We start from the raw sequence: 72,089 nt of genomic DNA, 5'->3' as shown, positions 1-72,089 counted from the left end.
ATTGAACCAGACTCCCAGCAACATTAAAAAAAGCAGTAAGCCTCCTGAGTAATTAAATGCATGACCCCAGGAGAGAATACCATATTTTCTTCAGCTGGAGTGCGAGACCCCCTAGTAGTTGATTTTATGAATAAGGTTTGTGAACTGTAAACTATTTAAAAATGACTCAAAGACATTTTTTATTTATTTTTGAATAAAAACATATCTCTGGGCCTTTCAATTAATATTTTTAGTCCAAAATATACAATCATAAAAACTATGTTGAAAGAAAGACTCACAAACATAGTGATTTTATTGTTATTACTGGAAATTGTCTTACATTTCTTTTTTATAATTACTGGTACTAAACATTACATTTTGTAAACTACTGAAATATACCTTTGTTTAAAAATATGGTCTATTTTTAGACAAAGATCTCATATATATATGCTTATTATATATTCATATGCTCACCCCTTGCTAAAGCTAATAGGACCCTATCGCACAGACCCTATTTGTTTTGAAAGGGGAGTGTGGTTATAGTTACTTTATAGTATGAGTTATAGGCCAAGATGTATCAAAGCTTTTTGCATTCGCAAACGGTGCGAATGCCCGTTTGCGAATGCAAAAAGCCATTTCAGAATGTTTCAAAGGCATTCTGAAAGCAATTATAAGGAATCGCTAAAATAGGGATTCTTTAAAATTGCTATTTCCGATTCGCAAAAGGCCTTTTTCATACATCTGGCCCATAGTTACCTGTGATAACTATAACTGGTGAATTTCAGGTTTTTCTTCTAGCTGGAAACATTACGTAGTCACTGTAATGTTCACTTAATTATAGTATTACTTTACCCTTTGTTTTTTCCAGTAAATATATGAACGGATAAAGTCCTGCAGTTAGGCTTTTTTATAGACATCTGAGACTAAAGTACTTCTATATGATAACATTTTTAAGCCTAGTACAATTCACTCATATATTGCTCAACCACCTATGTGTGAAGACATTACAGCTCTAAATACTTGGGTCATTAGCAGATTTAGGAAAAAACTGTTGACATTCACAGCCTGTGGGGATTTTTATTATGGAGTCTGATGAAACATTGGCATCTATGTTGGGTCCTGAAGGGATAAACACATTTGCTAATATCCAAATAGTCATCTGGATTGTTGCAGGACTTCTAACTACACTAAAGGATGAAAACTGAATAGAGTTTACTAGAGAATTTGACATTATCTTGTTACAAGAGACATGGATTGTCAAAGATATATTTAGAGATGGCTATGTGTATTTTACCTGAGCTACTGCGTCCACCTTTGGCAGCTCTAAAGTAGGACTGGCCTGGTGGTTTAAAACTACATTATATTGCACTATAGTGGAACTGCAAGTTAACAGTTCATTGGTGCAAGCCTTTTTTCTAAAGTGGCCAGATATTATGAATATGACCCTAATTAATTTTCATAACTATTTCTCTGGAACTGACGACTCGAATTTTCATAGCCTATTTACTTTTGTTGAGGATAACTATTGATCTAAAGTAAAGATACCATCTCTCTGTATGGGGGAGGTGATTTTAACGGCAAGTTGGGCAATTGGACCTTGTGTTCTAATCCCTTTATTTTGATAAAAATGTTTGCCCTAATAATAAGGACCATGCGGGGGAGGGGGAATTATTAATGAACTATTTAGCACAGTATGATTTATGTAATGTCTTTGAATCTTGAAGAGCTGAGGATCACGTGGTCCTTACTTTCGTGTGACATGGAGATCCTTGATCATAAAATATGTTTTTGTTTCAAGATCATTTGGCCAGTGTATTTTAACACCATGTTTTATTTTAAATGTCTATAGTGACCATAACCCACTGACTGTGTAACAGTAATTATTAAAAGAAAATATTTAAGACATGTTTCAGTAATAACAATAAAATCACCATGTTTGTGAGTCTTTCTTTTAACATAGTTTATTTCAAATGTCCATAGTGACCATAACCCCCTGACTGTGAAACAGTAATTATTTTTAAAAAATGTATATATTTTTCAGTAATAACAATAAAATCACCACGTTTGTGAATCTTTCTTTTAACATAGTTTTTATGATTACCCTAAAAGGCAGAACATGTGTGAGAATAGAGAGTTGGGTCAAGCTGATAACTGGAGGCAGTGGCAGGTGGCTAGTATGGAATGGGGCAGACATGATTCAGTTGCTCCAAAAGCTAGTTAGGGACACTTTAGCATTTTGCTTTGCTGTTTCTCATTAAATATCACGTGAGTGGATGCTATGGCCACTTTACTAAAGTTGGGTGGGGCAATTCAGGACCTCCTTATGGGACCTATTAAAGCATCTAACCAGAAGCATATGGTGAGGTTCAATAAGAAACTTAAAGCTGCAAATGAGTGACTCCAGGAAGCCGTAAAAAGAGAACTGAGGGATAGACTTCTAAATGTCCAATGTAGAATGACTATGAAAAGGCACATACAATAGGAGGAAAGTGTTGCAGATAGACAACTGGGAAGTCTTGGTAGTCTTGTGTCAGTATAGAGATGTAAGTGTCTTTAGGAAAATGCATAATTCAATTAAAACGTTAGCTGCCCCAGCTTCAAGTCTAGCATTTCCCTGATGCATGGGTTGAGCCTTTTAGCAAAATCTACGGCCCCCTGACCGGGAATATTCTTTAGTATGGTAGGGTTGCCCTTGTTTCTCCATTCTTAATTGTAGGTACGCTAGCCGAAGTAACATCAGCTGGTATGAGTAGCACACCAAATAAAGCTCTGGGTTCTGATGAGGTCCCTATGGATTTATATAGAAGAGACATTGAGGTGTAGGCACCTCTTTTTACCAAAGTTATCAGTCTAGCCAACAAAGTGGCATTACCAAATGCTGGAGAACCATCATGGTAATCCCTATTTTTATAAAGGGCCACAACGATGACCCACAATACGATTGCCCTCTTTCATTGTTGGTTTAAAGTTCTAGGGCATGCCGTTATGGATAGGCTAATGGCCTGGATCACAGATTCAAACATTTTGGCTGAGGTTTAATATGAGTTCAGGAAAGGGTTAGTAATTTAGAACAATGCCTGAATCTTTAGCTAATAATCAGTAAATATACCTATTGTCAGAAATGGGGTCTTTGATTGGCAGTCAGGTTACCCCCTATCCAAGCAAGGACCCTCACTCTAGTCAGGGTAAGTCACACACAATCCAAATTATCCTGTGTCCACCCTCTGGTCACTTGGCACTGAGCAGTCAGGCTAAACTTAGAAGGCAATGTGTAAAATATTTGTGCAATAAATCATACAATAACACCATATAGCACCACAAAAATACACCACACAGTGTTTAGAAAAATATATGATATTTATCTGGATATTTGCAGGCCAAAAACGATGAAAGATGCAATAAGAAAATGTAAAGATATCACTGAAAAGTGATATAAAGTGTCTTAAGTCTTTTAAAAGTAAACAAAGTCTCTTTCAAGCACAAAGTACCTGGTTTGAGTGAAAAATCTCCACAAAGGGCCGCAGAGGAGGAGATGCGTGGAAAAATGGTGTGTGCCTCGGTTTTGCCCCTTCACACACGGACTTGCGTCGTTATTTTCCATGCAGGGAAGACGTTGCGTCATTTTACGGTGCGTGGACGGCCTCCTCTTCAGATTTCGGGGTTTACAGACACTCCGGGGTCTGTGCGTGGAATTCTGGGCTTGTTGGCAAGCTCTGCGTCGTTCCGGTGGGCGATGCGGGGAAATTTCTCCCTCACGGCAGGCACTGCGTCGATTTCCCCTCTGGGAGTTGGGCGTCGCCGTCCCAGGTCGGCTGTGCGTCGATCTGGTGGGCCGTGCATCGAAGTTCCAGTCGCACCGCAGGCGCCGTGTCGATCTTTTCCTTGCGAAGTCGAGTGGAGTCGTCCCGGGTCGGCGTGCAGTGAATTGTTCACTGCAGAACAAGCTGTGCGTCAAATTTTTCGCGCCACAAGGAGTCCAGTTGCAAGCGAGAAGTCTTTTTGGACCTGAGACTTCAGGGAACAGGAGGCAAGCTCTATCCAAGCACTTGGAGAGCACTTCTTCACCACAGCCAGGGAACAACAAGGCAGCAGGGCAACAGCAAGGCAGCAGTCTTTCATAGAAAGCAGTCAGGTGAGTCCTTTGGGCAGCCAGGCATTTCTTCTTGGCAGGATGCAGGTTCTGGTTACAAGTTTCTTCTCCAGGAAGTGTCTGAGGTGGTAGGGTAAAGGCCCTTTTTATACCCAAATGTGCCTTTGAAGTAGGGGAGACTTCAAAGAGTGGCTTAGAAGTGTACCAGGTCCCCTTTCAGTTCAATCCTGTCTGCCAGGGTCCCAGTAGGGGGTGTGGCAGTCCATTGTGTGAGAGCAGGCCCTCCACCCTCCCAGCCCAGGAAGACCCATTCAAAATACAGATGTATGCAAGTGAGGCTGAGTATTCTGTGTTTGGGGTGTGTCTGAGTGAATGCACAAGGAGCTGTCAACTAAACCCAGCCAGACGTGGATTGTAAGGAACAGAAAGATTTAAGTGCAGAGAAATGCTCACTTTCTAAAAGTGGCATTTCTAAAATAGTAATATTAAATCCAACTTCACCAGTCAGCAGGATTTTGTATTACCATTCTGGCCATACTAAATATGACCTTCCTACTCCTTTCAGATCAGCAGCTACCACTTCAATAATGTATGAGGGCAGCCCCAATGTTAGCCTATGAAGGGCGCAGGCCTCACAGTAGTGTAAAAACGAATTTAGGAGTTTTACACTACCAGGACATGTAAAGTACATAGGTACATGTCCTGCCTTTTACCCACACAGCACGCTGCTCTAGAGGATACCTAGTGCACACATTAGGGGGGACTTATATGTAGAAAAAGGGGAGTTTTAGGCTTGGTAAGTACTTTTAAATGCCAAGTCGAAGCGGCAGTGAAACTGCACACACAGGCCTTGCAATGGCAGGCCTGAGACAAGGTTAAGTGGCTACTTAAGTGGGTGGCACAACCGGTGCTGCAGGCCCACTAGTAGCATTTAATCTACAGGCCCTGGGCACATACAGTGCACATTATTAGGGTCTTATAAGTAAATTAAATAGTCCAATTGGGTATGATCCAATGTTACCATGTTTAAACGGAGAGAGCATATGCACTTTAGCACTGGTTAACAGTGGTAAAGTGCGCAGAGTCTAAAAACCAGCAAAAACAGTGTCCAGAAAGTGGAGGGAGGCAGGCAAAAAGTTAGGGTGACCACCCTAAGGCTGTCAGGTCTAACACCTATGTAAAATCCTGCCCTATATACTTGCCATTTATCAATCAATTAATCAGGGATTTGCAAAGCGCACTAATCACCTGTGAGGGTCTCAAGGTGCTGAGGAGGGTAGGGGGGAGAGAGTGGGGGGAGGTGCTGCTACTGCTCGAACAGCCAGGTCTTCAGAAGTTTCCTGAAGGTAAGAAGGTCTTTGGTATGGCGCAGGAGGGTGGGAAGACTGTTCCACGTCTTGGTGGTGAGGTGGGAGAATAATCTACCGCCGGTTGTAGTTCTGTGGACTCTTGGGATGGTTGCAAGGGCGACATCGGTGGAGCAGAGATGCCGGGTCGGGGTGTAGAAGGATTTTTTTCATCAACTTCTGACTTTGTAAAACCTCTGACTTTGTAAAAAGATAAAGGCTGTGCACTATTTGCTAAAGGAATAGTTAAAGATTTGATGAATTTCTCCAGAGCACTGCATACAGATCTGTCTGCTGCTGTGAGGTTCAAAGAGAATGGGGAACACAAGAGCTGAACCAAATTAGTTAAGAATAGACCCCTGCAGTACTCTTTTTTGCATGCGATGCAGTCCTTATTTCAAGAACCCCTAATTGCGTCAATAAACAGATTAATGCCCTTTTGGACTTCATGGGTAGGCTTGACATACAAACCGTAGTTAGTAAACTTAGTAAAACGTTTTTAGTTCAGTTCAGTTCATAATCTTTATTTGGCTATACCAAGAGTAAGCCATAAAAGTGCATAATGGAAAACAGTTAGGCAATAAAACATGAAACAATAAGCTCATAAAAGTATGAAAGTAAATACATTTAAAATAGTTAAAATAAAATTGATAGTTAAAACAAATGTTAAAGTGCAGTACGACTTTTCCTGACATGAAATGCTTTTATGATATAATTTGCCACCCTGTAGCATATATTCAGGGAGTCTAAGGTTAACAGGAGTTCCAGTGCTTCCTGATAAGTTCTTATATTAAGTGCATTAAAAAGTGGTTTAAGATAGGTGATTCTAGGATGTTCATAGAATTGACAGAATAGGACAAAATGCAAAGTGCTTTGTTTGCTAACTGCATCACAAGGGCATCTATCTGATTCTAGAGGGCAATGCCTAGTTTGTGGAAATTCTACTAGGTGGTGAGCAATACCCAGTTTTAGTCTAGTTAACACAAACCTGGGCTGCATGTTGGTGACCATGGAAAGATAGCCAAATCTACTTACATCCAATGAGTAAGACAAGTTAATACCAACAGTGGTGTTAGTAGATTCAGTTAGCTTCCTTACGTCCGCCTTAAATATCATAAAAGTGTCTGTGGTAAAGTTTTGGGAAAATGACAGCACGTCCTCTGGATTATGTTTTATAGATCTGTTTAAAACAGATTTAATGGAGGATTCAATAAAAGCTATCCAGGGTATACACATGGCATCATCCAGTTTCATACAGTCTAGTATAAGATCTTTAGAAAAACCAGTGGGTTCCTTAGACCATATACTATGCCATAAAAGCAGTGGTCTCCCTGTAGCACATCTTCCAAATATTGTAAACCCATTTATTGATGCGTAATCCAATTAGAGGCTTATGTGGGTAGACATAATATATGTTTTAGGAAGCAATTCTCCTCTAATTGTAGGGGAGAACTTTTTGTGTAACCCCAGACCCCGGCAGCATACGCAACCGAGGACACAGCTCTAGCCCTGTAAATGTCCATAATGGTGCCTATGGGGTGACTCCCTAGTTTACTAGCAAATCTGAATATAGCACCTGAATTTCTTCTAAGTTTGTTCCTACCCGAAGAAACCAGCTGGTCCCACTTTCCGTTGCTAGAAAATAATACCCCCAGATAGTTAAAGCAGTTGACAGTACTAATCTCCATATTCTGAATGTAAACACTTCTGCATTCCTTTACCTTCTTGCCAGAGGCCATAGTAAATGTTTTGGATGTATTGATTATCATACCCTTAGATTACATAAACTGTTCAAATCCACATGTTAACTTTTGGAGCCCCATGGGTGTTCTGGAGATCAGGACAACATCGTCTGCATAAAGTAGGGCAGGCACCGGGCATCCGACCACATACGGGGGATCGGCCTGTAAACCCTGCAAATGTTTATCTATCCCATTAATGTATAGAGAGAACAATGGGACAAGGACGCAACCTTGGCAGATCCCTCTGCCTATCTTGAAAGAGGTATATATACAACGACAATTGGTCAAAAGGCTGGGATAAATTACTCCCATTGGAGGCAGTGGTGCGTGAAGAACCTAAGGACGTACTCCACTTAAATGCGGTGGTTATCCATGGGGGCGATCGAGTTGGGACAATTTCTAGATGTGTCATTGTTGGACATTGTTTTGTGACATGTTTATATTTATGTTTATGTAAATATGGTTAAATATTTATGGTGTAATTGTTTAGGTTTATTGTGAAAGTTTGTCCTGCTTACGATTCTCTTCGTCTTATACAATCATATGTAAATAATATTTTGACAAAGAAATTATGTCCCAAGAGAGTATGAGGTCCTCTTCTTGCTAGAAAATTGAGTAATTTATCCCAGCCTTTTGACCAATTGTCGTTGTATATATGTTTCCTTACCCAGGTCAGGTAGGGTTTTCTTTGGGTAAACCTCTCCTTTTGCACATATCTTGAAAGAGGTGGCACATTCTCCAAGTTGGCCGAAACTGACTTTGCATGTCAAATCTCTATACAGGAGAGCCAAGAAATTGATAATATACCTAGGGGTGCCTAACTCAATTAGAGTAGGCCATAAGAGAGCATGTTCCTATAGGTCAAAAGCACAACTGAGGTCTGCAAAGCATAAATATAGAGCACCTTTTTTAGCCATGGTATACTTTCCGATAATTATTATTATGATAATGGATGTGTACCATGTCAGCGGGATATCACCAGATATGGCCAAATTTAATATTCTAGTCAAAATTGGTACCCGGGGCCTTACCTTCACCACCATCTAAGATAGCAGAGTGAACCTCATCTGTAGTGATCTCTAAAAAGTTAGGTTGATCCAGCTCGATCTGCCTGGTTATATCTACCGACCCAGTACCTGCCTTGAAAACCTCTGAGTAGTGGGCCACCCATGTTATACAGTCTACACTGGATCCCAGTTCTGATGGCATCCATTCTGAAAGAAAGGGGGCAATCATGGTTTCCCAAAACAGTTTGGATTATTAGTCTCTGGCGCCAGGGCTTATTTAGACCATGCCACTTCCCTTAATTCCTTTTTCCTTTCTTCCTGTGTCTTCCTGTATTTTATTCTAAGGGACTTAGGCCCTCATTATAACATTGGCGGTAAAAGCCGCTTACCGCCGTGCAGAAGACCGCCAACAAACCGCTGCGGCTGCGGAAATCCGCCACAGCTATTATGACCCACAGCTCGGAATCCGCCAAAATTCAGACACCCACACAAGTCCGCCACACCAAAGGTCAGTGATAAACTGTCGAAAACAAATCCTCCACCGTCACGCCAACAGAAATACACCCACACTATCACGACACACGAAACCACGCATGTGCTTTCAACCGCGGTATTCCATTGGCGGTACACACCGCCGCGCTCAAAATTCACACACATCTACAAAACACAGCCACATTGGACAAATCGAAATACACACACGTGATACACATACACACACCACTCCCACACACCCATTACAATATAAAACACACACCCACATCACCCACAAACCCCTATGACCAGAATTACAGAGAGAAGGACAGAGAGAGACACCACAAACAACTACCACGCATCCACAGGCACACAATACCATCACCCACAGAACTTCCACGCACCTCCCACAACACACCACTAAATATCACCACACGTATCACTACACACACCACCCCACACATCAACCACACCACCCCATGGCACGCCAAAGACACCCCAGGCTCTATGAGGAGGAGCTCAGGGTCATGGTGGAGGAAATCATCCGGGGAGAGCCACAGCTATTCGGATCACAGGTGCAGCACACCTCTATAGCAAGGAAGATGGAGCTATGGCGCAGAATAGTGTACAGGGTCAATGCAGTGGGACACCACCCAAGAAATAGGGATGACATCAGGAAGAGGTGGAACAACCTACGGGGGAAGGTGCGTTCCGTGGTCTCAAGACACCACCTTGCGGTTCAGCGGACTGGCGGCGGACCTTCACCTCCTCCCCCACAACTCACAACATGGGAGGAGCAAGTATTCGAGATTCTGCATCCTGAGGGCCTCACAGGAGTAGATGGAGGAATGGACTCTGGTAAGTCAAATCTTAACTATTACATCCCCCACCCTACTTGCATGCTATCACATACACCCACCCTCACCCCCATCACTCCAACTCCTCACAAATGTCCCAACATCACAAACCACACATCCTAACACCAAGCCCTGCATGCAACAACAAAGCATGGACACCCATCACCAAAGCATGGCCACTGCACATACCCATACACACCCCTAAACCACCATCACACAAGGTCCCACATAGGAATGCAAGCACTGGTGTACACGGTCACCCACCTATTGCACACCATGGCACACACAGATGTAATAAACATCCTTTTATACCCCTGCAGGACCCCTACCCAACGTCACAGGACAGGAGGGTCCACACATGTCCACACCACCAACAGAAGAGGCCCACAGTGATGACAGCAGCTCTGTTCAACTGGATCTAGATGACCAGCCCGGCCCATCGGGGACCTCGGGACAGTCGGTTCCCCTCACATTGGCACAGGCCACCACAGAGCTTCCCCCCTCTGGAAACACCAGCACAGCACCCACCTAGCGGGCCCATACATCTGTCCCCAGGACACGTCAATCAGCAGTGTGTCCACCACTACAGGGAACCCAGGCTAACCCACCACCCCAACAACAACAGGGACCTGGGGGCAGTGGTAGTGGGCACACAGTTCAGGGGACAGAGGCCCAGGGAAACAGGGGAACTGGGAGGACTGCTGTGCGACAGGGGGGCGACAGGCCAAGGGAACCCACTCTCCACGAGGCCCTCTCCAACATCATGGGAGCCTACCACCACTCCCAGGAGACGATGGCAATGGTACTGGCCAAGTTTCAGGAGACCCAGCGCCTGCAGGAGGAACAGTATTTGGGCTTCAGCGAGGAACTCAGATCCATCAATTCCACCCTGGGCACCATCAGGGGTGCTGAAGGAAGTACTGAGCACCAGGAGGGACACTGTGGCACAACAAGGGGCCCCTGACACTAGCCTGTATGATGAACTGCCCACCACCTCCGCCTGCGCTAGTGGACAGGACGCCCTGCCACAGGACCACCACACCAGCACCCCACCCCCTGCAGAGGGAGAACCTCCCCGCAAACGGTCCCTAAGATCCAGGACAAAGTCAGAGAACGATGCCAAGACCCCCACCAAGAAATGAGACCACCCTGAATATCATCCTTCTGTCCCACTTTGTCACCCTGTCCATCCTCAAACTGCCCCAGCTCCACTTCCTATGCCCATTTGGGCAATGCACCCGTGAGACTAATAGACTGGACTCTGCCATGGACATTCCTCCACCATCACCCCTCACCATTTTACAACCCCCTCCAATATTGAGCACTTAAATAAACACCCTTGAAGCACAAAACAATCTGGAGTCAGTCTGTGATTTTGAAATAGTGTATTAGCAATTACAGTGTCAAAATGCTCTTTCAAATGTAATGTCAACATACCTGTGTCACACAGCTCTAGTCCATGAGGAAACACAGCAGATGTCACACCATGGGACCCACATCTGTGAAATCAAAAGGGAAAGTGACAACTCAGTGACCATACACTGGGTGAAAACGACAGACAGTAGAGAGGTAGTAGTGTTAAAGTACATGTAGTAGGCAGATTTGTATTCTTACCTGTGTCTCACTGGAAATATTGCTGGATCACCGAGTTCCTATTGTCGATGTCCTCTTCTTCTGCTTCCTTGTCTTCACTGTCCACAGGCTCCACAGCTGCAACAACACCGCCATCTGGACCATCCTCCTGCAGAAAAGGCACCTGTCGTCGCAAAGCTAAGTTGTGAAGCATACAGCAGGCCATTATGATCTGGCACACATTCTTTGGTGAGTAGAATAGGGATCCACCTGTCATATGTAGGCACCTGAACCTGGCCTTCAGGAGGCTGAAGGTCCGCTCTATTATCCACCGAGTTCGCCCATGGGCCTCATTGTAGCGTTCCTCTGCCCTTGTCCTGGGATTTCTCCCTAGAGTCACTAGCCATGACAGGTTGGGGAAACTAGAGTCACCTGCAAATGGTGAGGGACAACTGTTAAACACACACTAACCTGAAGGGATATACCCAGACCCAGTAAACCATTCCCAGTGACTTGCTTCCAGGTGCTCACCTAATAGCCACACACGGTGCCTCTGGAGTTGACCCATCACATAAGGGATGCTGCTATTCCGCAGGATGTAAGTGTCATGCACTGAGCCAGGGAATTTGGCATTCACATGGGAGATGTACTGCTCTGCCAAACACACCATCTGCACATTCATGGAATGATAACTCTTCCGGTTTCTGTACACCTGTTCACTCCTGCGGGGGGGACCAAAGCCACATGTCTCCCATCAATGGAGCCTATGATGTTGGGGATATGTCCCAGGGCATAGAAGTCACCTTTTACTGTAGGCAAATCCTCCACCTGAGGGAAAACGATGTAGCTACGCATGTGTCTCAGCAGGGCAGACAACACTCTGGACAACACATTGGAAAACATAGGCTGGGACATCCCTGATGCTATGGCCACTGTTGCTTGAAATGACCCACTTGCAAGGAAATGGAGTACTGACAGCACCTGCACTTGAGGGGGGATTCCTGTGTGATGGCGGATAGCTGACATCAGGTCTGGCTCCAACTGGGCACACAGTTCCTGGATTGTGGCACGATCAAGCCTGTAGGTGATGATCACATGTCTTTCCTCCACTGTCGACAGGGCCACCAGCGGTCTGTACACCGGAGGATGCTGCCATCTCCTCACATGTCCCAGTGGACGGTGCCTATGAAGGACAACAGCGAGCACAGAGTCAACCAACTCAGAGGTACGTACCCACAGCTTACGCAGAAAACGAATCCTAATCCGAAATTTGCCCTGCATGAGGGTTGAGGCAAGGCCTAGGTATGTGTGACGCAGTTAAAAATTAAGCCATGTGGGCCCCTGGAATGGCGGCTGCCTGACCTGTAAAGTGGGACAATGGGATGTGAGGTAACTGCGCTGGCGTTGTACACCGTTGCGGTAGGCGGTTGAAGACCGCGGTGCAATTCTGCATTGGTTAACATTGGGCCCTATGGCTCCCAGGAGCCAATGAGAATGTACGCCGGCGGTGACGGTACGCACCACCGTGGACGTGACCGCCATTTTCTATCTGTTCAATCTCTCGATACCTGATCTTTGACAGGAGAGGACCTACACGGCAACTGCTGCTGTGACCACGGTCTTGAAGAGACAATGGCTCGTGCGTCTGGGGAAAGGGCCCCTATCTTCACATTGGAGGAGTTGGAGAAACTCGTGGATGGGGTCCTCCCCCAGTACACGCTACTCTACGGTCCTCTAGACAAACAGGTAAGTACACTGGGAGCATGCTGTATGGGCTATGCCTGTGTGGAGTGCGGTGGATGAAAGATGGGGGGGAGATTGAGGCGTGCATGAAATGACGGTGAGTGCATGTGCCACATGGCAAGGGTAGGGATGGGGCCAATGACTGTGACGGTGCAGTTGGTAATAACTTTTCTTTTTCCCCTGTGCAATTCATGTAGGTCAGCACCCACCAGAAAAAAGATATTTGGCGTGCCATCGCCAAGGACGTCCGGACCCTGGGGGTCTACCACAGACGCAGCACCCACTGCCGTAAGAGATGGGAGGACATTCGCCGCTGGAGCAAGAAGACGGCGGAGGCCCAGCTGGGGATGGCCTCCCAATGTGGGAGGGGTGGCCGTCGCACCATGACCCCCCTGATGTTCAGGATCCTGGCAGTGGCATACCCAGAGTTGGATGGGTGCTTGAGGGCATCACAGCAGCCACAAGGGGGTGAGTACACTCTCATTCTGCTGATTTTGCACGCAGTTGAGGTGTCTGGGTGGGGGAGGTGGGGTGTGGGTTTCCCTAGGCCAGGGAGAGTGTGCTAGTTAGGTCCCCTTGTCCTGGCAGACCCTGTGGCACCCCACCCCACCTGTGTACAGTGCCAAGTACACCTAGTCAGGCTCCTGTGTCATCCATGTGTGCAGATGTTGGCCATGTCCCAGGGATTGAGCAGTGGAGTCCAAGTGTGCGGCGTAGTGCAGGGGGCTTCTGTGTCTGTCGTGTCTGCCAACAGTAGTGGTAATGCATGCACTCAACATGTCTTTCTTCAGTCGTCCCCCCCTTTTTTGTGGCCTCCCTGTTCTTGTGTGCATTAACATCATCAGGTGGAGGAGCAGTGCCACCAGAACAGGAGTGAGCTGCATCCCACGTGGACCTGGAGGGCGAGACAACGGACTCGGAGTTCACCAGTGGGACAGAGGGTGAGGGGAGCTCCACGGTGGGGACAGGAGCTGACACCAGTTACACGGACTCGTCCTCTGATGGGAGCTCCCTTGTGGTGGTGGCAACATCTGTGCCTCCCGCATCTACACGTACAGCCGCCACCCCTGTACCAGCACCGCCCTCCCAGCAGCCCCTCAGCCTTTGCCCCGTGCCCGCTCACCCAGGAGGGTGGGCATCACCTTCGCCCCAGGCACCTCAGCTCCTGCCCCAGTCACCCATGCTGCCCTCAGTCAGGAGGCAATTGACCTCCTCAGGTCCCTCACTGTCGGGCAGTCTACCATTTTGAATGCCATCCAGGGTGTAGAAAGGCAGTTGCAACTAACAAATGCATTCCTGGAGGGCATTCATTCTGGTCAGGCAGTCCTTCAGTGAGCTTTTCAGACTCTGGCCTCAGCACTGATGGCAGCCATTGTCCCTGTCTCTAGCCTCCCCCCTCCAACTTCCTCCACCCAGACCCAATCCCCTCTACCTCAGCCTATCCCAAGCACACCTTCAGACCAGCATGCACACACCTCAACACACAAGGGAAGCTCAGGCAAACATAAGCACAACACATCCCACTGCCTCCACTGTGTCCCCCTCCTCCTCGTCTCCCTCCTCCCTACCAGTCTTGTCTCCACTCACACCTGCATGCACTACATCTACAGCCACTACTTCCATCACCAGCACACACACCACCATACCCCGCTCATGTGCAGTCACCACCCCCACCGCCATTCACACGTCCCCTGTGTCCTCTCCCAGTGTGTCTGTGACGCCACCTCCCAAGATACACAAACACAGGCACACACCCACCCAACAGCCATCCACCTCAAGACAGCCTCCAGCGCATGCACCATCACCCAAAGTCACCAAACGAACACCTCCTACAACCACAACCTCTTCCTCCACTCCCAAACCCCCTCCAGCTACCCGTCCCAGGGTTCCCAAGAAACTTTTCCTGGCCAACCTTGACCTCTTCCCTCACCTTCCCCACCCCGTCCGTCTCCTCGGGCCCGACTCTCCAGGTCCCAACCTAGCACCTCAGCCACAACATCTCCAGGACCAGTGGTGCCTGTAGTCACCGGAATCTGGAGTGCACTGGGCAGCAGGGCAGCCAATGTGGCATGGAGCCACAGCACGGACAGTCCCCCACCTGTCAAGCATCAAAAGTTGGCCAGTTCCCGGCGGGAGAGGGGGAAGACTCGAGCCACCAAAGCTGATCCCAGGGGTACAGGTGGGAGTTTGGAGTCAGCTGCGACATCTTCCAAGGTGAGGAAGGGCCACAAGAAAGTAAGCAAGACTGGGAATAGCAGCACGGCGGAGAAGACCGCCATCATCCCCGCTGCCCAGGAGGCCACCGCCATTATCCCTGCTGCCCAGGAGGCCACTGCCAGCATCAGCCCTGCTGCCCAGGAGGCCACTGCCATCATCCCCGCTGCCCAGGAGGCCACCAGCATCATCCCCGCTGCCCAGGAGGCCACCGCCAGCACCAGCCCGGCTGCCCAGGACAGGACCGGCAGCACCAGCCCTGCTGGGCCAGACAGGACCGCCAGCACCAGCCCCACTGGGCCAGACAGGACCGCCAGCACCTGAGTCACTGCAAAGGACACCTCCGCACAAACACCGATGAACAGGGCACCGCCACAACAAGCACTGCTGAACAGGGCACCGCTGCGACAAGCACCGCTGAACAGGGCACCACCGCCACAAGCACCGCTGAACAGGGCACCGCCGCCACAAGCACCGCTGCCAATGACACCGCTGCAACAAGCAGCGCTGGCCCATGAGCGCCAAGGGCACTGACGCTACTGAGTCCGTCACGAGCTGGGCACAAAGCCCCCTCCAGAACCAGTGGAGTATCACATCCACTACCTCTGTCCTTGGCAGGAGGAAGCACTCTGGGCACAAAGCCCCCTCCAGAACCAGTGGAGACAAACATCCACTACCTCTGTCCTTGGCATGATGAATTACTCTGGGCACAAAGCCCCCTCCAGAACCAGTGGAGTATCACATCCACTACCTCAGTCCTTGGCAGGATGAAGCACTCTGGGCACAAATCCCCCTCCAGAACCAGTGGAGACAAACATCCACTACCTTTGTCCTTGGCAGGATGAAGCACTCTGGGCACAAAGCCCCCTCCAGAACAGTGGAGTATCACATCCACTACCTCTGTCCTTGGCAGGATGAAGCACTCTGGGCACAAAGCCCCCTCCAGAACCAGTGGAGACAAACATCCACTACCTCTGTCCTTGGCAGGATGAAGCACTCTGGGCACAAAGCCCCCTCCAGAACCAGTGGAGTATCACATCCACTACCTCTGTCCTTGGCAGGATGAAGCACTCTGGGCACAAAGCCCCCTCCAGAATCAGTGGAGAGAAACAGCCACTACCTCTGTCCTTGGCAGGATGAAGCACTCTGGGCACAAAGCCCCCTCCTGAACCATTGGAGACTGTTATCCACTTGAGAGACTGTGGCTTTGCACTCCCCAGGATGGAACAGTAGGCAAGCGACCCACTGTAGAGACTTGAGAGACTGTGGCTTTGCAACCCCCAGGATGGAAAAGTGGGCAAGCCACCCACTGTAGAGACTTGAGAGACTGTGGCTTTGCACTCCCCAGGATGGAACAGTGGGCAAACCACCCACTGTAGAGACTTGAGAGACTGTGGCTTTGCACTCCCCATGATGGAACAGTGGGCAAACTACCCACTGTAGAGACTTGAGAGACTGGCTTTGCACTCCCCAGGATGGAACAGTGGGCATGTGGCCCCCTCGTGGATTTGGCATTGTGCACTCAACCGGCTGAGGTGACCCCTCATTCCCTTCCTGAGGTGCCTGTTTTATTGCTATCTGATGCCCCTGCAGTGTTCTCTCCGTCATTTCGGGGATTGAGTGTGGGCCTCGCCCATACCGTGTGGGCCCAGTGTTCCACAGACTTCAATGGAGCACTACCTGGACTACTAATCTTGGCGTATATTTTGTTTATAGTGTATATATATATATTTTTGCGTACTGGAGTTTAATATATTGCAATGGTTTCACTCATTTCCTTTTGTCTTTGCATTCTTCCGGGGGGTTTAGGGGGGTGTAACTGTAATGTATCATGCTGTATTAGTGTGTGTGTTGTCATGGGTGAGGGTGGGAGTGGGGATGTTTCGTGTTTTTTCCCTCCCCCCTCCCCTATGTCGTAGGTGCAGTACTCACCGTGCTCTCCTGGTAGAGGAGCAAGAATATAAGGGCTGGCAGGATGTTGAGTTCGGGTTCCATGGCATCCGGATTCCTCGTTGGGTGTTTAGAGGTGAGCGTTTTCCCTTCGAAGTCCTGCTTCCACCGTGTTTTTGTCAGCGGTGAATCCGCCCCGGAAAAGGTGGCGGATTGGTAGGTTGTGATACTGTGGGCGGTACATTGTCCTCCGCCTGTCTGTTGGCAGTGACAGCCAAGCTGTTTGTTTGTACCGCCGTGGCGGTCGGAGTGTTAAAGTGGCTGCCTATGTTGGCGGTTTCCGCCACGGTCGTAATTCCATTTTTTTTACCGCCGGCCTGTTGGCGGTCTTACCACTGCTTTAACACCGACCGCCAGGGTTGTAATGACCACCTTAATTACTATTGGATCTCTAGGGGATGTCTGCAGGGCTAGTTTAAGATTCCTCCTAGCTTTCGCGCAGGCCTGGTCGATCCACCCCTTTTTATTCAAAGATCTTCTATGTTGTGGGTGGTTGGTCAGCAGCCCCTGTATATAAGCGGTGATTCTACTAAAACATCTTAATAACATAGGAACCTCAATATCCTTCTGTAAACAGTAACCAATTTCATGCGGGCAGCCACATATAACACCCTGCATAATATCAGCAGGCACAATGTCTTCCCATTTCCATCTCATCCCTTGGTTCTAAGCACTTTGATCCGATTCGGGATAGTGTAAAACACATCCCTTGACCCCCAGAGGAATGTAGGGAGGATAATCGGATCATGATCACTAAGAAGGGTCAGTACAGTATAGTGTGTGTCGCTGCCATTTAGTGCAAAAGATGACAAAATAAGGTGGTCTATAACGGAGGATGAGTTGGGGCCCCTATGAGTTGGAATAATTTCATCAGCAACAGTGTGCTTACATTCCATAAGCGTTAAGTCATAAGTGGACATCATCAAATGATCAAATCCTGTCCCATCAGGGGTAGTAAATCAACAGGACAGAGTGGAGGTGCGTGTGCATGACTGGATATTAAAGTCCCCGGCCCAAATAATAATGGGATTGGAGCTGATGAATTTGAGAAACTTATTTAGGCTTTGATTCAGGGCGTGGGCAACCCTACATCGGGTTGCGTCAAAGATGTTATTAAAGTAGTTATATGTGGCCATATCTACCTTATTCTTGTGTTTAAGCCACATAAGGTAAAAGTGTGTGCTCTCCATAAAGGTCTTTTTAACCACTACAGGGAGTTTATTGGAAATAAGCACCAGGAGCCCCCCCGGGCTCTCCTAGATGGTGATGGTGTAGCTGGCAGTGAGTGTGAGGTAAATCCATGCACACAGGTGGGTGAGGTACACCAGGTTTCTTCGATGCACATCACATCCAACTTACTGATTACTGATTAATGAACCCCACTCTTCAGTCTCAGTTTTGCCATGTAGGCCCTGCACATTCCATGTGGCAAGATAATGGCGCCCAATGGTGTTATCGACAGGCTCCTGACTCCATGATTCTTCCCTGCCATAGCTTACTGCATTTGGCGCTACTTCAATTGGTTCCCCATCCCCCTTGTGTGTTGTATCCCTAATGCCCATATCATCCTTGTCCTGCTGGGCTAAAGTAGCCTGTTAGGGCTCGTATCCATCTTATGTGTGGTTGTTTCCTCTGCAATTAGCCTCGTCCTCTCACAGGCTACAGACCCCTTGCTTAACAGTCAGTTATTATCTGACAATGAACTTAATATCTGATATTTATTGCTTAGTAGTTCCAGGGTGGTAGAGTGTGCATTATTGGAGGGATCTGGGCCTGAGTGTGCCAATTTAGACCATGCCGTGCATACAGGGTATGGATCTGCGTCCTGACTGGCCCGGTTGCAAATGTCTATAAAATACACCTAGCGGGAACAGTTCTGGGGAGCTTCTATCTTGGTGGCGAAAGAAAAAGGCCCTGCAGGATATTTGTCACCATCCAGCGGTTTCTGAAATTAATAATTACTCAATCCCCCCCATGATCTTTCCTTAGGGGGGCCCACCTACAACCATGCTCACCAGGTTAAGATTATCTGGTGGGCATCATTCATTGAAAAAAGATTGTTCTGCGCTAACCAGTGCATAACCTTGTTCTTCAGGTCACCTTGTTGCTCACTCTGATTAAACCGTAAAGGGGGGACTTTGGTCATGATAATAACATAGGGGCAGAACTCAGGGGGTAGATTAACAATAGGCAGTTCTTCTTTTATAGGTAGGCGGACGGAGCCGTTTTTTGGGAGGGTTGAGGAAAAGTGTCCTGGCTGCATGGTTTAGTATCAGTTGTGGGTCGTCTGTAGCAGAGCCCAGTGGTCTGTTCTTAGAGGCTGTGTGCCAATCACTAGGATGATCAATATTTTGGGCCACCCTTGGTTGCCTAGGATGGACTGTATTTAGGGCCTCTCTTACTTGCCCTTGTATAGGGGCCCAAGGTTTAGTGCTCAATACAGTTCCTTGCAAATCTAAGGTATCTGTGCCCTGTGATACATGCGAATGCTTAGCACACTAGGAGTAGTACTCTGTACCACAGTTAGGGGGCAGCATTGGCAGGGAGGGTTTTTGACAGGTCTCCAGAATGTTTCCCACCTCCTATTCCAATTTGTCCAGTTTAGTAAGGATAGGTTTAAGCAGATTATCAAGGAGGAGTGTGAGATCTTTCCAATCAGTAGATACCATATTTTCACCGATGGTAAGGCCCAGGTTACTATCAGCCCCCCTTCTGCATCATTTCTTTCTTTTTATAATGGGTGATTGACTTTGAGGTGTGGGATTTTTACTTGTGGGGGTAATTGGGCCTATCTGGGAATCTCCATTCATCTGATCCACTGTGTAAGCTGAGGGGTGAACAACTGGTCTATATTCATGTGGTGCTAAAGTTCCCCCTATTCGCTTCTCCCAGTCCTGCTGCCTCTTTCCACAAGGTCAATTTATTTTGAGATGACCCCTACCGCTCTGACTAGGAAGGAGTCAATCGTTGTGCGGCTGGGTTCCATTTCTACCTTCTGTCCTCCCACCTTCCTCTTGCCCATAATTGGGTTATAGATTTACCTCCTCCTTAAGTAGTTGTCTGCTATCTATGGCCTTGTTACCCAAAAGCCTGAGTTTGCGGTATTGATTCTGACCTGGTTACAGTTCTGTTCTTGTTACAGTATATGCTAGATAATAGGAAAGTTTAAAAGGTTAATGAATATGTATAGGTATAAAACATAAGGGAAAAAGGTTAAAAACCAAGAAGGTGGGCCCAGCCCAGCCTCTGTCGGCCACTGATGGGCACAGAACGGCCTACTCTTGGCCCGGTCTTTGCCCGGGCACAGCCCGGGGCGTGTTCCACGCAGCGGAAGAGTGAGTCCCAATTAAGTCACATTTGGTGCATCGGAGCATTGTGGGTGGCCTCCTCCCTCAGGTTCTGTTGGGAGGTGTGGTTCAGCCCAGTCTTCCCCCCCGTGTCCAAGTGCAGAGTCATGCGCGCAGCTAAGCGCTAGTCCCAATTGAGGTTTGAAGAGAATGGAGAGTGCATGAGCTGAACCAAATTAGTTAAGAATAGATCCCTGCAGTACTCTTTTTTGCAGATGATGCAGTCCTTATTTCAAGAACCCCTAATGGCGTGAATAAACAGATTAATGCCTTTGTGGACTTTATGGATAGACTTGACACACAAACCATTCTTAGTAAAACGTTTTATATGAGTTGTGACCATAAAAGATCAAATACCTCGATCTTTTCAATCAAGGTCCATTGTCTAAAGAGGGCACATCACTTCCCTTATGTATCTTTTGATGATGCTGAGACTTGGAAACCCTGCCTACGTACCAGAAAACAGCCGTTTTTTGCAGTCTGTAGGATTTGTGCTAAATTTGGCATCTAAGGCCAGGTGTTAACGGATGGCGGCCAGTGGTTTGGACATTTTTAGTTATAAATGCATTCCTGTAATGTCCTATAGTTCTAGCATTTGGAGTTACAAAGATGTTAATTGTTTACTAATGGAGGAAAACACTTTTTTTCAGAAGCTTTTGGGTGTACCCTCTTGTACCTCTAACAACATCATTCATGAAGATCTAGGTATAGGCTTTACAGAGGATCAAATCAAGATAGCCTACCTTTTCATATGTTGCTCTACATTGTCTAACTAGTTTGTGGCACTAAACTGGGTTATTATTTCGGACTATCTGTTCTGTGAATATGAGTTAAAGATTCAATGGCTTTCCAATATTAACTCCCATTTTGAGTCTTTGGAAGGAGCAAACATTTTTCCAGACCAGCAGAGATTTTGAGCTTGGACAAATTGTGGCATAAAGAATTATTCCTGGGAAAAATGAGTGAAGAGCTGAGAGTATGTTGTCATGTAAACAATTGGCAAACAGTGATAATGCAGGAATTGTAACCATGGACTGTAACTTATGGGAGCATTATATTTTAACATGGTTGAGAACAGACACCATCTTGTGGCAATTGATTTTCCACATGTTCCAATTTGATTCAGGCTCTTTTGCATCTTGCCCTTGCCATGATTCATCACACAAACTCTGTTACATTTTATGATTTTTGTATATATTATGAGGAGCCTAGAAACTGTTTTATAAAACCAGTTTTGAGGGAAATGGACTTAAGAAGATGTAAGCCTTTTTTCATTTTCCTGCAGACACTTCCATCATATGTTGTTTGCAGGAAGATTTCTTCCATTTCCAAGGCACTTTTGAAGACCATTAGGCCCAGATCTAAGAGGGACTAGTGCCATTCCAATGCCACAAACGCTGAGTCAGGCATAATGTATGGAAGGGGGGCATTCTGATGCTAAGGGGGCTGAAAGAATGGTGCAGAGAAATTTAAGAGTTTTCTTTGCATCATTTTTATCAGCATTTTTAACGCCTGCTAAGAGCAGGCATTAAAGGGAGGCTTCCATTGTTTCTAATGGGCCTCTGAGTGCTTTGCAGGATTAGCGTCAAAATTTGTGACGCTAATCCTGCAATGGCCAGACTAGTGTCAAAAAGTATGATGCTAGTACCCCTGACTACCGCCATGGTGCCACGTAGTTTAAATATGGCGCACACATGGTGGTGTTAGGCAGCTCCACTTTTCATAATTCTACCCCTTAATGTTTTAATAGATTTTGACCTGAGATTTTCGGCCTATATTGGTAGATTAATTGGTCAATTTGGATATTTTATGAGGATTTGTGATTTTAATGGATCATGTATTCACTTTTATTATTATTTTAAATAATCAAATAAGATTGATAGATGGATAGATAGATAGATAGATAGATAGATAGATAGATAGATAGATAGATAGATAGATAGATAGATAGATAGATAGAGCTATAGGCGTAGATATAGATTTATACAGATTCACAAAAAAACAAAGGTTAAAGTGACATAAATGTTTTGGACTAAAAAAAAACACAGAAATTCACAAGACATAGTTAGCATGACTAACTATAACTTGCACCCCGCCCTGCACTGCTTATGACCTTACATATTATATCACTCATGACATGTTATTTTATTGTTTTTTTTAGTAAAACATTTTTGGTGTCCATGTGACCACCTGGGACACTCACCTATTTGAATTTCATTGGGAGCCCCCTCGGCCCTTGACGGCTCTCCTGGCAGGTCATTTCCAAAACTTTTGGTATGTGCCCTGGTGCGCACCCAGAACAGTTACATGCCAGCTTTCATAGAGGGCTGCAGTGGAAACTCCACGACCCACACTGACCCAGCCTGTTCCATGGCCAGAATCATACTGGGGGCTAGTGGGAGCCAGCTGTTTTCACTGCTCTCGACCAGCAGGAGCAAAGTTGTGTTTTGTGCCTGGGAGAGTGTAGTATACCAGCATTCTCATGGCCAGAAACCAGTAGTGTCCCGGAGGATAGGGTCCCCGGGACAATGCTTAAATCTGATCCAGGTGGATGGGATCCACTTAGCCAATATACCTCATAGGGTGGGGGTCTGCAGGCCCTCTTCCCTGAAAAAATTTAAACGGCCCTAGGGGATGGAGTTCCAGGGCCTCCTAGAGACTCAGGGAAGGGAATAGCCCCTCTCCTAATAATAAAAACAACTCAAGGGAATGGGCTCACTGGGAGTCCTACATGCTCAGAGAGCGGGTGCGAGCCCCCCTTCTGTTTTTATCAAAACAGCCCAAGGGGATGGGGTTCCCCAAAAGAAAGCAATGCAGGCCCATTCCTCAAGCTCGGGCTCATGCCGGGCTTTTTTTTTAACCACAGATTTGTAGATAACTTAATTTTTTTTAAAAAAGCATTGTCCCTGGGGCTATGGGGGGGGGGGCGGCATTAAAAATGTAAATGCCCTAGTACCTGGCCCTCCTGGAGGCCTCACAGAAACAAGAGCAGGAGCCTGTGCTTGTTTATGTTAACATTTGTTGCTACAAATTTTCTGCAAATAAATATTAAAAGATGCTTTTTAGCCCTGGGGGTTTCCCTTTGGGACCCCACCACCAGAGCTAAGGGGTCAGGGTGTCCATAGCCTGGCCCCTTTTACTTTTTTGCACATTTGTTAGTGGGACTTGGCTGGAGCCGAGTCCCAAGATGGCTGCCAACATTTACTGGTCTGAAGTGTTGACAGACAATCAGAGCTGTGCATATCCCTGCACGAGCTTGTCTTTATTCACAAATACATCACAAAGGCCCTCATTCTGACCTTGGCGGGCGGCGGAGGCCGCCCGCCAAAGTCCTGCCGTCAGATTACCGTTCCGCGGTCGAAAGACCGCAGCGGTAATTCTGACTTTCCCGCTGGGCTGGCGGGCGGTCGCCTTCAGACCGCCCGCCAGCCCAGCGGGAAAGAGGCTTCCACGATGAAGCCGGCTCGGAATCGAGCCGGCGGAGTGGAAGCTGTGCGACGGGTGCAGTTGCACCCGTCGCGTATTTCACTGTCTGCGCAGCAGACAGTGAAATACATGTAGGGGCCCTCTTACGGGGGCCCCTGCAATGCCCATGCCAGTGGCATGGGCACTGCAGGGGCCCCCAGGGGCCCCGCGACCCCCCCTACCGCCATCCGGATCCCGGCGGTCCGACCGCCGGGATCTGGATGGCGGTAGGGGGGGTCGGAATCCCCGCGGCGGTGCAGCAAGCTGCGCCGCCGCGGAGGATTCAATGGGGCGGCGGTACACTGGCGGGACCCCGCCAGTGGTGCCGGTCCGACCGCGGCTTTACTGCCGCGGTCGGAATACCCATTGGTGCACCGCCGGCCTGTCGGCGGTGCTCCCGCGGTCCTCCGCCCTGGCGGTCAAAGACCGCCAGGGTCAGAATGACCACCAAAGTATCCACGTCCCTAGATATACTAATGTATTTTCCCTTTAATACCTCCAAACCTACTGAACGGATGTACACCGAATAAGCAAAAGAGTAATCTGTGTACAGAAAGCTAGCTTTCTAGCAACTTTGGCATAATTTCATCCAGTGATTCGGGCTGTAGTCGTGTCTAAAGGGCTGATGGGAATTAACATGTGGAACACAACTTTTTAGACCCCCTCCTTTTTATCAGCCCCCGCTTGATGGATCACCCTGAAACTTTCTGTGTGCAACAAGTATCACCTGCGCATTTTTTTTTTACCATTAATATTCCATCCTTTCATTGCACTTGAATGATTCAGAGCCATTATCATCATAGGCCATAACTTTGCCCCTCCATTATGAAATGTTTTTGGTTGGATTAACTACCTGGCTTTTCTAACATTGTAAACCAACAAAGTGCCCAGAGTGATATTTTTGATAGAAGATACTGCAGTACTAACCAAACCTTAGCAATGTATTGAGATTGCATTTTTTTGATTGAAAAACTATGGGGGTGTCGTATCGGGCATCTAAAAAATGTATAATGTTTTATTCTAGCCACACAGAGTGCCACCGGCTCATATTCCACTGCAGGAGGAGATTAGGTTGGAGGGGGAGAAGCGGCAGCAGGGACGAGCGGTGGTAAGTTACATTGCTTGCTTAGTGACAATTATTATTATACTCACTAGCCACAAGGGTGACTCGTTATAGTGAACCCCCTACTTTAGCAGCTACAAAAGTGGTTGAGTTATGGCCTCTTCTATCTGCAACTCAGCAATAGCTCATATAATGTACGCTACAAATGATGGCTTGATGAAAATGGGAAAGAACGGAAGGGTGAAAGGATGGGTAAAATGAGTGAAAGGACATGATGCCTGTGTGGGTGAAAGGATGTGTGGGTGAGTATTGGATAAATGGATGGATGGGTGAAAGAATGATTGAAAGAAAGGGTGGACATTGAATGGAAGAAAAATAGATTGGACATTTTGGTGACTCAATGAGATAAGGTAATGCTTAAATCATGGTGGCTAAGGGTGACTATAGTAGGACAAATGAAAGGATAATTGAATAATTGCTTGGATGAGTAAACAAGGCAGCTCTTCTGGAGAGGGATATGCTGCTCACCCACTTTGCTTACTTTGTTTTACGGTTATGAAAGTCATGATTCAAAGATAGGGGTATTTTTATTTGTGTTCTAATCCCTTGACTCACTGTATTTGTTCAGTGAGGCAGACATAAATCCCACCCATCATCATTCATCAACCTCCTCCTTGCCCACGGCATTACGCCAGCCATGACTGAAGAACTGCAGGTTCGTACGATTTGTAACTGCACTGTTGGCTGTGCAATGTTCATCTGCTTCAGTTAATGCTGCATTTACAAAGTTTTCGATGCATTGCAAACAGATCACTCTCAGGTACCTCTTAGTAATTTACTCCTTTAGTTGTTCCTAAGTTCTTCCATCTCAGCCAACTAAAAAAAATGGAAAAATCTATTCTTGGCATGTGTCACATTTTTATGGCCATGTGAAGTGATTTCAAAATTTGTTTCATGGTTTCCCATAGTAGATTTATTTTACGCCTGTTCAGATTGTTCCCGTTATACTTTAGTCCAGTATAGTGACTGAATAAGCCAAAGCTTAGGCACATGAATCAATGATTAGTGACACCCATCAATTGTATAGCAAAACCTCTACCTATTGGGCTACTCCCTCTACCTTATGCAGCAGTAAATTAAGTAAAGTTCCCATTCCTTACTGCCCAGTGAATATATTTGTTTGAAATAATTTATGGTGGTAGGCGAGGCCAGTGAGATAAGTGGGACTGGTCAGTTCCTGATTTTATTTCAAGTTTGGTATAAGAGATACTCTGTGACAAACATGCCAAATACAAACCATGTAGCCTGTTCCACTCCCTGTAGTGCAGTGCCACATTATTCCCACCATCTATGTACCGCAGACAGGATAATAATATCCACATTTTGTACATGACATGTGTGACATAGTAGTTTATTAATTATTCAGCTCCCTCTTTTGAGTCAGGGTAAAAAGTGAAAGGAATTATGTGAGGCATGTGTGGGTAAACAAATAAAAAATGGCCCTGTGACTCTCTTGACTATAATCACATGAAATTCTAATGTCCCTAGGGGACCAGCAATCTGCTGCTATTGTGCCATCAACTACTTGATTTTAAGCAAGTGTTTGCACAGAGCACTCTTTACAATGTAGTTTTTTTTTCTCACGATAGCTACCCCTGCTGGTCCACGAGCACCACCCACCAGGCAGGAGGTAGCAGTCTGGCAGCAGCTGCAGAGGCTGGAGTCTATCCAGGCAGAATACGGTTGTCCTGGAAGATGAAGAACTGGAAATAGCTGCCTCTTACCCGGGCCCCAGCTCAGCAGCATGTCAGCCTCAAGACTCCTGACCTTTACATCACCAGCACTACCACCAGATGTCAGGTGCCTTGACTACAACTGCTGATGCCCCCTCCTGCTCTGACAGGGCATTAATGCATTGCATCCCTCAGCAGATGGACAGCATGGAGACCCGGTTTAACAGGATAGAGAAGAGCCTCGACCAGGTCCAGACCCAAATAGACACTACACTCTTTTGAGCCATGTTTTTAATTTTTTTTGTTTTGGTGGTAGGGACTTGTTTTAGGTGGAGCGGGTAGAAGGGAGTTGGGACCAGGTTTCACTTTGGACTTTCATTGGACTTTTTGGGGACAGGGCCATTTGTTTGGGGAGAGGAGTGGGCCTATTGTGGGTGGAAATAGTGGATTTTCTATTTGCAATAAATAAAAGGGGATATTTTATTTTACTTAATTTATGCCTCAAATGTTTATTTTGGTTTTTAGTTTGCACAGCTGTCTTTTAGTGTAGCATGTTTTTCAAATCTGCTAAAAAAGTGTATGTAATTTACTTATGCCCTTGCACTACTGCCCTCTGTAACTATATTGACCCCTAAGGGATGATTTGCTATTGCTTATTTTGATAATAAAAACTAGATAAACACAAACATCTGCTTCAGTAGAAGTTCATTACTAACTAAACAAGTTCACTTCAATCCATAGTTCGTATCTTACCTGAATAGATAAAGTGAGGGCTGATACCTAAGTCTTCTTACTGCAGGGTCTTTCCAATGTAGCATCTTATCTTAAGGGGAGAGTAGTATCAGCCTAGCATGCTAAAAGGGACCACACAAGGTGCCACTCCCACCTATGTGAACTCCCACTGCAGGATTAATCAAAGGGTTATCTATCACTGTAGACTAGTTTGAAAGAAAACAGAGAGTTAGTGGGTCATGTATGATAGCACAACCTTGGGAAGACTGAGACCAGACTGCCACAATGACAGTATTTGACTCACAACAGTAAAGGCCTGATATGATAATAACAACTAGCAACAATATCAACTTTTCTGAGCAATGGGGATCTAGTATGAAAACTAAACTTAGGAAATGAAATGCTTGAGTCAGGAGAAGTGTCTCAGAGTCAGGAATGATGATGTTGTTGGGGCCGGTGTGGAATATTGCTCAGGTAATAGAAGGTCATACAGTGAGTTGATGTCACTTTCACCACATCCACCACAGCAAGTGTGTGGTCCATATATGGTGTAAAATGAAGTCACACCTCAATAACTCACACAACCCTTGACCTTGTCAGTAAGTTGCTTCCCTCACCGCACAACTCTGCCTTGTAGCTGTTGCCCCCTTTGCCTCTCTGGTCCAAGTTCAAGGCCCTCCTGCACCCACAGGCACCCACCTGCACCTCATCCCTGGTGGTCCAGTGGAGAGCATCTCTGCTCTGCTGTTGCTCTGTGCCCGCTCTCTGATTTCTTCCTTTATGCTCTTTTAATTTCACCTCCCTTTTTTCCTATCACTGCTTTTTTCACTTTTTCACTTTCTCTACTTTCTCTAATTTCTGCCTTTTTCCCGGTCCCTTCCACCCAGCTGTCCAGCCCTCCCCAATCACTACTTTATGGCAGCCATGCAGGCAAGCCTGTCTGCGCCCATACACGCCTGGATAGTGCCCAGCACCGTGTACCCTGGTTCCCGGACACGATACCACTACAACTCTAGAACTCAACGCACCCACTCAACACCAGACACTAGACAACTTGCCACCTTGCATTGGCAAAGGACACCCAGGGCCCTTTCACCTTCAGCAACTGCAACTACACTTTTGCCTGTCGCTGTACATCAGACCACCCAACTGCATGCCCAACAGGAACTGGGCCTGACCGCAGCAACTGCATCCTGGTCAACATGCTCCTCCATTTCAAGCATGCCGTAGATATCTGGGACCTGCTCAATTCCATCTCCTCTGACATCTCATTCCTGATGGAAACCTGGATGAACCCCACCTCAGTCCCAGACATCACCACCGCCATCTCCAACGACTACAAAATCATCGCCATTGTCCGCAAAAGCACCATCTGACTCACAACCAGCACAAACGACCACTCAGCCAACATGGAACGCCTCCACTTCCTGGTCCAAACCAACCTGAACTCCACCCTCCATGGCACGCTCATCTACCGACTTCCCTGACCCGCCCTCCTTTCAGCAGATCCATAGCTGACTTCATCGCACCCCAATGCTCTTACCTCCATGGTCTACATCCTCCTCGGCAACCTCAATTTCCACCTGGAGAATCCCAATGACCATAACACCACATCCCTTGCCACCATCCGGCTCAAACAACTGGTAACCTCTCCAAACCACTCAGCAGGACACACATTCAACCCTATCTTCACAGCAAGCAACAACACCTCTGTCAGCCACACCTCCAAACTACAATGGAGCGACCACCACTGCGTCCAGTTCTTCTTCACGAAACCCACCGTTTACCACAACACCTACTGCTACCTACTCAGAAGCTGGAACAAGGTCACCAAAGACCAGCTCACCGACGCCAGCAGCAAATCCCCCTCACCGTCAGCCATTGACGCCAATGCCTCAGCGCGAAACCTACACTTATGGATCTCCAACTGTGCCAACACACTGCCCCCCTCAAGAAGCCATCAGGCAAGCAACCCTCCAAGAAAGCCAGCTGGTTCTCCCCCACTCTCCAAGAGTCCAGGCGCACCTGCAGATGACTCGAGAAAAGATGGAGGAGCAGCAAGACTTTGGCAGACCATGCAGCCTTCAAGACCACTGTCACCACACACCACCACCTCATCAGAACAATGAAGAGAACAGCCATTCAGAGACACATCAATGCCAACGCTCACAACAACAAAGAACTCTTCACTGTGGTCAAGGAATTTGTGGACCACGCACAGAAACATTAGACATTCTTACCTCCCAAGATCTCTGTGACAACCTCGCCACCTTCTTCCACTGCAAGTTCAAGGAGATCTACGACAACCTCGGAACCCAAGTCCCACCCATCCAAAATCACAACAACCAAACCTGACAGCACCAGACCCCAGCAGACCCTGCTTAATTGGACTACCATCACCACTGAAGACACCCTCACAACCATGCGGAGCATTCACTCCAAAGCCACTCAGACCCCTGCCCTCACCACATCTTCAACAGAGCCAGCGCCTCAATTGACCCTGAACTCTGTGGCACCATCAACTGCTTCTTCGAGACTGCCACCTTCTCTGAAGATTGGAAACATGTAGAAATCAACCCCCAACTGAAGAAGCCCTCTGCCGACCTGACTGACCTAAAGAACTACAGACCAATCTCTCTGCTCCCCTTCCTAGCCAAAGTCATTGAGAAGGCCATCAACGTCCAACTCTCCAAGCACATCAAAACTAACAACATCCTGGACATCTCTTAATCTGGTATCAGTAGCAACCACAGGAACTAAGACTGCCCTCCTCACCACCACAGAAGACATCCGAACCCTCCTCGACCGAGGCGAAACATCAGCTCTCACCCTCCTGAACCTCTTGGCAACCTTCAACACAGTCTCCCACCACACCCTCTGCACAATAATCCATGATGCTGGCAGAGCACTAAAATGGATCCTTTCCTTCCTCACTGGCAGAAAACAAAAAGTCAGACTACCACCATTCCACTCAGAACACACAGAAAGCAGCTGCAGAGCGCCTCAGGGCTCCTGCCTGAGCTCCCCCTCTTCACCATCTACATGGCCCTGCTTGCAGTCGTCATCAGAAGCCATGGACTTAACATTGTCTCCTACGCCAATGACAACCAGCTGATTCGCTCCCTCACCAACGATATAGCAGCCGCCAAGAACAACTTCCACAACGGGTTGAAGGCAGTTGCTGCCTGGATGAAGGAAAGCTGCCTCAAGCTCAACTCAGACAAGTCTGAAGTCCTTATCCTGGGCTCCAGTCCCTCTGCCTCTGATGACTCCTGGTGGCCCACAGCACTCGAAAGCCCCCCACAGCAATGGACCACGCACAGAACTTCGGCATCATCCTGGAATCCTCACTCTCCATGAAGTGCCAAATCAAAGCCATCTCATCATGCTGCTACCACACACTCTGTCTGCTTCATAAGATCTTCAAGTACATCCCCACCAAATCCAGAAAGACGGTCACCCATGCTCTGATCACCAGCAGACTCGACTTCAGCAATACACTCTACGTCGGCACCAAACAAAATATCCAGAAGAAACTGCAGAACATCCAGAACCCTCCAAACTCATCCTGAGCATCCCCCGATACAGCATCACTGGACACCAGAAAGACCTCCACTGGCCCCCAATCAACAAGAGAATCACCTTCAAACTCCTCACACATGCTTACAAAGCTCTCCACCATGCAGGATCCACATACCTAAACAACCCTCTCTCCTTATACACACCCACCAGACATCTCCACTCTGCCCAACTGGCCCAGGCCACCATCTCACAGATCTGCAAGACAGGCTGGAGGAAGATTCTTCTTCTACCTCACTGTGAAGACCTGGAACTCCCTGTCCCTGAATCTCAGGCAATCATCATCTCTGCCTCAATTCAGGAAGGACCTCAAGACCTGGCTCTTCGACTGAACCACAGATGCTCGTGCCTGCACCTCATAGTGCCTTGAGATCCTTATGGGTGAGTAGTTGAGTGATATGAGAAATCTGATTGATTGAGAGCCCGGGGGAAGAGGGTTAGGGGATCGATGAATGCATGGGAAAGGGGATTTGGGTAGAAGGTGTGACAAAGAGAAACATCATACAAAAGAAACCACAACACTATTCAACAAGTCACTGAGCATCATCCCATCATCAAGGAAGGGAACAATGTAGGGATTAGTATGACACAGTTCAGTTAAAAGCATTGCAACCAGTCCTTCTGCCTCAGAGAAACCCAAGATAGTATATCTCTAAATATTATGGGGGTCATTACGACCCTGGCGGCCGGCGGTAAGTTGGTGGTGTTCCGCCAGCAATTATGACTGTGGCGGAAAAGCCACGGCCATACCGCCAGCCCCTCCACTTTCCCGCCAGGATTGCGCCTGGCGGTCATAATCCCCAGGGCAGAGGTGCATGCACCGCTGCCCTGGGGATTATGAGTCTCCGACCGCCAGCCTGTCCGTGGCGGTATACACCGCCATTGAAAGGCTGGCGGTAAGGGGACTTGGGGTGCCCCTGGGGGCCCCTGCACTGCCCATGCACTTGGCGTGGGCAGTGCAGGGGCCCCCAGGCATAGCCTCGTCGCGCATTTCACTGCCCGAATTTCAGGCAGTGAAATGTGCGACGGGTGCTACTGCACCCGCTACACATCAGCATTGCCGCCGGCTCTATTATGAGCCAGCAGCAATGTTGATGTGACATTTCCGCTGGCCCAGCGGATGGTAACAGTGTTACCGTCCGCTGGCCCAGCGGAAATGTCATAATAGGGAGCCAGGAATACCGCCGGCAATGGCAGTATTCTGCCTCCCGCGGCCTCAGCGGTCTTTTTCAAAGACCGCCGAGGTCGTAATGACCCCCTATATCTCTGAATACAAATCATGGAGGATTGAAGTTCTAATAATTATGATTATTAATAGGAAAATTATACTGTATTCCTAAATTGGGCGGTGAATCTCTGTTCTTCTTAGGTGCCCCGGCTGAACCTGTCTGATGGGTAGGCTGGAGTGGTGAACTTTCACTGAGTTTTGTTCGTGCAGGAGAGGACTATGAGAAAGCCTGCATATTAAAAAATATTGACTGTTGTATAGAGTAAAGGAGAAGGACAAAAGGAATCAAGGTATGTTTCATGAGGAGTTAGGAGTGTACGAAGTAGACTCAGAGGCAGAACAAGAACATAAAGAGGATTTTCATGCTTGAGCCAGGAAAGCAGAAAACACACACTCAGCAGCATTTCCCAAATCAACATACCTCTCTCCAGTCCACAGAGCTGAGTGGGTACTAGGCCTCAGAGTCTTTGCCATCATTATGGTTTCTCATTGAGGTCAACAACTTTCTCCTTCTAGCTGTTGAGGTAGTCTGGCCATGAGGTCTTCCATCCTCCTCCTCCTGATTCTGAGTAACTATCAGGAACTGTTTGGGGGTGCGGAATATAATGGTAGCAGGGAAGAGAAAGGAAGCAGAATAGTGGTCTATAGCTCCCCAAGATCACACAGAGAGTCAGAGCAAAAGGGAAGCTCTATTCAAGGGAATAGGAGAAATAAGGCTCAGTAAGAACAGGATTTTGAGAGGCAAAGTGGCACTCAGAATAACTAACTCCCCAGGGCGAACGTACACGTAAGGAGGCACCCATCGTGAAATGAGTTTGGCAGTCGAATAAAGTGGAAATTGTGGTGGAACATTATTGTAAGACTGCCTGAACCTTTGGAAGCCGAGAAGGAGGCATACCTGTTGACACTAAGGCCCTTATTACAACCCTGGTGGTAAATCCCACTTACCGCCGTGCAGAAGACCGCCAACACACTGCTGCAGTGGCGGAATTCCGCTACAGCTATTTCGACCTACAGCTCGGAATTCGCCATAATCCTGACAGCCACACAAGTCTGCCACACCAAAGGTCAGTGATAAACTGGCAATAACAAAACCTCCACTGTCACGCCAACAGGAATACGCCCACACTATCACGACCCACGAATCCACATGGCGGTCTTTCAACCGCGATATTCCATTGGTGGTACACACAGCCGCGCTCAAAATACACACACATTTACAAAACACACCACATTGGCCAATTCGAAATACACACACCTGATACACATACACACACCACACCCACACACCCAATCCAATATAAAGCACACACCCAAATCACCCACAAACCCCTACTACCAAAATTTCGAAAGAAGGCCAGAGAGAGACACCACCAGAAACAACAGTAGCAGCCACAGACACACAACATCATCACTCACACAACATCCATGCACCTCAAACAACACATCCCCTCACACATCATAACACACACCACCTCACACACCACCCATACCACATCATGGCACCTCAACGACACCCCAGGTTCTCTGAGGAGGAGCTCAGGGTCATGGTGGAGGAAATTGTCTGGGTAGAGCCACAGCTATTCGGATCACAGGTGCAGCACAACTCCATTGCTAGGAAGATGGAGCTATGGCGCAGAATCGTCAACAGGGTCAAAGCAATGGGCTAGCATCCAAGAACACGGGATGACATCAGGAAGAGGTGGAACAACTTATGGGGGAAGGTGCGTTCTGTGGTCTCCGGACACCAGATTGCAGTACAGAGGACTGGCGGTGGACCTCCACCTCCTCCCCCACGACTAACAACATCGGAGGAGCAAATCTTGGCAATACTGCATCCTGAGGGCCTCGCAGGAGTAGCAGGAGGAATGGACTCTGGTAAGTCAACTCTTAACTATTATATCTCCCGCCCTACCTGCATGCCATCACATACCCCCACCCTCACCCCCATCACTCCAACACCTCACATATGTCCCACTATCACAACCCACCCTTCCCAACACCAAGCCCTGCATGCACCACCAAAGCATGGACACCCATCACCAAAACATGTCCACTACAGATACCCACACAGACCCCAAACCAAATATCAAACAATGACCTAGACAAGAATGGAAGCACTGGAGTACAGGGTCACTCACCCATTGCACACGATAGCACACACAGATGCAATAATCATGCCTTTACACCCCTGCAGGACCCCTACCCAACGTCCATGGACAGGAGATACCAGACATACCCAGTCCCCCCACAGAAGAGGCCCAGAGTGATGACAGTAGCTCGGCACAACTGGATCAAGATGACCAGCCCGGCCCATCTGGGACCTCGGGAAAGTCGGTTCCCCTGACACTGTCACAAGTCACCACAGAGCCTCCCCCTCAGGAAAAACCAGCACAGCACGCACCCAGCGGGCCCATCGCTCTGTCCCCAGTACACGTCAATCAGCAGTGTGTCCACCACTACACCACTAAACAAGTTCACTTCAATTCAAACCCACCACCCCAAGAAAATCAGGGACCTGGGGGCAGTGGCAGTGGGCACACGGTTCAGGGGACAGAGGAACAGGAAAACAGGGGAACTGGGAGGACTGCTCTGCGACAGGGGGAGGACAGGCCCAGGGAACCCACTCTCCACGAGGCCCTCTCCAACATCATGGGAGCATACCATCATTCCCAGAAGACGATGACAACGGTACTGGCCAACTTTCAGGAGACCCAGCAGTTGCAGGAGGAACACTATCTGGCTATCAGGGAAGAACTGAAGTCCATTAACACCACCCTGGTCACCATTTCAGGGGTGCTGCAGGACCTTGTAGACACCAGGAGGGACACTGTGGCACAACAATGGGCCCCTGACACTAGCCTGGATAATAAACAGCCCTCCACCTCCGTCGGCGCTAGTTGACAGGAGGCACCGCCACAGGAATACAACACCAGCACCCCACCATCTGAATATGGGGAACCACCCCGCAAACGGTCCCCGAGATCCAGGAACAAGACAGAAAACATTGCCAAGACCCCCGCCGGGAAATGAGACCCCTCTGAATGTCACACATCTGTCCCACTTTGTCACCCTGTCCATCCTTCAACTGCCCTTGCTCCACTTCCTATGCCCTTGGACAATGCACCTGTGAAACAAATGGACTGGACTCTGCCATGGACATTCCTCCACCATCACCCCTAGCCATTTTACAACCCCCTCCAATTATTTGCACAGAAATAAACACACATCAATCAAAAAACAATCTGGAGTCAGTCTGTGCTTTCACAAATGTGTAATTGCAATAACTATGGAATATAGCAATGTCAATTTAATTGTTCACATACCGATGAAACACAGCTGTAGGGCTGGAGGAAATCTAGCAGAGGTCACAAAGTGGGACCCATATCTGTTAAATGGAAAGGCAAAGTGACAAGTCAGGGTCCATACACTGAGTGAAAATGACAGACTTATGATAGCTCAAACAATAGTATGAGATGTGTGAGGCAGTGACATCTTCTTACCTGTGTCTCACTGGAAGTATTGCTGGATAACGTTGTTTCTGTTGTCGATATCCTCTTCTTCTGCTTCCTCTTCTTCACTGTCCACAGGCTCCACAGCTGCCACAAGACCTCCAGCTGGACCATCCTCCTGCAGAAAAAGCACCTGTCATCGCAAAGCCAGGTTGTGCAGCATACAGCAGGCCACAATGATCTGGCACACCTTCTTTGGTGAATAGTAGAGTGAACCACCTGTCATATGGAGGCACCGGAACCTGGCCTTTAGGAGGCCGAAGGTCTGTTTGATCACCCTCCTAGTTCGCCCATGTGCCTCATTGTAGCGTTTCTCTGCCCTTGTCCTGGGATTTCTCACTGGGGTCAGTAGCCATGGCAGGTTGGGGTACCCAGAGTCAACTGCAAATGTTGAGGGACAACTGTTAGACACACACTAACCCGTAGGAACAACCCCATACCCAGACAACTATTTACACTGTATAGGGTCCTTGTGCTCACCTATTAGCCACACACGGTGCCTCTGGAGTTGCCCCATCACATAAGAGATGCTGCTATTCCTCAGAATGTAAGCGTCATGAACTGAGCCCGGAAATTTGGCATTCACATGGGAGATGTACTGGTCGGCCAAACACACCATCTTCACATTCATCGAATGGTAACTCTTCCTGTTTCTGTACACCTGTTCACTCCAGCGTGGGGGTACCAAGGCCACCTGTGTCCCATCAATGGCACCTGTGATGTTGGGGATATGTCCCAGGTCATAAAAGTCACCTTTCACTGAAGGCAAATCTTCCACCTGAGGGAAAACGATGTAGCTGCGCATGTGTTTCAGCAGGGCAGATAACACTCTGGACAGCATGGTAGAGAACATTGGCTGGGACATCCCTGATGCAATGGCCACTGCTATTTGAAATTAACCACTTGCCAGGAAATGGAGTACTGACAGGACCTGCACTAGAGGGGGGATCCCTGTGGGATGGCAGATAACTGACATCAGGTCTGGCTCCAACTGGGCACACAGTTCATGGATTGTTGCACAATCAAGTCTGTTGGTGACTATTACGTGTCTCTCTTCCATTGTCGACAGGTCCACCAGCGGTCTGTACACCGGAGGATGCCTGACCTGTAAGGTGGGACAAGGGGATATGAGGTAACTGCACTGGCGTTCTACACTGTCGTGGTAGGGTGTCGAAGACCGCGGCACAATTCTGCATTGGTTAACATTGGACCCTATGGGTCCCAGGAGCCAATGACGATGTCGGGCGGTGGTGACGGTACGCACCACCGCGGACGTGACTGCCACTTTCTGTCTGTTCACTCACTTGATACCTGACCTTCAACAGGAGAGGACCTACACTGCAAGTGCTGCTGTGACCTCAGTCTGGAAGCGACAATGGCTCATGTGTCTGGGGAAAGGGCCCCTGCCTTCACTGTACGGTCCTCCAGACAAACAGGTGAGTACACTGTGAAGAATGCTGCATGGGCAATGCCTGTTTTGAGTGGTGTGGATGGAAGATAAATGGTGGGGGGGGACTGAGGCCTGCATGTGAGCGGGCGGTGAGTGTATGTGCATCAGGCCAAGGGTGGGAAGTGGGCCAATGAGGATGACGGTCCGGACGGGTAAAGATTTTCCTTTTCCCCTTGTCCAATTCCTCTAGGTCAACGCCCACGAGAAGAAATATATTTGGCCTGCCATCGCCAAAGATCTCTGGACCCTGGGGGTCCACCACAGACGGAACACCCAATGCCATAAGAGATGGGAGGACCTTTGCCGCTGGAGCAAGAAGACGGTGGAGCCCCAGCTGGGGATGGCCTCCCAACGTGGGAGGGCTGCTCGTCGCACCATGACCCCCCTGATGTTCCGGATCCTGGCAGTGGCTTACCCGGAGTTGGATGGGCACTTGAGGGCATCACAGTAGCCACAAGGGGGTGAGTACACTCTCATTCAGCTGACTTTGCGCGCATTACAAGGTGTCTGGGCGGGGGAGGTGGGCAGTGGGTTCCCCTAGGCCAGGGCGAGCTTTGTAGGCAAGGTCCCTTGTGAGGCAGGCTCTGTGACACCCCAACCCCACTAGTGGTTAGTGCCATCTACATATAGTCAGACTCCTGTGACTACCAGGTGTGCAGCAATCGGGCTTAGGCCTTGTACCCCATGGGCATGTGATAAATCTAGGAACTATAAGTGCATGACGTAGTGCTGAGGGCTGCTGTGTCTGTTGTGTAGTGGTGTTGCGTGCACTGAACATGTCTTTCTTCTGGTTTCCCCATCCCCTTTTTGTGGTCTCCCTGTTCTTGTGTAAAATAGCATCATCAGGCAGAGGAGAATTGGTACTGGAGCAGGAGGGAGCTGCATCCCACTTGGCCATGGAGGGCGAAACAACGGAGTCTGAAGCCACCAGTGGGACGGAGGGCGAGAGAAGCTCCAGGGCGGGGACAGGAGCATACAGCAGTGAGAGCGACTCCTCCTCTGATGGGAACTCCCCTGTGGTGGCGGGCCCCTCTGTGCCCCCACATCAACAGGTACAGCTGCCACCCCCCCACTAGCACCGCCCTCCCAGCAGCCCCTCAGCGTGTGTCCCGTGCCCGCTCACCCAGGAGGGTGGGCATCTCCTTCGCCCCAGGCACCTCAGCCCCTGCCCCAGTCAGCCCTGCTGCCCTCAGTGAGGAGGATAATGACCTCCTGCGATCCCTCACTGTTGGGCAGTCTAACATTCTGAATGCCATCCAGGGTGTTGAGAGGCATTTGCCACAAACAAATTCATACCTGGAGAGCATTCATTTTGGCCAGGCAGCCCAACAGAGAGCATTTCAGGCTCTGGCCTCAGCACTGATGGCAGCCATTGTCCCTGTGTCCAGCCTCCCCCCTACAACTTCCTCCACCCGACCCAATCCCCTGTACCTCTGCCTATCCCAAGCACACCATCAGACCAGCATGCACACACATCAACACACAAGAGTGGCTCAGGCAAACATAAGCACCACACATTTCACAGGCACTCACACAAGTATCATACCCATGCACACATACCAACATCCACTGCCTGCACTGTGTCCCCCTCCTCCACGTCTCCCTCCTCCCTCCCAGTCTCGTCTCCACTCACACCTGCATGCACAACATCCTCAGCCACTACCTCCATCACCAGCATGCACATCACCACACACCGGTCACGTGCACTCACCACCCCGACTACCGTTCACACATCCCCAGTGTCCTATACAAATGTGCCTGTGAGCCCTCCTCCCAAAGTACACAAACGCAGGCACACACCCACCCAACAGCCATCCACCTCACAACAGCCTCCAGCCCATACACCTTCACCCAAATTCAGCAGACGTACACCTCCTACAACCACTACCTCTACCTCCACCTCCACTCCCAAACCCCCTCCATCTACCCGTCCCAGTGTGTCTAAAAAACTTTTTCTGGCTCATATTAACCTCTTCCCTACACCTCCCCCTGTCCTTCCCCTAGGGCCAGGCTTTCCAGGTCCCAGCCAAGCACCTCAGCAACCACATCCCCAGGCACAGTGGTGCCAGCAACTGCGGAGTCATGGAGTGCGCCAACCATCAGGCCGGCAAGTGTGCCACAGAGTGAGGGCAAGGACATTCTGCCACCTGCCAAGGTGAAAAAGGTTCCCACATCCCGCAGGGAGAAGTCGAAAACAAATGCCACCAAGGGCTCAGGGAAACTGAAAGGGGATAGAGGCAAGACAGCTGTGCCACCATCAAAGGTGAGGAAGGGCCAGAAACTGAAGGGCAGGTCAGGAGAGGGCATGGTGGCACCGACTGAGGGACCAGTGTCACACCTTCCGTCCACGTCGACACCAACCTGTACGGCGGAGAAGACCGCCACCTGCACTGCCACCTGCACCGGCACATGCACCGCCACAGACCCTGCTGCCAGCACCGCTGCCACAGACCCCACAGCCAGAACAGCCACCACAGACCCCGCCGCCAGCACCGCCGACACAGACCCCGCCACCAGCACTGCCATCACAGAGCCCGCAGCCAGCACCGCCGCCACAGAGCCCACAGCCAGCACCGCTGGCACAGAGCCCGCCACCAGCACCACCACCACAGAGCCCACAGTCAGCACCACTGCCACAGAGCCCGCAGCCAGCACCGCTGCCACAGAGCCCGCCACCAGCACCGCCGCCACAGAGCCCGCAGCCAGCACCGCTGTCACAGAGCCCACAGCCAGCACCGCTGCCACAAGCACTGCCGCGACTGCCACCGCTGCAACCACCGCCGCGACTGACACCACAGCAAGCACCCGCCAGCAGCCCGCGACATCCTGAGCTAGTGGCACTACCGGAGACATGGCTGCCATCCCCAGTGGTCAGTCGTCCGAGGCTGGTGGTGAGTTCCAGGAGCCTGGGCAGGTTCCATGACGCATCACTGTCATCACAGTTGTCACCTGCATATGGAATGCAAAGGCACAGCAGTGTGGGGTATGTCTCTGCCTCCATGGCGTATCAACCTACCTGTACGTTGGCAATCTCGTGGCACACACACCCAGGTGAGTGTATTGTTGCTGCCACAATGCATGAGGAGCACTCTGGGCACAAAGCTCCCTCCAGAACCAGTGGAGAAATACATCCACTACCTCAGTCCTTGGCATGATGAAGCACTCTGGGCATAATGCCCCCTCCAGAACCAGTGGAGAATGTTATTCACTTGAGAGACTATGGCTTTGGACTCCCCAGGATGCAGCAGTGGGCAAACCACCCACTGGAGAGACTTGAGAGACTGTGGCTTTGCACTCCCCAGGATGCAACAGTGGGCAAACCGCCCACTGGAAAGACTTGAGAGACTGTGGCTTTGAACTCCCCAGGATAAAACAGTGGGCAAACCACTCAGTTGAGAGACTTGAGAGACTGTGGCTTTGAACTCCCCAGAAGAAAACAGTAGGCAAACCACCCACTGGGAAGACTTGAGAGACGGTGGCCTTGTACTCTCCAGGATACATCAATGGGCATGGAGCCCCCTCGTGCAGCAGTGGTGTTGTGCGTTCATCAGGCTGAGGTGCCCCTCCCCCTGAGGTGCCTGTATATTTTCTATATGATGCCTCTCCAGTGTTCTCTCCGTTTCCAGTCAGGTGTCACGTGTGGGCTTCGCCCATGCATTTTGGGCCCAGTAGTCCACGGACAATGATTGGTGCACTATTCGGACTTGTGTAGCTGGTGTACATAATTTTCTTTTCTCCTTGCTTATTCAAAGGCGGGTAGGGGGTGTATATGTAATGTTGTAGCATGTATCTGTGTGTATGGTGTTGTGGGTGAAGGTGGGGGTGGGGGTGTTGCGTGTGTGTGTCACTCTCTTTTCCCTAACCCCTCCCCTGTGTTATAGGTGCAGTACTCACCGTGGTCATTGCCGCCCTCATTGGAGCTCCTGACAGAGGAGCAGGAAGACCATCACCGGCAGGATCTGCAGTTCGGGCTCCATGGCGTCCTGGTTCCGTGTGGAGAGGTGAGTGATTTTCCCTTCTGTGTACTGTTTCCGCCGTGTTTTTATTCGCGCTGGTTCCACCCCGGAAAAGATGGCGGATAGCCATGTTGTGATAGGGTGGGTGGTACATTGTCTTCTGCCTGTCTGTTGGCGGTGTCCGCTGCGCTGTTTGTTTGTACCGCTGTGGCGGTCGGAGTGTTAAAGTGGCTGTCTATGTTGGCGGTTTCTGCCGTGGTCGTAATCCCATTTTTTTTCCCCGCCAGCCTGTTTGCGGTATTACCGCCTCTTTAACACCGACCGCCAAGGTTGTAATAAGGGCCTAAGTAAGTACTACTAAAGGAACAAACGTGAGTTACTAAACAAGCGTTTACAGGATAGCTGTAACTGAAATGGCACTAGAGGTTGACGAGGGGAGGAAATAACATTCCCATCATTTGTAACTCTGCTTAAATGCCAGCATTTATTGAATATATTTAGAACCAACTTTGACAAAATAACTATTTAATAACGGTGGTATGCTGGCTGAAGACTTGGTGAAGGACCAGCAGTTCAAAGTTGATGGCGAGTATTCCATTAATGGGAGTGGTTTAACCTTTTTTTAAATCAGCATTGTGAAAGGTTTCATTTGGAACCAACATTGATAAAGGCACATCTTGCTGAAACGTGTCTGTTGGAAATAAAATCTAATTTTGCAACCCAGAGAGTGCTCCTGTTCCTTGTGGAACATTGTTCATGGATTTATGACGTGCACCACTTGCACGTAAGGAGGCACCCATTGTGGAATGAAAAGAGTTTGGCGGTCGAATAAAGTGGCAAATGTGGTGGAACACACACACAGTTCAGGAACAGGAACAATGATAGCTACAGCTCCGGCACAAGGAATAACTAGGGCTCAGGAAATCAGGAAAAAAAAATACCAAAAGCTCAGGAAACAAGGGAGGAATAACTAAGGCTTTGGAAACAGGAACAAGGAAGAACTATGGCTCAGAAACGTCAGGAAACAAGGATCGGTCTCACTAGAACCCAGCTACAATGACCAACACCTGGCTGAAGGGAGCTGAGGCTTAAAAATGCTCACAGTATTCACATGTATTAGCTGTGAGCAGGCTAACAGCAACCAGCCAGAGGTGTGCTGAATTCCTCCACCCATCCTTGGCCTGCAGGGGTGGAGATAAAGTAGTGAGCAGGGCATTCTAGGTAATGGAGTTCCAAGCATGAGAAGACTGGCTTCCATAAAACCGGGCATGGATTGGGAAAGCATAGTAATTTGCAAATAGAGTCTAAATTGTTGGTAGTAGGATATACATACAGGTGAAGGTCTGGAAGCTTATTAGAGCATTGGAAAGTGCCAATATTTGGCCCCCTGATGGATGGCACAAGAGTGCAAGGAGCGAATCGTGACACCCTTTCTCACGACTGGCTTCCAGGATCTGGGACTACATTCATAGTCTATTTTCCTCTGTAATAAGTTCATTTCCATCAAAGTTGTAGTGCAAGATACAAGGGGAGGATTGGGAAAATGTGATGTTCTGGAGGATAGATCAGTAGTCAGTAAATTAGCAGCAGTATCAGAGGCAGAACTTTGAAGAGGAAAGTACCCTGATGGAGAAGGCAACATTGAATGCAGACTTGAAGATTCCAAATCCAGTAACGGGGACTCTGAGGGGACCACAATAGAGCGAATCGTGGCAGTGATTCCATCCCAGTCCTAAACTGAGTGAGGTAGACCTGTGTAGTGCACTGCTGTTGAAGAACAAATTGAGAGACAGAATTGTATTATTTTATATAGATTTGAATTTGGTAACTAAAGAGACTGGTCTGGTCTCTGAGGAACCAGAAAAACAGGAGTGGAAACATTTCAGTAAGTTTCAAAGACCAATCAATTTCCGTCAGCCCCTAAACATTGAATATCAATGAAATCAAGTTTACAGATTTGTTGCTCTCCCTCCCTCACTATCAGCCACCACATATATCATTAATCATCACTCACAATCACTCAATATATCACCACTCATTGGCGCAATAGTTAGTAGTTATCTCTTCCAATCGAAGCACGGTGGTTGATAAAAAAATATTATCTCCTCTTTGATGGTAGCAACACATTGTTACTTGGCATTGGCACTGGCAGTCTTTTAATCAATGATCTTCAAGTGCAGTCCTGCTAGTTGATGTAAACAAAAGGGTAGGCAATGACATGTGAGAGAGGCAGGCATTGTCTCCAATGTCTCCAATGTCCTGAAGGGAATGTGGGCTTTATCACTGCACATAGATCCCACTCCAATTTGGCCATATATGTGACTAAAAAATGATGGGCAGCATAAATCTGATACAAGCATAATGTTCCTCTAGTTTTTTTTTTGCAAACAAGAAAGAAAGAAGTTCAACGAGAAATAATTAAAATGTTCTAGGTTGGCTCTGGCATACTCAGTCCAGGAATTAGAGATCATCCTCAAACTCAGCTGGTCCCCCAGAAGTTGGTCAGCAAACACACTTTTTCCTCCTCCTGTGGTGTTTCAAGATCATTGTTTTTATAAAATGGTGGTTAATTTTGATCATTTTTAATCCCTCCACATTTTAAGGCAAGAGATTGGTCCTTCTCACTGTAACAACTGAGCCAGCTGCACTGAAGACATTTTCAGCAAACACACTGGCTACCCGTAAAGCCAGATACTATATTGCCAGCCTGCTGAGCTGTGGCAATTGGCTCATCTTCCCATTCCAATACACCAATGGGTTTTGATCCACATATACCTTTTTGGGTCATCCAGCTACTCCAGGAACATCCTCTGAAGTGTCATTGAGACTGCCACTTGCTGAACCTCTTTTGCCTTTGCCTCGGCATGGGACTCAAGACATGCCACTTGAATCCAAGCCAATGCAGAGGTTGTGTTCAATTCCTCTGATGCTGTTGTTGCAAGTGTTCTTGTTGCTGCTGTTGGTTGCTGTGAGACAAGACTGCCCTCTCTTGAAGTTGAAAGCAGCACCGCAGAACTGCAGGGTGGGACTCTAAGTTCCAGCTCTTCTTCCAGTTCTCTGGCTCACTCAACAATCCACCTGTTGTATTTTGAAATATCCCCTTCAGAAAAAGGAATAAAAGTGGGAAGAATGTTTTTGTAGCATGAATCAAGTAGGGTAGCACAGATATACACTTTGGATAAGATAATGTCATTTTGTAGCCTTGATTACAAGTCAAGTGATAGCTTAGGTTCTCAACCAAGGCATGCACGTCAACATTTTTGCTCACACCACTGATTGCAAATCTTTCAGACAACTTCTTTAGCTGCTCCTGTAGCAGATGCAACAACCGGATAGATTGGCCCATTGTACTGTCCTCCTTGCTAACTTCCAGTATGAAAACCTCAAAAGATTCCCATTGTACAAACCCACCATGGGTAGTTGATGTCAGAGGGCCCCTCCAGCCTAAACATACCCATAATAGTAGCCTGGATTTTCTTCTTTTCTGGGGCCGCTGACGCAGGTGACTTTCAAGAAGTAGGTGCTGGTAGACTCAATGTGCGTTGTGGTGTAGTCACCATATGTCATGGTGTCTCCATCTTACTCTTCCTGCACCAATGTGAGGTCACTGAGGCGGATGATTCTCGTGCACTGCTGGGAACAGGGCTGCTTTGTGTGAGGGTGCCACCCTCTTCTTCCTCATCTTCCACCGTGATTTAACCAGCTGTAGCTGATGTTTTCCAGCTCTCTTCGCCTTCACCGCTACGGCCACGTTCAGCAACTTTTTTAAGGTGCTCCTCCCACCAGATTGTGTGATGTTTTTTCATATGTGTTGTCTGGCCTCCAGGACAATAATGTGAACCAAGCTTACCTCGACGAACACTTGTGTGGCAAATTGAGCATATTGAAATGTTCTCTTCCTGTTTTATAATCATCAAAAATCCCACAAACTGGGAAGAAGTACTTTCTTACTAGGCCACTGCCATTGCCTGAGAAGAACTGGAGGTAGGTAGGTGTGTCAATTGCCTCTGTGCAGTGCATACTTCTACTGAAGTGCAGATCTCAGCTGGGGTCCTACAAATATGGGAGCTGACAGTGCTGCCTGTGCCACATCCCTCCGACCAGGTTGGATAGTAATGTTGGACTCCTATGGGCCATCTTACACAATAATTAGCTTTGTGTCATCCTCCTCTTCACTATCCTGTTCCATGATTCTAAGGATTTTCAGAACTTTTTCTTTCCCTTGCCTCTCCTGGCATCTCCCGGACTCTGCCAGGGTCCACTCCATATCCCTGTCATCGTCGTCAGAAGTGGTGCTTGGAGAAGATGGTGGAGTAGTATGCTTTCTTTTTCTTGATGGAGATCTGGGAGCCATTGATTCTAAAAGAGGAGGTTCTTGCTTGCTAGGAATCTCAACCTCCCGTCCAACCTCTGGAAGATCTACTATTGCTGGCTGCTGTCCACTTTGCTCTGTTTCCTGAAACAACGGGGTACTTCTTTGCTAAAGGGACAAATCCAATTCAACATCACTGCCTGTCGGCATCACCATAATTGCAGGGGCTGCCTCACTGACAGACATGGTCTTGGGCAGTGGTGGGGGAGGCTTCATCCCATCCCCTGAAGCCTCGGACGGCTGCCCACTGGGGCTGCTGGCGGTGGTGCTGGTGGTGGTGCTGGTGGTGATGCTGGCAGTGTGGGTGGAGGCTCAAGCTCATCCCCTGAGGCCTCGGACAGCTGCCCACTGGGGCTGCTGTTGCTGGCGGTTGTGCTGGTGGCAGTGCTGGTTGTGGTGCTAGCAGTGGTGGGGGAGGTTCCAGCCTATCCCCTGCAGCCTCGGACGGCTGAACCACCATGGTTGGTGGTGATGGCTCAGAATGAGTCCCAGCACCAGGCCTCCTGTTCTTCCTGCCTGCTGGTGCAGGCCCCTTGCCCTTCCCGTCAGCAGCCAGGGATTACCCCTTGCCCTTCCTTGATGCAACTTGTGCAGGCACCTTGTCATTATTGCTGCCTGGTGCCCGGGATCCTCTCCCACCTGCAGTAGCTGTTGACACTACTGTGCCCTAGGACTGGGAGGCTGCGGTGCTTGCCTGGGTTTTCTTCACCCTGACATGACGTGAAGGATTGGGGGAGGAGGGGAGGAGGGGTATGGAAAAGGTCAATGGTGGAGAGGAAAAGCTTCTTAGGGACATCAGGGCCGGAAGAGGGTGAAGGTTTGGGAGTGGAGGAAGAGGAAGTGGTTGTAGGAGGTGGCTGTGTGCTATGTCTGGGTGCAGGTTTATGGGCTGGATGCTGCTGTGAGGTGGATGGTTGTTGGGTGTCTGAGTGCTTGCGTTTGGGTAACTTGGGAGGAGGGGAAACAGGCACAGTGGGAGAGGACACAGGGGATGTGTGCATGGACGTAGGAGTGGTGACTGCCAGTGAGGGGCGTAGGCGTGATGGTGGTAGTGGATGAGGATGTAGTGCATGCAGGTGTGAGTGTCGATGGACACAGTGAAGGCAGTGGAAGTTGGTATGTCTGCATCTGGATGGTGTTTGTGTGAGTATCTGTGGGATGATGTGTAGGACTTGTGTTTGCCTGAACCACTCCTGTGTGTTGTCCTGGGTGCATGCTGGTCTGTCTGTGTGCTTGGGATAGGTTGGGTTGAGGGGAATGGGGCTGGGCAGAGGAGGTTGGAGGGGGGAGGCTTGAAACAGGGACAATGGCTGCCATCAGGGAGGAGGCCAGAGCCTGGATTGATCTCTGTTGGGCCGCCATGCCAGAGTAAATGCCCTCCAGGAATGCAATTGTTTGTTGTAAATTGGCTGCCAGCCCCTGGATGGCATGCACAATGGTTGACTGCCCAACAGAGATGGATCGCAGGAGGTCAATAGCCTCCTCACTCAGGGCAGCAGTGCTAACTGGGGCAGGGCCTGAGGTGCCTTGGGCGAAGGAGATGCCCACCCTTCTGGGTGAGCGGGCACAGGAAACATGCTGAGGGGCTGCTGGGAGGGCGGTACTGGTACGGGGATGGCAGCTGTACCTGTAGTTGGGGTGGGCACAGAGGTGTCTGGCACCACCAGGGAGCTTCCATCGGAGGAAGTATCACTGTCAGAACTGTCCCGTCCAGTCTCCGCTGTGGTGCCCCCCTTGCCCTCTGTCCCACTGGTGCCCTCACCGTCGGTGGATTCGGCCTCCTGGGCCGTGTGGGATGCATCTCTCCCCCTCGCCCTTGCCTCTGCTCCTCTGCCAGATAATGCTAATGCACATAAGGACAGGGTGACAAAACAAAAAGGGGGAAGGAGACAAAGGATACCCTTGGTCAACACCACCACCATTGGAGTGCACAACACACTCACACACAGGGAACACCCCTAAGCACTAGGCAATGCACTACCAGTGACAATGCTAGTCACCAGCTCATGGACAGGGATACCTAACACCAATTGCAGCATACCTGAGACCCACAGACCCTTGCCCAGTAGTGGAGGGTTACTAGCTTGTTTGGAGGAGGTTGACATCAAACCCTGCCCAACATGGGCCCTACCCTGCACTGGCCGGCGTGGCTAGGGGCACCCACAGACCCACATCCCCCACCCTGATACTACCCCACCACGTGCAAGTAGTGTATTGGGGCACTGTACGCACCCCCTTGTGGCTGCTGTGATGCCTCCAGGCGCCCATCCAGCTCCGGATAAGCCATCACCAGTATGCAGGCCATCGGGGGGTCAGGGTTCGACGGGCACCCCTTCCTCGTTTGGAGGCTGTCCCAGCTGGGCCTCCACCGTCTTCCGTGCCCAGCATCTCAGGTCCTACCACTGTTTCCGCCTGCCGTAAACTCCCAGGGTCCACACGTCCTTGGCGATGGCACGCCATATACCATTTTTTTGATGGGCGCTGACCTGTGGAGAAATACCCATACGAAAAGGTAACAGTCAGACCATCCTGCAGGTTACACACATGGCCCACCATAGCCCTCACATCCCCTTACGCACAGACATTGCCCACCATAAGTGCAGCATGCTGCCCAGGGCCCTTACCCCAACCCCCCCCCACACGAGTCCCTCACACATAGAACTCCATGCATTCTGCTCACAGTGTACTCACCTGTTGGTCTGGAGGCCCATACAGCATTCGGTACTGGGGTAGGACCCCATCCAGCAGTCTCTCCAACTCCGCAGTGGTGAAGGCAGGGGCCCTTTCACCAGTGACACGAGCCGTGGTCGATTCCAGACACAGAAAATGACGGTCACGTCCGCAGCAGTGCGTACCGTCTGGCCACTGGCCACTGTAACCCATAGGGCCCAATGGTATCCAATGAGCAGTTTCACAGCTGTTTTTGACCGCCTCCGGCAACGGCGCACATCAGCGGAATTACCTAATTTCCACCTGTCCCTCCATACAGGACAGGCCAACGCCATTTTGTGGGATGGCAGGCAGAACTGCTATATTACGACAGTACTTCCAATCACACAGAGGTAAGACACTGTAATTACACTTTACATTGACAGTTTTGTGTTTGACATTGTCACTGGTAGGATGATTTTCCCACTTCTATGGCCACTTACTGAACCTTTTGGCATTTCTATTTTCAGATATTTGTGCCCCACTATCGCTCCTGGTGTGTTGACTGCAGCCAACTACAGATCATTCCTATGTATACATTACTGTATAGTTATATTGCAGTGTTTTAAGCTTGTTAAATGAATATATCTGATTAAATAATTTGACAGATTCCATAATTGTATTTATTCAAATGGTGTTTATTTAAGTGCTAATGATTAGAGGGGGTGGGCAATAGGCTGGGGTGATGATGGAGGAATGTCCAGGATAGAGTCCAGTCTATTTGTATCACAGATGTAGTGTGCAAGGGGGCATAGGAAGTGGAGCAATGGCAGTTCAAGGTGGACAGGGTGATGGGACACAAGGGTGACAATCAGGAGAGTCTTATTTCCTGCGGGGTCTTGGCAATTTTCTCTGGCTTCTGCCTGGATCGCAGGGACCGTTTGCGGAGTAGTTCTCCTTTTGCAGGGGGAGGGATGCTGGTGGCCTGTTGTTCCTGTGGTGGGGCCTCCTGTCTACTAGCGGCAGTGGAGGTGGAAGGCTGTTCATCGGTTTGGCTAGTGTCAGGGGCGTACCACCGCCTCCCTCAAGGTGTTGGCCATGTCTGCCAGCACCCCTGCAATGGACACCAGGGTGGTGATGATGTCCTTCAAGTCCTCCCTGATCCCCAGGTACTGTCCCTTCTGCAGCCGCTGGATCTCCTGCAACTTGTCCATTATCTGGCCCGTCGTCTCCTGGGAATGGTGGTATGCTCCCAGGATGTGGGTGAGTGACTCCTGGAGAGTCGGTTCCCTGGGCCTGTCCTCCCAGTTGCACAGTAGTCCTCCCAGCTTCCCTGTTGTCCTGTGCCTCTCTTCCCTGAACCTTGTGCCCATTGCCACTGACCCGAGGTCCCTGATTATCCTGTGTTTGTGGGGTAGCCTGGGGTACCTGTAGTGGTGGACAAACTGCTGATTGACGTGTCCTAGGTACAGAAGTATGGGCCCGCTGGGTGGATACTGTGCTGGTGTTTCCTGAGGGGGGGAGGCTCTGTGGTGGTATGGGACTGTGCCTAGGTTACCGACTGTCCGGAGATCCCTGATGGGCCAGGTTGGTCATCCAGATCCAGGCGTCCAGAACTGCTGTCATCACTGTGGGCCTCTTCTGGGGGTGGACTGGAAGTTTCTGGCACCTCCTCTCCGGTGATGTTGGTTGGGGGACCTGTTGGGATGTAAATGCAGTGTTATTGTTTCTGTGTGTGTCATCTTGTGCATGGTTGGGTTGCCCTCTATGGTTGTTTTTGCCCTGGCAGCTTTGCCTTTTGTGAGTAGTTATTTTGTGGGATAGGTGATTCTCTCTAATGTGCATGCTTTAGTGATGGGTGTCCATGCAGGTCTGTGATGGGGGTCTGTGCATTGGTGTTACATGCAGGGCATGGTATTGGGATGAGTGGGTTGTGACGGTGGGGTATGTGGGAGGTGGTGAAGTGATGGGAGTGAGGGTAAGTGTGGGGGTTTGTGATGGCATGCAGGTAGGGGGGCTGATAGTAATAGAGGTTTGACTTACCAGAGTCCAGTCCTCCTCTTATTCCTGCCAGGCCCTCAGGATGCATGATTGCCAAGACTTTCTCCTCACATGTTGTTAGTTGTGGGGGAGGAGGTGCGGGTCCACCACCAGTCCTCTATACAGCTATTTGGTGTCTTGCTGCTGTGGAATGCCCCTTCCCCCGTAGGTCGTTCCTGATGTCATCCCTTGTTCTGGGGTGCTGCCCTACGGCGTTGACCCTGTCCACGATTCTACGCCATAGCTCCATCTTCTTAGCAATTGACGTCTACTGCACCTGTGATCCGAATAGCTGTGGCTCTACCTGGATGATTTCCTCCACCATGACCCTTAGCTCCTCCTCAGAGAACCTGGGGTGTTGTTGTGGTGCCATGGTTGTATTGTGAGTGGTAGGGGTGAGGGTGTGTGGGGTGCTGTGTTGGGTGTGTGATGTAGGGTGCTTGCATGGTGTATAGGTGATGGTGGTGAGTGTCTGTCGTCTTGTCTGTGGTCTTGCTATCTGTCTTGTGGCACTTGTTTGTATTGGTAAAGGGTTGTGGGTAATGGGGGTGTGTGTTTTATAGTGGTGTGGGCGTGATGTGTGTATGAGTATCAGGTGTGTGTTGTTTGGATTGTCCAATGTGGTGCTGTTTTGTTTGAGTATGTGTATTTTGATTGCAGCGGTATGTACCGCCACTGGTTTACCGCCATTGAATGTCCGCCGTGGTGATTGGTGGGTCATAATGTGTTGGGCATTGTTCTGTTGGCGTAACGGTGTGGTTTTGATACCGCCAGTTTATCACTGACCTTTGGTGTGGCGGATTTGTGTCTGTGGCAGTATTCTGTCGGATTGGTGTGTGTGTGTCATAATATGGTACCGCAGCTGTATGTTGGCAGCAGTCAGCATGGCGGTAAGTGGGATTTACCGCCAATGTCATAATGAAGGCCTATATTTTACAAATATAGTGTACTACAGTGTAATTTGTATTTTAGCATATTTAAATATCACAAGAAAGTCTACGGAGTACCGCAGTAATACCTACAAGCTGCCTTGCTACCTATAAACAATTAAAAAAAATATGCAAGATTCCCCAAACTCCTGTAAAATATATAGAAATGTATAAATATAGTGGTAATCTACCTATTACGACTATACACTAATCCACTATTTGACACCTCCACTCTAAGCCACTCTATTGTATGCACTTCAAGTATGCGCCACTCCACTGTATGCACATTGTACACCAGTACAATCAATGTTATTCCACTCTACACCATTCTACTGTACGCTACTTCACTGTGTGCCACTCCTCTCAATGCCACTCCACTCCACAACACTACACTCTACGCACTCCACAGTATGCTATTAAACTGTGTGCTACTAAAGTCTACCGCACTACACTCTACCTCACTTCACTCGACAACACTCCACTCTACTGTATTCCACTCTACAACACTTCATTATACACCATCCCACTGTACACTACTCCACTCTAAACAACTTCGGTTTATGCTATTCCACTATATGCCACCACATTATGCAGCATTCCACTCTACACCACTCCAATCTACATTACTCCAGTGTATGCTACTTATGCTACTCCAATTCACGCTTTTCCACTCTATGCCACTCCACTCTACCTCATCCAGTGTATGTTAGTCTGCTATATGCCCCTCCACTGTATGCTATTCAACTGCACTCTATACTATTCTGCTGAATGCCACAACACATTACCTCATGCCACTCTATATCAGTCCACTCTAAACTATTCCACTAAGATCTAGTCTATTCTACCACATGCCACTCTACCCCACAGCACTGTATACCAATCCACGGTCCACTATTCCAATGTGTGCCGCTTCACTATACAACACTCCAGTCTATGCATTAGATTGTAGACTACTACACTGTAATCACTCTACAATATTCCACTATAAGCAACTCCATTGTACAACACCCCACTCTATGTAACCGACTCTATGCCACTCCATCCTAACGATGCCAATCTGCAGCACTCTACTATACACTATTCCTTCGTACACCACTTCACTGTATGCCACTCCACCCTATGTCACTCTTCCCCACACCACTTTATGCCACTTCAATCTATGCCACTTCAATCTATGCCACTCCACTCTATGCCAGTACAGCTTAAGCCACTCCACTAAATGCTTCTTCACTCTGTGCTCCTCCTCTCTACACCATTCCACTGTATTCATCTTCACTTTTGACACTCCTCTCTATGCTATTCCACTCTTTGCCACTCCACTGTAAACCACTCCACTATTCGCCATACCAATCTACATCCCTCCACTTTATGCCACTCTAATGTATGTTATTCCACTCCACGCCACTCCACTCTACACAACTCCAATCTAAACAACTCTACTGTATGCCACTCCACTCTACCTCATCCAGTGTATGTTAGTCTGCTATATGCCCCTCCACTGTATGCTATTCAACTCAGTACAACTGCACTCTATACTATTCTGCTGAATGCCACAACACATTACCTCATGCCACTCTATATCAGTCCACTCTAAACTATTCCACTAAGATCTAGTCTATTCTACCACATGCCACTCTACCCAACAGCACTGTATACCAATCCACAGTCCACTATTCCAATGTATGCCACTTCACTATACAATACTCCAGTCTATGCATTAGATTGTAGACTACTACACTGTACGCAAATCACTCTACAATATTCCACTATAAGCAACTCCATTGTACAACACCCCACTCTATGTAACCAACTCTATGCCACTCCATCCTAACGATGCCAATCTGCAGCACTCTACTATACACTATTCCTTCGTACACCACTTCACTGTATGCCACTCCACCTTATGTCACCCTTCCCCACACCACTTTATGCAACATCAATCTATGCCACTTCAATCTATGCCACTCCACTCTATGCCAGTACAGCTTAAGCCACTCCACTAAATGCTTCTTCACTCTGTGCTCCTCCTCTCTACACCATTCCACTGTATTCATCTTCACATTTGACACTCCTCTCTATGCTATTCCACTCTTTGCCACTCCACTGTAAACCACTCCACTATTCGCCATACCAATCTACATCCCTCCACTCTATGCCACTCTAATGTATGTTATTCCACTCCACTCCACTCCACTCTACACAACTCCAATCTAAACAACTCTACTGTATGCCACTCCACTATACTCTATTCCAATCTACACCACTTCACTCTAAAATACTCCATTCTGTTATTCTACTGTGTGCTACTATAATGTGTCTCATACCACTGTATGTCAATCCATGCCACTGTACTTTACACAACTCCATTGTATGCTATTACACTCTACTACACTCGATTCTATGACATTCCACTCTTTGCCACTCCACTGTATGCTATTCTACTGCACACCACTCCACTCATGACAGTACAATCTACAAAAGTCCACTTTTTGCTATTCCACTCTACGCCACTCGACTGTACTCCACTCCACTGTCTGCCACTCCATTCTATGTCACTCCAGTATACACTATTTCACTGTATTGTATTGTATTGTAATAGTATCTATACAGCGCTTACTACCCCAGATGAGGAGTCAAAGCGCTTTTTGGCGAGTACCACGCTACTCCAGAACCCAAGAGGAATTAGTGGTGGATTAGATTTTTTATGAGTTAATTTGAGCAGAGGATATGTGAGTTTATTAGTTGGATTGACTAGAGTAATGCAGGGGTAGAGGAGGGGAGAATCCAGAAGTGTTAATTGGGAGTTTATAGTAATAGGAGGAGGCTTGGGATGAGTAAAGGAGAGATAGAGGAGGGAAGAGTCTGTGGAAAAGTTTAGGGAGATCATATTAGCAGGAAAGGGTTTGGATGAGTCAAAGGTGAGATAAATGCGGGAGACTTTATTAGGGTTGTTTAGGAGATCATGGTTTGGGTGAACTAGATGTGGAAGAGGAGGGAAGAGATTAGGCTCGGTTATTTTGGAGATGAAAGTAGTAGAATGGGTTTGGGATGACTTGAACAAGAGGGGGGAGCTGGTAGATTAACTGGTCCAGTGTACAAACTCCCTTATCATAATGAATTAATCAAAAAGATACACTTTTCCGAACAGGCAAAGAAACACACAAAGATTCTTGGTGTATCAAGTATGAGAAAGTTCAGAAGCAAACACCCTCATGTGTCATCACTGGGTTTGCTTCACGTCAGACTGGCACTGCAATATCTGACGGACCCTTATGGGGGCCATAAAACCAGAATTACAAGAAGATATAGGGTGAAAAGGTCATATGGAGAGACAAGAAAATGTTTTAAAATTGGCTCTGGCACTCTCTGTTAATTTCCAAAGTCTTAGTTTTGATGACAATGTGGTCACAGCTATACTACAGACGCCTTCCATGCTGGGAACGGACGGTGCAGGACCTTCTGGCAGTACAAAGGAAGATTGGGATAAAATTGCATCCTTGACATTAGATTTGATTAAGACCATTCTTTATGGTACTGTAATGACTGAATATCTCAGGGCAAATATAGCCCCTTACGGGCTAATGTGATAAACGTATCAAGGATCTTTTTACAAGATTTACTTTTCAGTACTGATTGGGCTCAAATAGCCTGGAACTATACTAGGGATTGGCTGGTATTTATCCTCAATACTTCTAAACATCTGGCCGAGTCCATCATGGTTCAGATCATTCTAGCAGAATCCACTTTGAAAACAACTGTATCTTTAGCATCCTTCAAGAGGAGGCTAACAGAGATTAATACAGAGCTTAATGAGAATAAGGAATACTTGACCCAGCAGAAGATTTCTAAATTACAGAAGGATATTATGAAATTCAGCAAAGAGAAAGTTTACCCCTACATTAGAGAAGATTTTGAAATAGATATACATCATGATCCTCAGATGAATCACTCCTTTCTATAAAAAAACAATCGGAGATACAGCAACAGCTCCTCCTCGGATGGCTAGAGCACTGATGAAGGGCCACATCAATACTATGGCTTTCCCCATTTTTTCATGCATCAAACTCCTCCTTGGCCATCACCATATCCTTTCTACCAACCACGCCCGATGCCCCCTTATGGACCTTTTTTAGGCCTAGGCTGGGGCAAAGGAAGAGGCAGACGGAGAGGAAGAGGAAGACATGTCCATTGGGCACCACAGGAACCACAGATGGTAACCCGCAGCCAAGGGAAGAATCCTCCAGCATGGATTTGGGTATCAATTTGTGAACAAGACAACTTACAGTGGAAGGAAATACGGTTTTGAAAAAAGGTCTCGGTTTTGTCCCTACTCCAAAAGACGACTTTTTCCAGATTAATTGTGAATCGACTCAATTCTTCAGGAAAATTAGATTACATTTTTTCTTTAAAGATAAACCAATAGAGTCTCAATAAGAAAACACAGGACTTAGGACTCCATCAACCTTTATTCTGGCTCTAACATCTGTGCCCGGCGAGGTACTTGTCTTCAAAAAAGCAGTTATGATGAATGTACAACAGTTAAATCCAAAACGTGACTTTTGTAACATTCCCACGAGAGAGAGAACAGCTTTGAGAACTCTCCGACAAGACCAGACCATAGTCATCAAATCAGCAGATAAGGGTGGAGCTATTGTAATTCAAGACTCCCTTGCATATAGATTAGAATGTCTTTGATTATTGAGTGATTCCACTCGTTACACTCCGATTTCACATGACCTCACTGAATGATTACAGCTAAAGATTCGGTCCTTGATCCATTAAGCTGCATCTAATGCATGGATAACTCTCTATAGAGAGGCAGATTTTTTGGATACCAAGAACTCATGTATCCCCTATTTTTACTGCCTCCCAAAAATACATAAGGGGATTACTTCTCCGCCTGGACGTCCGATAGTCTCGGATATTGGGTCATTGTTAGAACCCCTTTCTATCTTTTGTGATTTCTTTTTACAACCCATTGTAAGAGAATCATCCACTTTTCTGAAGGACACTAAGGAGGTCCTCAATTTGATAGAGTCCATTAATGAGACAGACACAGTACAGGCATTAATCATCCTAGATGTAGAATCCCTTTATACTAATATTCCACAAAAAGAGACACTACGGGTGATAGTCTGCTCTTCTCAACAGATCACCAAGTACTACTACACCTGTACATTTTATTTTACAGTGTGCCACCCTAGCACTTACTGAAATCTTTTTTCAATATGAGGACCAGCTGTATCATCAGACTTGCGGTACTTCCATGGGGAGTACCTTTGCTCCGAGTCTAGCTTGTCTATATATGTATGATTTTGAGCAAAGATGTATTCTCAACATTACTAATCCCTTCTCTGACAGCATCAGACTTTGGCGTCGGTACAATGCTGATATTCTGATCATGTGGCAGGGAGATACTCAATTGGTCTCTCATTTCACCAATTGGACCAAAGGTCTAGATCCTTTTTTAAGGTTTTCATCCACAGTATCCACTGAAGGTATTGCCTTTTTGGATCTCATCATTACCATTAACGGTGGCAAACTACATTTTTGCACGTATACCAAAAAGACTGACCGTAACAGCTTACTACTATATGAAAGCTACCATCCAAAAGCCCTACAGGACAATTGTAGCAATATATCTTTTTTTGACCAACAGGCTGATGACCTCACCACTAAACTTCTTGAGAGGCATTATCCAGTGAGAACGATCAATACAGCACGTAAACGAGCTTGGAACAACAACAGAGAGCCACTATTATCAATAACATTGAAGACCCCCTCATCCCGTTTAACCTGTGTATCTACCTTTTCACCAGTTTCAAACTCTCTCAAGAAACTGATTAATAATTGTTGGTCGATTCTCACTAGTGGAGAAGTCGACATACCAAAACCTTTATTTGCTTTCAAAAGATCTCCCTGTATCAAGGATTCAGTTGTACATACTAGACCCCTTCCAACCAATAAAGACTCAGATCAAAAAACATTGTGGGCCCTCCCACCGGTAAAAGGACATTTCCCCTGTGGTAATTTCAATGTTTGCCCACTTACTAGATGCATCCAAACAGTAGACTTGGAACCCATTGGGCCTTGGAGACTTTCAACACATACCAATTGCAATACTCGCAATTGTATTTATATGATCGTCTGCCCTTGCGGCCTACGATACATAGGAATGATGACAAGACCAGTAAAAGTTAGAATAGACGAATGTCGTAATAATATTAGATATGGACGTTTTACGATAAAATTGAGTATCCATTTTCTTGATGCACAACATACGCTAGAGGATCTGTGGTAGATCGTGCTGCAAGTTGTTCAATCACCCACAAGAGCGCTGTTAGAAGTAGAACAATGTTGGGTGTACAAGCTGAAAACACATATCCAGGGATTGAATGATGAAATCCCATGGATGAGCTCTGCAGTATGTATGAAGTAATTACCCCTCCCTTCACTTCCTATTCTCTATTTTTTGTGCCCTTTGTATGTTGTCAAGACCTAAAAAGCCCAATTTTATATCCTCTTCACAGGGGACACCTTTAGCTCCTTTCTCTAATTTAGGTTTCCTTGTCCTATATACATTGAGATTGGTGCATTTAACAATTCCATTTATTAATCTACATGGTACCTTTCAAGCTTATTTGAATTGAAGCACGACCTGCTTTTGTTTCTTTTCACTCTAGTCACCTTACTTATATGCAATAATGAATTTTGATTGTTGCTTGTACGAGGACTTCATGGTTAAGACTAGCAGTCCTACCTTTATGTCCGTGGTCTTTTGCTGAGTTACGTTGTTTGGCCTCACCCACTTTCCTCATCGACAGGATGCATAACTTCCGGGTCCTGTATCCCTCTGAACAACCGCACTTTTAGTTCAGCACAGCGGTCTCCCGAGGATGCATAATCTGCTCTCGAGGACAATCCAAGTAAGTAATTTTATTTTTTATGGGTCTTAACATGCTGGCAGACTGGTTCGAGTCCCGTTGAACTTATCTGGATCGTGTCTTGCCATTTCCTTATTTGTGTTCTTTTGGGGTTAGGAAACCCGAGTGAAGTGCCTTCTGGATTTCCAGGATATCTTTACATCTCTTCTTTTTGGGTCTAATGCTTGTGCATCTAGCACGGGCTTTTCGCTGAAGGTTTTCCTTTCCACCTAGGTGAAACCTAGCGCTTTATCAATATTGCACCTTTTTGACGGGTTCTTTTCCCGAGCAGTTTTTCAAGTTGAATTGCACACGGCCATTGATATGGCAAGTTTTGGCCTGAGCTGTACTTTTAATTAATGTGCACACAGCTACTTATTTTTACTTTCCGACTTAGCAACACCCAGAGTTCTAATAGTGTCTACCTGAGTTGCACTTTTAGTGATTGTGCACTCATTTCTTCTTCTTCTCGTGCTTCTATTCCTTATTGAGCCTCTGGATCCATGCTATTTTCTGCTTTTTGCTCTCTCACAGTGTAGAGTTATGATTTTCAACTAGAGACCATGTTAGTGGTAGTCATTTCATTGATGCTCAGTGTAGTAAACAGATTGTTACCTATTTTTCTTGTTGACCGTATGGGTACTGCAGTTTGTCAAATTTATTATGGCGATCGGTTTTTGTTATTAATTGCAATGTTGATGTGTTCATCATGCCAGTTGTGTCTTTAATATGTTATTCTAGAAACAACGATTGGTTGTAAAATTGCACTTCCTATGAAAGACTAATCAAGGATGGTAAGCACATCTTTTTCTTTTTGTACATATCTTCCTTTGTACGTCTGCCATCATGGCCTTGCTCACGACACCCTCTGTCTTGATTATTACTAACTGTATTTTCTTGGATATAGCAACATAAAGTGTGATGTCTGTGTTTCTGTTTTAACTACAGGTATGTGGCAGTTCCTTTAGATTAATGAGGACTGTTGTGAGTATGGTGTCACTGCTATATGTTGTTCTAAACGTTTTGGAACATTTTGTGTAGCTCTTTACTAGTTTTGGAGAAGATATCACTTTGACCTGATGAAGTGCCAAGTGATCCGTATGGACGTTAAGAGGCACGAAACATGTTGACTGTTGAAGTGGACAAAAGTAATGTTGTTTGACCACTCGCTTTTTTTAGAGCAAAGGAACATTATTTCCCTAACTCTATCTTTAACTCTATCTTGTGTTTTTAACCTTGACCAGCACCTCTGTGTATCGTTAAAAGTTGTTTCAGGGGGTGCCAGAGCCAATTTTAACATTTTTTCTTGTCTCTCCATTTGACCTTTTCACCCTATATCTTCTTGTAATTCAGGCATAGTCGGACCCACAAGGGTCCGTCAGACATTGCAGTACCAGTCTGATGTGAAGCAGGCCCAGTGATGATACATGAGGGCGTTTGCTTCTGAACTTTCTCATACCTGATACACCAAGAATCTTTGTGTGTTTGGGTTTGGGATGAGCCAGAGTGGGGATGGAGTATAGATTGATAGAGACATGACATATATTGATGGGTAGACAAAGTAAAGCTTACAAGAGAGTAAATTTATATTTTGTTTATTTACGTATCATTTATATATATATATATATATATATATATATATATATATGTACGTATATATACTTTTTTAATCATTATTTTTCTTTAAGTTATTTATTCATTATTATTATTAATTATTTAGTTATTGTTTTACTTTAATTTACTTATAATTTGAGGTTTATTTATGGATTTTAATTTATTTATTTTTATTTAGACACACACACACACATTCATATATATATTTATATATATACACATACATATACATATTTAATCAGGAGTAAATATACATTTGTTAAACAGGTTTAAAGAGCATGTGTGTAATTTATTGTTATGACATAGTAGTGATACATATTTCCTAAAGAACTATACATACCTAGAATATCCACATATTCAGGTTAAAAATATTTATCAACACAGGCATATGCACTCAATTGCTGTTTGAATATGGTGGTGATGAAAGGTAAGAGACAACTCTTGAGTAGTCTTCTGAAGACAAGATAGTGATCCGTGGATCTTATATTTGGGGGTAATGAATTCCATAGTTTGGCTGCTTGAATGGAGAAGGATGTACCACCTATAGTCTTTTTCTTGTATGGTGGTGTTCTAAGGTGGGGTGCCAATCTTGAGAGGAGATATCTATGTTGAATGTATTTGGTTATCTTGTTTCTTATAGAAAGTGGTCATGTTCCATGTATAGCTTTGTGGGTGATATAAAGCAGCTTGAAGGTGGATCTTCTGGCAACGGGTAACCAGTGTAGTGCTCTCAAGGCAGGGAAGATGTGGATTTGTGGCTTTACACTAAATAGTAGCCCGGCAGCAGAGTTTTGAATACGTTGTCGTTTTTTCATAATAGAGATGATCAATGGTAGAGGCCATTGGTATAATCCAGTTTGGATAGTACAAGAGAGATAGTAGCCTGCACATTGTGTGGAAATCCGAGGTGGGGGAAGATGTGTAGCAGAGTCTTCAAGGTGATGAAGTTTGTTTGTGCTAATTTGTCCACTTGGGCATTCATTGTTAACTTGCAATCCATGGTAATTCCAAGGTTTTTAACTTCCACGGATAATTGAGGAGGTGATCCGAGATCATCAGGCCAGGCGCACAGTGGGTCATATTTTTTCCAGTCTCCACATATGAGTATTTCCTTTTTGGAAGCATTTAGTTTGAGAAGGCTCCAAGTCATCCACTGATCAACAGCTCTGAGGCAACCGAAGATTTGTGAGTTTTCAATGCCTTTGGGGCATTCCAATTTAAGTAGTATCAATCAATCAATCAATCAATCAATCACATAATTTATAAAGCACGCTACTCACCCGTCAGGGTCTCAAGGCACTGGGGGGGGGCTACTCTTCGAATAGCCCTGCGTTGAGGTGTTTCCTGAAGGTCAGGGGGACCTGGGTCTGGCGTAAGGGGAGCGGTAGGGAGTTCCAGGTATTGGCGGCGAGGTGAGAGAAGGATCTTCCTCTGGCAGTGGTGCGGCGAATGTGGGGGACGGAAGCGAGGGCAAGGCTGGTGGAGCGGAGCTGGCGAATGGAAGTGTGGAAGGTGAGTCTGTCATTGAGGTAGGCCGGGCCTGTGTTGTGGAGGGCTTTGTGTGCATGGGTGACTAGTCTGAAGGTGATCCTCTTTGATATGGGTAGCCAGTGTAGGTCTCTGAGGTGGGCAGAGATGTGGTTGTGGGGTGCGTGTCGAGGATGAGTCGGGCGGAGGCATGTTGGATACGTTGCATTTTCGTTTGTAGTTTGGCTGTGGTTCCGGCATAGAGTGCGTTGCCGTAGTCCAGTCGGCTGCTGGCCAGGGAGTGGAATCCACTTGAATATCTTGCAGAGCATGCAAAGGGTGTTGTAGCAGGAAGAGGAGACTGCTTTGACTCACTGAGTCATGCTGAGTCCAAGATGACTCCCAGGGTTCGTACTTGGGTGGTGGGTGTGGGTGCGGCTCCTAGGGAGGTAGGCCACCAGGAGTCATTCCAAGCGGAGGGGTTGCTGCCGAAGATGAGGATCTCTGTTTTGTCTCTGTTTAACTTGAGGCGACTTGATTCCATCCAGTTGGCAATGGCGTGAAGTCCATTGTCGAGGTTGTTTCTTGCGGTTGTAGGGTCTTTTGTGATGGAGATGATCAGCTGGGTGTCGTCTGCGTAGGATACTATGTTGATGTGGTGGGATCGTGCGATGTTGGCAAGAGGTGCCATGTAAACGTTGAAAAGTGTTAGGCTGAGGGAGGATCCCTGGGGGATGCCACAGACTGTTTTGGAGGATTCGGACAGGTAATGTGGAAGGCGGTTCTGCTGGAGAGGAATGAGGAGATCCAGTCGAGGGCCCTGCCACGGATCCCGGTGTTGTGGAGGAGTGTTCGAAGGTGGTGACAAACGGTGTTGAAGGTTGCGGAGAGGTCCAGGAGGATGAGCGCTGCGGTTTCACCTTCGTCGAGCATGGTCCTGATGTCATCTGTAGCAGCAATGAGTGCAGTTTCAGTGCTGTGGTTCTTGCGAAATCCAGATTGGGAGGTATTGAGTGCTTTGCTGTCTTCCAGGAAGCAGATTAGTTGGATGTTTACGATTTTCTCAATTACCTTTGCTCGGAAGGGAGGGAGGGAGATGGGCCAGTAGTTCTTGGAGTCCTCTGGGTCTGGCTTGGGTTTCTTCAACAGGGCATTGACATTTCCAGCTCTTCAGGAAGGTGGCTGTCTCGAAGGAGCTGTTGATGATGGTGCAGAGGTAGGGGGCGACGTTGTTGCTGGCTTTGTTGAAGATCTGGTGTGGGCAGAGGTACGAGGGGGAGCCGGAGTGGATGGAGGCCATGGTGTTGATGGTGTCTTCTTTGTTTACGTGGGTTCAGGCGCATAGGAGGTTGGTGTTGCTTGGTGTGTTGGGTTTGTGGCTGTCTGTGGTTGGCTGGTGGGCCTGGGGTTTGAAGCTGTTGTGGATGTCTTTGAGCTTTCGATGCAAATAAGTGGTGAGGGAGTTGCAGAGTTCCTGTGATGGTGGGGGTTCGTAGGAGCAGGTTCTGGGGTTGGAGAGTTCTTTGATGATGCCGAAGAGCTCTCTGTTGTTGTGGGCGTTGGTGTCTATGTGGTTTTTGTAGTAGGTTCTTTTGGTGGTGCGGATCAGCTGGTGATGTTTGTGGATGGCAGTCTTGAGAGCGATGTGGTTGGATTCGGTAGGTACCAGGTGCCAGGTCTCCTCCATTTTCCGGCATTCCTGTTTGGAGGCCTGTAGGTCGGGGTGAACCAGCTGGCCTTGGGTCTGTGGTGGATGTCCGAGGGTTGTTTCAGTGGCACGAGGGTGTTGGCACAGTCGTCTATCCATTGATGCAGGTTAGTGGCGGCTCAGTTGGGGTCCCGGGTCCTAGGAGGAGGTGCCTGGGCGAAGGTGGAGATCAGCTGTTCTGTCTAGATTCTGTTCCAGCAGCGGTGTGGTGGTTGGGTGGTGAGGTGGTGAGTGACCGGCTTCTGGAAGGAGAAGTGGATGCAGCAAATGGTAGGTCCAGTGGAGTTCGTGGTGTGGCTGAAGGGGACGTGGTTGCTGGTTGAGAAGATGGGGATCGAGTGTGTGTCCTGCGGTGTGGGTGGGCGACCTGAGGAGTTGCTTAAGGCTTAGGTTGTCGAGGTTGTCGAGTAGGTTGGTGGTGTTGATATCGTTGTTGTTTTCTAGGGGAAAGCTCAGGTCGCCGAGGAGGATGTAGTCAGTTGAGGTGAGTGCTTGGGTGTTGATGATGCCGCTGATGGCGTCGCAGAGGTAGGGTTTGGGGCCCGGGGGTCTGTTGACCAGTGTTCCTCTGAGGGTAGTGTTGGCATTGAGGTGGATTTTGAAATGGAGGTGCTCGGCGGAGTTGAGGGTGTTGTGGGAGCTGGTGGAGACTCTGAAGGTGCTCTTGTGGACTATGGCGATTCCTCCTCCTGGTTTGTTGGTGCGGTCTCTTCTAGTGATCTTGTAGTCTTCAGGTATGGCTATGGCTGTGTCTGGTTCCGAGGCCGAATTCATCCGGTTTCGGTGAGAAATGTGACGTCAGGTGATGATGAAGACAGTAGGTCCCAGAGTTCGATTGCGTGCTTGTGGACGGAGCGGGTGTTGAGCAGAATGCAGCTGAGGTTGTCTGCGGGTCTGTATTGGAGCTTGGTGGTTTGGGTGCAGGTGAAGTTGCAGGCTCTGCAGGAGAAGGGTCCTTTGGTGTGCTTCGGAGTGGACTGGAAGCAGCTGGAGGGGCGTCCTGGATTGAGGGCGTGGAGGTCACTGGATGTGTAGCGGTATTGCTGGTGCGGGGCCACGTGGGCCAGGGGGACTGGCGCTGGGCGCGGTCCAGGCACGGACGGGCGCAGACAGGCTTGCCTCTGGAGCACGGGCCGACATTAAGAAGGGGAGGTGGGATGGGGGAGCAGCTAGGAGGCGGGAGGGCATAGCGAATGGGGGCACGAGGGGGGCGGGGCTGCAGGGATGCAGTGGCGGGAAAGGCAGAGAGGCAGAAACCGGCTCAGGGAAAGCCGACAACAGAGCGCACAGGGGGCGAAAAAGGCACGGAGTAAAACAGTGGAAATAAGGCACAAAATAGTGGAAATAAGGCACAATAAAACAAAAGCACAGAAAAATGCACAAGTCTAGGAACGCTTACCAGCATCCCACTAGACACCAGGGATGAGGCGGTGCCTGTGGGTGGAGGAGGACCTCGAACACCTGACAGCAGCGTTGGTGGGGGTGGAGGACACGGTCTCAACTTAGTGGAGCTGTGCGCGTAGGTAGCGAGCTCTAGACCTTAAAGGCAGGTCAGAGGTCGCTCCTTAAAGGCAGGTCAGAGGTATTTTTGTGTCATCTGCATAGTTGTAGCATGTGAGTTGAAAATCACTGATCATTTATGGTAATGATATCATGTAGATGTTGACAAGTAAAGGTGAGATGATTGATCCTTGGGGGACCCCTGCTTTTGTGAGGTAGGGTTTGGACGAGAAGGGGGAGAAAACATAATATTAGTTCTGTTTTGAAGGAACAATTTAATCCAGTCGAGAGCAGTCCCTTCTATGCCGGCTTCGTGGAGTCTTTGCATTAGGGTGTCATGGTCAACCGTATCAAAGGCAGCCGAGAGGTCCAAGAGAAGTAGTGCAGCAACTCCATTGCGGTCAACTGTATTTTTAACATCATCACAGATTGCTATGAGTGCTGATTCATTGCCTCTTCCTGGGTGGAATCTAGTTTGGTAGTCTGAAAGTATGTAATTATCTTTAATGAATTGTGAGATCTGGGCGAATGCTGCTCTGTATGCAACTACACTCTATGCCACTCAACTCTATGTTGTTCAACTCTTTGCCACTCCACTCTACCCCACTGCAGTGTACACCACTCCACTGTACGCCACTTCACTCCACCCAATGTACTGTAAACTATTCCAATGTATGCCACTCAGGTGTCTCCCACTAGAGTATTTGCCATTCCCCTCTAAACTACTGCACTGTATTCAATGTCAGTGTATGCTAATTTACTGTACGCTATCCCACTGTATGCTACTCATCCATTCCACTCCGCTCAATGTCACTCCACTGCACTCCACTCCATCATACACTATTCCACTCTATGCCACTCCACTCTACGCTATTTTACTGTATGACCCTACACCATACCTCAATCCACTGCATGGGTTTACATGCTACCACACTCCATTCTACTCAACTCTTCACCACTCCACTGTACACTATTCTACTGTACACTACTCCACTCTGTCACTACACTCTATAACACTCCACTGTATGCTATTGCACCCTACGCCTCTTCACTGTATGTCAAGCCACTCAATGCCACTCCACTGTACCCCACTCAAATCTATGCCACGCTACTGTACGCTATTACAATCTAAGCCATTGTAGTAAGTTATGACTTTATTTTGGTTAAAATAACCTTAAAAAATACACAAGACAAATATTTAAAACGACACAAAACAAATATTACAAACAAATAGTAGGTTATGAAATAAAATTAAAAGACAATAGAGCCAGACAATACATGTCAGAAGAGCATTTGGCTAAATGGATTAGCAAAGTTAACAAAGCCTTACATAGGTTGCATAAATAAATTCATAAGTGCAGTGCGCAAATTAACTAATATATTATTAAAAGAGAAGTAGGGAACACACAAATACAATGAAAAAGAAGCATTGTTTCAAATTTATGATGGAGCAAAGGAAGAACAATTTAAAACGGTAAACAAAAACCTCCATATGGGGTCCGCTATGCCCACCCTTAGACTGGATTATTTTTCTATTTTTGTTTTTTAAATGATATTCCCCGAAGGTCTGTCAGCTGTGACTGTGCATACATCCTCCAGAAGTAATCAATTAGAGAGCCATACAAACTTTTATTGAGATCTACAAAATAATATAATTCCCTCGTCAAGCCTATACGACACGTTTAAAATAAATAAAATAATCGGAAAATAAATAAAATGTAAACATTTCTCAAGGCCACACAGGTATATAGATGTAGATTACAAAAACGTAGCCTAAAGTGCAATATTTCACATCTCAATGTTCTAACACCGAAGAGGAAACTCCGTACTTATGAATAGCTACTTGGCCTACTACTGTCCGTAAATATATGGATGGTGCTCCCTAGTGAAATTATCCTAATGTTCCAGCTCCAATGCAAGAATTTGACTATGCCGCAGACTATAGACTCTGGCCTCAGCACGCAGCAGTTCGAGTCCCTCTTAGAACTGTCTGGTTCCAAACTGCCAACAAATGAGTATAATACGTTATTTCCTCATACTCTAAAATTCTGGGCAAACATTAAAAAGTGTACAATAGTTTAATCTTCCTGCAAACATACTGGACATACTTTGTTCAAGTCGGTGCTGGCTTTCAACTTTGAGTAAAAGCAATTGACAGAGAGTGCATAATTTACAGTTGTCTAGCGACTGGGGCCATAACAAAATCAAAGAAATGTTCAAACCTGCTGTACTTTTTGAAATCGATGAAAACTGAGTCAGTGTTCCTTGGTTGATATAACTAACTTTCCTCCCCCATTTGTAAGCCCACAATGCGTCCTTGGTGTATTCTCTAGTGAGGGGTGTTTGAGGTGCCCCACCTTCCCAGTGCTCTTCAAATCCTTTTTGCATCAAGGTTTCCTTTATGTTAAGTGACCACTTTCTTTTCTTATCCTTATCTAGGTCTACTGTTTCCTTGAAAGCACTGTAGTAGTCACCAAGGGCCAGGGTGTACTTCAATCTTTGTCAATAAAGAGCTGGTCTTAATTTATGCTTATACATGATGAGTTTGGTGGTAGTGTTCCATGGCAGGGAAGAAGGGGTGCTCTTGGGCAAGCTCAACAAAGATCTTGGGCCAGATGTATGACATTCTCTTTTGCATCTCACAATTTGCGATCCGTTTGGGAATCACAATTTGCCAGTCGCGAAAGAAAATGTACAAGTGTCAACCACACTATTTGTGATTCCCATTAATATTAATATTCATGACGTAGGTTGCAATTTGCAACCCCATTGGGAATGGTTGCACTTACATTATAACTAAAGCAGTTTTTTTTTTTTTTTAAAGGCAGTGCTCAAAGGAAAACGGGATATATTTAAAAAAAAAGTCAAAGGTTTCCTTTTCATTTTTTCTGAGTAGGCAATGGTCTGTGGGACCACTGCCTACTCTGAACAAATGTTGGCACCCTCATTCACAAAAGTGGAAGGGGTCCAATAGGGACCCCTTCTGGTTTGAGATGGGTTACCACAAACTTAAAGTTGGTGGTAACTGTGATTGTTTTGTGACCGCATTCACGGTTGCAAAACAATTTTACAAACCACTGTGACTCGTTAATTGGATGGGGAGCCCTTGGCATGCCCCTTCCAAAGAGCGACTCACAAACCTATTGTGTGATTCGGTAAATAGATTACCGATTCACAAAATAGGGGTTTGTACATGATAAAATGCATTTTAATTGTTGCAACAAGAAAAAAGCTACATAGATCTGGCCCTTTAAGAAATTAATTTTGGATCTTGCCAGCACAATAGACCTTGAAAATGGAGGTAGCTCTGCCCCATATACTGTACATCACTTCCTACTTACTTAGTGTAGCAAACGCTTAGAGGAGTGGATTCCTGCTTTGATTTTATGGTGTTAAATAGCCTAAATATCCCGAAGGCTTGTTGACAAAGATTCAGGCGACTGTTTATAACTTGTGGAATCCAGGACATATTGGATGTTAATCTAATTCCCTAGTAGTCAAAGACGCATACCCTTTCTAAACTTCAGCCTCCTAGCTTAATGTTCACCTGAATAACTTGTGGGGGTTAATTTACATACATTTTGCTTGGTTTGATTTATCTCCAATCCAGCATTAATGCAAAATCCTGCAAATCGGTCCACTAATGCCTGAAAGCCAGCTTGAGTTTTTGACACCAAGGTGTCATCTGCAAATAGCAGCATAGGTATCTCTCAGCCAGCAATCTCTGGGGCATCATTTTTGCAATTCTCCATTCTGGTGACCACATCATTTAAATAGAAAGAACAAAGAGGGGAAAGCACGCATCCTTACCCACCCCCTTTGCACCCCTATATGATCCTTTAACTTGCCTTGCTGCCTCCCTGTACTTGCGGACAAGTCATTATCTACCTATGGTACATAGACCTTATACCAGGTCAAGGCATCCCTTATTAGTGTAGTGTAGTGTAGTCAGTGTCTAGAAGCCAGGCTCTCTAGAGGTAGCTGTGGATGAGCAGCCAAGGCTTATCAATGAGACATGCAAAGCTCATGCAATACCACTGTAGTCACACTCAGTATTTACACACATGAAAGAAAACACTCCGTGTTACAAAAAATAAAGGTACTTTATTTTGATGACACAAATACCAAAAATACCATAAGGGCTATACTCCCTTAGGAGGTAAGTAATACACAAATTATATACACAGGTGTGCAGAAATAGGCATTAAAACAGTTAAAAAACAGTGCAACTTGTGAAAATCACAATAGAGAGAAATAGCCCTATGGGAAGCACAAACCATATACTAAAAAAATAGAATGCGAAAGTCAGTCCCCCACCTAGGTAAGTGGAGTTTGTAGAGGGTAGCTCGGAGTACTAGGAAAGCCCAACTGTAAGGGCTGCAACCCACGCCAGTGACCAGGAAAGTAGGAGTAAATTGTTGTAAATTCCCCAACACTCACCTAAAAAAAAGAATAATACAAAGCTCAGAAGAGACTGCAAGACACCAACAGTGGATTCCTTGACAGAAGGACCTGTGGAAGAAGGGGAGCAAGTCCAAGAAGCACAGCAGAGTCCAGGAAGGGCAGCAGCCCCTACCCACCAGACTGAAGCTGCCAGTTGTGAGTCCACAATGAAGAAGGAGAGTCAGAACTGCACCCAAGAGGATTAGTTTGAATTCCTGAAGGATGCAGGTGATGTGCCACGCCGGAAGGATGATTGCAGTTAGGTGTCAAACACACTGGCATCAGGGAGAAAAAGGAGGTAATCATACCAAGAAACCTCACAGACAGGTTTCTTATATGTTTCAATAATGAATTTAATAAAACGACCGCATCTTACATAGCAAAGCGTATACTGCAATAACCAGGATGACACAACATGACAGTATTAAAATTGTGACGAGAAGAGTGAAGCATAAAAACAACGCTATCATATTGTCACTATAATCGATGGACTAATGCCTACCTATGTTATGATCGAGCACAGCATGTTAAGCTCTAATTCTGCCCTTCAGGTTCCCCTGGGAAGACATGTTCTGAGAAAATGTCCCTACGTAAGGATGTGTTTTTTCTACATATGTTGGAGACTAAACTTCTACCACGTTCACCGCCAATGTACCATGCTGTAGCCTTGGAAGAAGCACAGAGTTATCAAGAATGTCATGTTTGAGAACAGGGTGCTGGCCTGGGCAAAAAACTGTTAGATAAGCGGAAAATAAAACAAGGCCATAAAAAGGGTTACTGTAACAATAATAAGACGAATAAATATATCAAGGTTAAAGTGCACAGTGGCCTAGTGTGTTAAAATAACGTGCATAGAGCTATAACTAAAATGGCTACACAACACCCTCCCCTTGTTGGTTGAAAGTGGTTCAAAGCCAAAGATATATAAAATTACTGCTAAAAAGCTCAACCTAAGATACATATATATATATATATATATATATATACATATATATATATATATATATATATATATATATATATATATATATATATATATATATATAAGAGCAATGTCAATGATGACAAGTCGAAGAGACACATGAGCATATAACGGGACAATTTAAAACATGAGCATGTGGCACAAAACCGAATTCCAAAAGGCAAGTCAATTTTGAAAAGTTCCAATTGATTCTTGGGCCATGGAGAGCAGAAGATCTCCCACTTCGGCCGATGTTAGAGTTGGAAAGTCATCACAAAGAAGGATCAAGGAGCAGTTGTGTTCCGTAGCCTCAGCCAAGGCGGCATTCTGTGGTGTGCCCAGTGATGAGTCACGAGCTACATCCTCCAAGAAGGGTAACTCATAAGTAGCTTCTCGTAGCAAGCTCAACCTCATTGCGCATGTCTGGAAATGAGCCCTCAGCGAGAACATCAACAGATCAGCGTCCAATGTAGGTATCCTACAACCAATTTCAGAAGCAGAGAATATAACTACTGGGTCCTGATTAGCAGGATCCCAGTATACACAGTCAAGCACACTGACATCAGGCAGAAAATGGGAGTAACCATGCCAAGAAAGAGGGTACTTTTCTACACAACCCCCCCAAACGAGGAACAATAAGGCTAACCTTGCCCAGATGAGTCTTCATTGTCTACTTGGAAATATCTGGAGAGTCCATCTGCATTGGAGAGGTTACTACCAGGTCTATGTTCCACTGTAAAGTCCATACCCTGTAGGGAAATGGACCACCTCAACAATTTAGGGGTTTCTCCTTGCATCTGCTTGAGCCATAAGAGAGGTTTGTGGTCTGTTTGCAGTGAGTATCAAAGAGATATGGTCTCAACTTCTTCAAGGCCCAGACCAAAGCAAAGGCCTCCCTCTCTATGGCTGACCAACGCTTTTCTCTGGGGGTCAACCTTCTGCTGATAAAAGCAATAGGTTGGTACCAGCCCTCTGTATCAAGCTGTGAAAGAACTGGGCCATCATTCTGATCTATGAACTTCTTGGAGTAGTTTGGGCTTTTTAAGACAGGTGCAGAGCACATGGCCTGTTTTAGCTCCTCAAAAGCTTTTTGACAGCTGGCTGTCCGTAATACCCTTTTAGGCTTCTTCTTAGAGGTGAGGTCATTAAGAGGGGCAACTATGAAGCCGTAGTTATTAAGGAACCTCCTGTAATACCCAGTGTGACCTAGTAAGGCTCTGACCTGGGTCTGTGTTGTAGGGGGAGTCCAATCTAAAATAGTCTGAATCTTTCCCTGCAGTGGCTGAATCTTTTCCTCACCTACTCTGTGTCCCAGATAACCCACCTTCCCCTATCTGGCACTTTGAAGCCTTAATAGTAAGGCCTGCCATTTGCAGAGCCTCTGAAATGTTCCATAGGTGGACCAGGTGGTCATCCCAGGTGGAGATAAAGACAGCTATTTCATCTAGATATGCTTCACTAAAGGCTTCCAGACCTTGGAGGACTGCATTCACCAACCTCTGTAAAGTGGCAGGTGCATTCTTCAAACCAAAGGGCATAACTGTAAATTGATAACGACCTCCAATGTTTGAGAAAGCAGTTTAGAGTTTTGCATCCTGTGACAATGTGATCTGCCAAAACCCTGCAGTCGAGTCAATGGTGCTTAGATACTTGGCAAATACCAGTGTATCTATTAACTCACCTGCCCTGGGTAAAGGGTGAGCATCAGTCTTAGTGACTGTATTGATCCCTCTATAATCTACACAGAACCTCATCTCCCTTTCCTATTCTGGAGTGAGGTTTTGGTACTAAACCACCGGGCTAGCACAGTGGCATTCAGAGTGCTCAATCACTCCTAGGGTAAGCATCTTCTTCACATCAGCCTTGATGCAATCCCTTACATCAGTGGTTCCTAACCTTTTCACTTCTGTGGACCCCCACTTTATCACTACTGGAACCAGGGGACCCCCATTGAATCATTAGAATCTGAGGACCCCTTCCACTGACTGCTGAGACTTAGGGCCAGTTGTACAAAAATTCTGGATTTCGACTCGCAAATTGCGAGTCAGACTGACTCGAAATTTGCGAGTCACAATCCAGAATGTAGGATAGTGTCCCTGACACCATCTGCGATTCGCAAGGGGGTTGCAGAGGCCCACCTCATTAATATTAATGAGGTGGGTTGCAATTTGCGACCCCCTTGCGAGTGGCGGTACTCACAGGGATGGTGGCCTGCTGGAGACAGCAGACCACCATGGCGGTAAAAGCCACTTACTGCCGTGCAGAAGACCGCCAACACACCGCCGCGGCCGTGGAAATCCGCTACAGCTATTGTGACCCACAGCTCGGAATCCACCAAAATTCAGACACCCACACAAGTCCGCCACACCAAGGGTCAGTGATAAACTGGCGAAAACAAAACCTCCACCGTCACACCAACAGAAATACGCCAACACTATCACGACACA

The sequence above is a fragment of the Pleurodeles waltl genome, chromosome 3_1 (genome assembly GCF_031143425.1).
Source record: "Pleurodeles waltl isolate 20211129_DDA chromosome 3_1, aPleWal1.hap1.20221129, whole genome shotgun sequence".
In the NCBI taxonomy this organism is placed as follows: Eukaryota; Metazoa; Chordata; class Amphibia; order Caudata; family Salamandridae; genus Pleurodeles; species Pleurodeles waltl.
The sequence above is the reverse complement of the archived record's forward strand: the minus strand, read 5'-3'. Positions refer to the sequence as shown.